The sequence below is a fragment of the Castanea sativa genome, chromosome 8 (genome assembly GCF_040712315.1).
Source record: "Castanea sativa cultivar Marrone di Chiusa Pesio chromosome 8, ASM4071231v1".
In the NCBI taxonomy this organism is placed as follows: Eukaryota; Viridiplantae; Streptophyta; class Magnoliopsida; order Fagales; family Fagaceae; genus Castanea; species Castanea sativa.
In genome coordinates this window covers 1,887,405-1,959,493 of record NC_134020.1, presented here as the reverse complement: position 1 = coordinate 1,959,493, position 72,089 = coordinate 1,887,405, and the positions used below count along the sequence as shown (strand labels likewise).

The window sequence follows — 72,089 nt, the reverse complement described above, 5'->3', positions numbered from 1 at the left end:
GACATATATACCAAGACGAGGTGCTTATCCCACACTACTATGAACCGATAATAGAGGCCGTGAGATCCAACTCTTGTATCTCTCTCCCACTAGACGATTTAAAATAAAGGTTTTTAAATTTAAAACATGCATAAACTAAATACACACTGCCTTGCTCTTTTTATATGTAAAAACACTTAGAAAAATTCTAAATCCACAGTCCTCGATCGATCCTCAATAGATTCTCGAACGATCGAGAATAAGTTCTACGAAGCTCGATCGATTCTCGGCAAATCCTCGATCAATCGAGAGATCTTCTGTCAGCTCGATAGATGCTTGACAGATCCTCGATCGATCGAGCGTCGCGAATTTCAAATTTTCCAGAATTTTTATAAGATAGTTTTTCTACGTTTTCATGTACAAAACAACCAACATATGATCATAATGAACAAAAATTGATATCAAAACAGAATTACATTGATGCTACAGCCTTAAAGTTCAGTTTAACATACCTAAACTAAAAATTAAATAACATCGTAACATCAATATCAGTTTTTATCAAAAACAATAATTTCAACGAACATGCAAAAAACTATTTTCTAACAATATGAAATCATTGTTACCAATTCCAAAACTCAAAACATGTTAAACAGATATGAAAATGAAGACCGCTCTGATACTATTTGATGGAAATTTGCATGTGCGCATCGGAAAAATAACGGATCTACTCCATTCATTAAAGTTAACATGTACTATATAAGTTTCAGAATTTAAGAACAAGAGAGTGTACCTTGGACTGGTGAATTTCAAAATCGAAGATCAAAATTGCTTGGGCACACTTTCAATCTTCACTCCAATTCCACTAATGCCCAAGATGTGTGGTCTCTCAATCAGTTCCAAAGGGAGAAATATTAAAGTGTCTAACACTAACATGCACCACTTCGCAATTATGTTCTATCCAAATTCTCTACAGAAAATTCTTTATATTTCTCCCTTTGTGTCTAATCGATTATGTAATTGGGCTGGCCTTTGGGGTCTTTTCAATTGGGCTTAAGTGTGTGGCTTGGAATGGGACCAATAAAACACTAGCTCCAATGGGCCTTGGGCTTTTCTGTCAACTCTTGACAAATCCAAAGTTACCATTAACTATATTTAATACCACTATATAAATATAGTTGCACTCTAGGCCTTATCTATAGATTATATCCCAAGACTTTATTGTACATGCAACCCCTTCATAAAATATTCGTAGTAACACAAAGTCATGAATGTAGACTACCACTTTGTAAATCACTACATTTTATCCTTGAGTACCCGGTTTAATCATTTAATGTTATTCATTATATATTTATGAAATCCAATTCCATAAATATATACTTTAGTAACTCCTTACTAAAGTGGTTAGGCCTAACTCTCTTAATAACAAACCCATTAAACTTATCTTAAGGGAATATTTTGTATCTCTAGGGAATATTTTGTATCTTCATTCAGAGACTATGAATTCCATCTTGAGAATATATGTTCCATCAACATTAAATGTGGTTGCCCAATGTACTGAGGTTTTGACCGTTACTCTAGATCTCACTCCTGATATATCAAAGCAACTTACACCTTATGATCAAGTCCATTATTCTCTCAAGATTAAGAGTTCATGCAAATATAAGTCGTGAGTTTATTATTCATTTGACAGTTCTTGGAAGAATAATAAATCTCACACGGTCCAGTTCAATATGTTTTAACTCTTAAAACATATCAACATACCAACTAGAAATCTCCATTTCCATGATCAAGAAAAATCATCTTAGTTGGTATGCTATAGTCTTCATAGATGAAATGCCTAATTTTCATCACCGACTACGAACTACATTTTGAGTTTACAAGGAACTTGTGATTTACATATTTTGTGACTAAATCACATAAATCACATACAATGCATCTCATGGACTATATGATAATGTCCCAATATTCATGTTACCATTATTTTTAGATAATAATAAAACAACTTTATTAAACACAACATTAAGTCATACATAATGTCATAAATAATAACATACATAGCATCATACAATAGGATTTAAGGGAACTAATCCTAACAGTCGTCTCTTTAGATCTCACTTTTGATATATCAAAGCAACCTACATTTCATGATCAGGTCCATTATCCTCTCAGGATTAAGAGTTCATGTAAATAGAAGTCGTGGGATTTATTATTCATTTGACAGTCATTAGGAGAATAATAAATCTCACAGCGGACCATTTTAATATGTCTTAACTCTTAAAACATATCAACATACCAACTAGAAGCCTCCACTTCCATGATCAAGACAAATCATCTTAGTTGATATGTTATAGTCTTTGCTGAGAAATGCCTAATTTCATCACCGACTACGAACTATCTGTGTTTACAAAGAACTTGTTATTTATATCTTCTGTGACTTTTCACATAAATCACATACTATGCATCTCATGGACTATATGATAATGTCCAAATGTTAACATTATTTTAGATTATAATAAAACAACTTTATCAATTACAACATTAAGTGATACATAATGTCATACATAGCATCATATAATAAGATTTAAAGGCACACATCCTAACACTTTGTTGGAAAATTTTTACTTTGCTCTGAGAGACATGAATTTATGGATGCTCGAGCCATAAGTGTTGTGAGCCAAATTAAGGATGGTGACAATCTTGTTTCTTTGATCTTGGCAGAAACTCTTCTAGGACTGGATACTGTATTTCATGGCAGAGAAATGTAAAACTTCTTTGGGAGTCCTTTAACTTTGCAAATATGGCTAATGAAGCAACTGGACATGATTGCCAAGCCTACAATCGGTAATTTTGGACCTAGTAGTTTTCTTAGCAGAGCTATAATCAAAACTGAGTGTCAAACTGGGAGTGACTGGTGAAGTTTCTGGACAAGAAATCTAGTACTTCAATTCAATGAGACTGTTATTATTGGAAGTTCCCACCCCCTCTACTGCGGTTTCTAGGATCAGATCACATCTTCCTTGTTAGGTTGCGAAGGGTAACATTCTACAAGGGAGATAGACTCTTGAGGCAGTTTAAATATGAACAAGGAATGCCAAGTGGCAAATGAAGAAGACCTTTCTCTCCTATGGACACAAATCCTACTACTATAAAGAACATGCTATTAGGTTTAGAGATGGCTGACCGGGTGTACCAGTTTTTTGTCAAGGTTCATTTTCACAAGATGACTACTAAATATTCTAGTTGGCTGATAAACAAGATTGTTGACAAGGAAGTTGAGTGGGTTGCTATGAGAGAACAATTTCTCCTAGACAACCAAGAAAGACTTGATGAAAACAACTATGAATTCAAAAGAAGAGACAGGGATGATGAAGCACCTAACACCAAAGAAATTATTGATCAGAAGAAAAAGAAAAGACTGAAGACAAAGTGACTTTCTTATTTCTTAGCTTTGAGCATGTTTATTTAGAAGTTGATGTAAAAAAGCTCTTATTTTAAAGAATTATTTAGGTTTTGTAGGGTAGGGGTTCTATTTATGGTATAGGCTTTTGGGGTTTGGTTTTTTTTATTTTTTTATTTTTTATTTGGCTTAGGGTTTAGGTTTTTTATGTAATGACCTGGTTTAATGAAATGACTAAATTTTCGGTATTTTGGTTAATGGACAAATGGTGGGTTTTGGGAAATTGTGACTGGACCAAGGCATGGCTGCCTACGTACCCCCTTTGATAGAAGGATCAGGTCATCATGTAGTTCATTGATTTTTTTAATTGCCTTAATTATTTCCTAGGCTGCCCTTTCGGGTTTTCAACCTAGCAAGCTCTCTCACTTTTTTTTTTTTTTTTTTTTTTTTTTAAATTTCCTTTTGCATAGGTCACCCTCTTGGGTTTTCAACCTACCTTTTCTTTTTTCTTTTTTTTGTTGCTCTAATTTTTTCCTAGACTGTCCCTTCAGGTTTTCAGCCTAGCGAGCTTTTTTTATTTTTTTTGTTTTTTTGTTTTGTTTGTTTGTTTGTTTTTATTTTTTTATTTATGGCTTGGTTTGCAATTGCCCCTTTAGACATGGTACTTCTTCAATTGCTCCATGTTGTTTGGCTCAGCGAAAGGGTTTGCATCTAAGTCCATCAACCTTACTGCTCCTCCAAAGTATATTTGCTTGATAATGTATGGGCCTGTGCAATTCTGCTTGAACATCCCATTTTCATCTTGAATCGGGGCTCAGATTCCTTTCAACACTAGATCTCCTAACTTCAAATCTCTGGTTCTCACTTTCTTATCAAAAGCTTTCCTAAGTCTCCTTTGGTATCCCTGAACGTGATATAGAGCTTTGGGTCTTTTCTCATCCAGCATGCATAACTGGTCATATCTGCTTTGCAACCAATCTACCTCGGGGATTTCACTTTCCAATACTGTCCTCAGTGATTAGACACCCATTTCGATGGGAAGGACTACTTCCATCCCATACACCAATGAATAAGGAGTGGCTCCTATGGAAGATCAGATTGATGTTCGGTACCCCCAAAGTGCATAGGGTAATTGTAGGTGCCAATCCTTGTAAGTCTTTGTGCGTTTCTTCAAGATTCGCCCTATATTTTTATTAGCAGCCTCAACTTTTCCATTAGTCTGAGGACGGTAAAGTGAAGACTTGTGGTGTTGAATATTGAACTTCCATAGTACCTTCTTTGTTTCTCCATTAAAATGTAACCCATTGTCGGAGATAATTTCATGTGGCACCCTATATTTGCAGATGATGTTGGTCTGAATGAATTAAGCAACTTTCCTTGAATTCAGAACTTTGTAGGAGGTAGCTTCTACCCATTTGGTGAAATAGTCTATAGCAACGAGTATGAATTCATGGAAATTCGATGCAGTTAGATGAATCGTCCTAATAATGTCTATCCCCCATGTACAAAAGGGCCAGGGTGATGTCATAGTATGTAGTGGCATGGGCGGCATGTGTTTCAAATCCTCATGGACTGGGCATTGATGACATTTTTGAACATGAGCTACACAGTCAGCTTCCATAGTGGTCTAGTAATAGCCTTGTCTCATTATCTTTCTTGATAGCATGTGTGCATTCATATGTGGCACATAGCTTGGATCTGTCGAAATACAGTGTTGTACTATATTTGTATCAATCACAGGCATGTCTTCATATGACCAGGCAAAGACCTTAGATCCCAGGTTAATAGGTTGGGTTTCTTCTTTTATAGGTTATAGGTATCCATGTTTTGATTTCTTATTATTAAGAGTTTCTTTACCAATTTCAAAAGTAAAGACATTCAAAGCCAGCAAATAAGCAGAATCAGAAATCACATTAAAAGAAAAGGGGTTCTCAACAGGCTCAATAGACTCAACTAAAGCAGACTCAACTGGAAAACTATCACAAATAGGCTTAATAGGAATAGAAATACTAGCAGAAATAGACCCAATAGGAATAGAAATAATGTTCTTGGCAGGGGTGACTAGCTCAGCAGTCTTGATCCTTTTGGCAAAAGTGACTGAATTGATGGTTTTAATCTTCCTCAAGAAGTCCTCCATGGGGTGGGTGTTAGGATGTGTGCCCTTAAATCCTATTGTATGATGCTATGTATGACATTATGTATGACTTAATGTTGTCATTAATAAAATTGTATTGTTGTTATCTAAAAATAATGGTAACATGAATATTGTAACATTATCATATAGTTCATGAGATGCATTGTATGTAATTTATATGAAAAGTCATAAAAGATATAAATCACAAGTTCTTTGTAAACTCAGAATTATAGTTCGTAGTCGGTGATGAAATTGGGCATTTCATCTGCGAAGACTACAACATCTCAACTATGATGATTTGTCTTGATCATGAAAATGAAGATTTATAGTTGGTATGCTGGACCACTGTAACATTTATTATTCTCCTAATGACTGTCAAATGAATAATAAACTCACGACTTATATTTACATGAGCTCTTAATCTTGAGAGAAGAATGGACTTGATTAAAAGGTGTAGGTTGCTTTGATATATCAGGAATGAGATCTAAAGTAACGATCAAAACCTTAGTATGTTGGGCAGCCACATTTAGTGTTGATGGAACATATATTCTCAAGATGGAATTCATAGTCTCTTAACGGAGATATAAAATATTCCTTTGAGATAAGTTTAATGGGTTTGGTTATTCAAAGTGTTAGGCCTAACCACTTTAGTAAGGAGTTACTAAAGTATATATTTATGGAATTGGATTTCGTAAATATATGATGAATAACATTAAAGGATTAAACCGGGTACTCAAAGTGGCAATCTACATTCATGACTTTGTATTTCTACGAATATTTTATGAAGGGGTTGTATGTACAATAAAGTCTTGGGATATAATTTATAAATAAGGCCTAGAGTGCAACTATATTTATATAGTGGTATTAAATATAGTTAATGGTAACTTTGGACTTGTCAAGAGTTGACAGAAAAGCCCAAGACCCATTGGAGCTTGTGTCTTATTGGTCCTATTGGGTCTCATTCCAATCCACACACTAAAACCCAATTGAAAAGACTCAAAAGGCTAGGCCAATTAGATAATTAGTTAGATACAAAGAGAGAAACATACAAAATTTTAAGTAAGAGACACGATTGTGAAATGATGTATGTGAGTGAGAAATACACTATTATTCTCCCTTGGAAATTTATTGAGAGACCACACTTCTTGGGCGTTAGTGGAATTGGAGTGAAGATTAAAAGTATTCCCAAGTGTTCTTTCATGATGTTAGAAAGTTATGCAATTGATTTTCTATATGGTTGATTGAAATTTTGTTTTGATGAAAACAAATTTTGATGTTATGATGTTGTTTAGGTTTGATTCAAGTATGTTAAATTGAACTTTAAGGCTATAGCATCAATGAAATTTAGTTTTGATATCAATCTTTATGTATCATGTTCATATGATGGTTGTTTGTTTATGAAAAAACCGTTGAAAACTGCCTTAGAAAAATTCTAGAAATTCGAAGTTCACGAGTTTCGATTGATCGAAAATTGCTTTCGATCGATCAAGTGAAATAGGGGCCAATCTGCTTAATTCGATTGATATATGATTGCTAGTCGATCAATCGAATTTTATTTTCAATCAATCGAGCAGCGATCGAGTATTTAATATCTAGTGGGAGAAGTAAATTTTGAATTTTTCTAAGTGTTTTCAAATGGATTAAGTGCAAGGCTGTGTCTGATTGGGTTAGACATGATATCTAAATAAAAAACCTTTGATTTAAAATATCTAGTGGGAGAGAGATACAAGGGTTAGATCTCACGGCCTCCATTGTCGGTTCATAGTAGTGTGAAATATATACTTTGTCTTTGCTTTGAGCTTAGCATTCCATACGGAGAGTATATATTTCATGGTGTTACAAGATTGAACATCCTAGTTTATATTAGTTTGATGAAACACCTTGTCTTAGCCTTGAGCTTTGCATTCCATGCGAAGGGTGTTTTGAATTATGGTACTACAAGATAAACTTGTTAAGGGAGATGAAATGTGGCTACACATGATTCTAGACAATGGTACACACTAGACTAAATATTATAGTATCCTCTATGTTGAGTTCTTTAATTATTTATGGGCTAAATGTATAACGACATATTATTAATGTTTGATAAGAGTTATCATGATAGCACTAATAATGAGAATAGTTCTCAATCAATCATAGTATTTAATATTCACTCTATGCTGAGGGATATTGAATATGGGATTGGGTTGTCGTTGCATTTATTATATTGTGGTTTTATTAAGGTTCCATACTATATGTTTATATGCTAAATTGATAATGTCCAGTTTAGTTATTATATTCATGTTTATTGTTTTGAGATTTAAATCATGGCATCATTTAGCCCACTTGTTGCTATTCTTAATCAAAACAAACTGACTAGATCCAATTATGTTGACTGGAAGAGAAATTTGGACATTGTTCTTATTGCTGAAGAGCACAAATATGTTCTTGCTCAACCATGTCCTAGCTTTCCAACATTAGATGCTCCTATTAAGAAAAAATAGCAATATATTGATGGCAGAAATCTAATGAGATGGCCAAGTGCTATATCCTAGCATCTATTTCAAATGTTCTACAACATCAAATGCAGGAAACTATGATGCAAATTTATAATACCAAAATGATTGAAGGCACTTCAGTTAGAGAGCATTGTCTTTGGATGATCTTTAATCTGAATACATTGGAAGTTTTAGGTGCTGATATTGATGGAGAATCCCAAGTGGATATGATACACTAGTCACTACCGGAATCATTCAAGGAATTCAGACTTAATTATAATATGAACAAAAAGATTTATTCTTTGTCTGAATTGATGAATGAATTGGTAGCGGCGGAAGGCATCCTTGGTACTTCTTGTATTGATGCTAACATGGCTGAAGCTTCTACTTCTCAACCTAAGTTGAAAGGTAAAGGTAAGAATAAGAAGAAGAAGGACTTCACCAAGCAAGATGGTAAACAAATTACCTTAGGAGTTGCCAACAAAGGAAAGTGTTTCCATTGTGGTGAGAAAGGACATTGGAAGAGGAATTGTCCAATTTTCAAAGCTGCCAAGAATAAGGGTATGAAAAGTTCATTTCTTCTTGACATATGTTTAGTACAGAATCCTACGGATTCCTAGTGTGTGGATTTAAGTTGTACTAATCATATCTGCAATTCTTTGCAGGGGTTCTAGGAGACCAGAAAGATGAATGAAGGAGAGCTATTTCTTACTTTGATTGATGGGAGCAGAATTCTGATTGTAGCTATTGGAGTGTTTAATTTATGCTTTGAGTCTAGAGTTTTAATATTGGAAGACTGTTTGTATATACCTAATGTTTGTAGGAATTTAATTTATACAACTTATTTAGGTAAACATGGATATTGTGTTATCTGAAAAACAATGTTGTAATAAACAAGGATAAAATGTTTATCTGTTTTGGCAATATTATGGATGGTCTTTATATTTTAACTCCTGATAAGCATGAATTATATAATTATGAATTAGATAATAACTTTCATGTGAAATCATTAAAGATAAAGTTTCATTCTACTAGTGATGCATATCTTTGGCACTTGCGGTAATATTAATTCAAATAGGATTCAAAGACTTATCAAAGATGGACTCTTAGGGCCCATGGACTTTGATGGTTTTCCAGTTTGTGAATCTTGTGGAGGGTAAAATAACAAAATAAAATTTTAATGCAAAAGGTAGAAGAGCCCAAGAGTTGCTAGAATTAGTACATTTAGATGTATGTGGTCCTATGTCAATCCAAGCAAGAGGTTTCTATGAGTATTTCATTACTTTCACTGATGATTACTCTAGATTTGGTTATGTGTACCTAATGAAACGGAAGTCTGAAGCTTTTAAAAAGGTCAAAGAGTTTAGGGCTGAAGTTGAGAATCAATTGGGTAAATGCATAAAGGCCATTCAATCTGATCAAGGTGGCGAATAACTTTTGGGAGATTTCAAGGATTACCTAATTCGGAATGGGATTGTATCCCGATTAACTGCACCTTGAACTCCACAACAAAACAGTGTAGTAGAAATAAGGAATAGGACTCTTTTGGATATGCTAGATCCATGTTGAGTTATTCAACTCTACCAATTTCCTTTTGGGGATATGCCTTAAATACTGTGATGTATCTTTTGAATTTGATACCTTTGAAGTTTGTTCCTAAAACACTTGTAGAGTTGTGGACTGGGCGTAAGCCTAGCATGAGACATCTCCATATTTGGGGATGTCCGGCACATGTGTTGAAAGGAAAGTCTGACAAGTTATAGTCTAAAACAGAAGTGCTTTTCTTTGTAGGGTATCCAAAATGAATGGTTGGAGGTTTATTCTATAGTCATAAAGACAATAAAGTGTTTGTTAGTACAAATGCCAAATTCTTGGAAAATGACTATATGAATAATTATTCTCCTAGAAGTAGACTTTTTTTGGTTGAAATGAATGAACCTATAGTTGAACAACCAATAGATGAAACTAGGGATGATGTGGTTGTATTTGATACACCACAAGATACTACTTATGAGATGACAAGTACACAGGTGCCTCGTCATAGTGGGAGAATTGTTCAGCCTCCTATAAGATTTATAGGTTTGGGAGAAACTTATGAAGCTATCTCAGAAGGGGTTGAATCGGATCCTTACACTTATGATGAAACAATGAATGATATAGATGCACATCATTGGGTCCAAGCTATGAAATCTGAATTGGATTTTATGTATTCCAATCATGTATGGGATCTTGTAAAGGTGTTTAATGGCATTAAACCTGTTGGTTGCAAATGGGTTTACAAGAGAAAGAGAGATATAGATGGAAATGTTAAAACCTTTAAAGCAAGACTAGTGGTGAAAGGGTATACACAAAAGAAGGTATTGATTATGATGAAACCTTTTCACCAGTAGCCATGCTTAAATCTATCAGAATTCTCTTATATATTGTTGCTCATTATGATTATGAGATTTGCCAAATGGATGTCAAGACTGCATTTCTTAATGGCAATCTTGAAGAAGAAATCTACATGTTGCAACTGGAAGGTTTCATAGCAAAGAACCAAGAGCATATGGTATGCAAGTTGAAAAGGTCCATTTATGGACTTAAGCAAGCATCTAGGTCATGGAACATTAGATTTGATCAAGCAATTAAGTCATTTGGTTTTGAGCAAAATCTAGATGAACCATGTTATAGAGAGGGAAAATTCCCGACCTATCACAAGCTGACACATCATACTACCAATTCCACAAAATACAACCAATTACAAAGCGCCATGTACTGCTGCTAGGTTTTGCCATCACTATTCAGATTCCAATAGAAATTTGCCAAGTGTCATTGAAATAAAGGCATGAAACTGCATCAGCATACGTAAGCGATGACACAAGCAGCCCTACACGTGTAAGCGATGACACAAGCAATCCAGCACGTGTAAGCGATGACACAAGCAATCCAGCACGTGTAAGTGATGACATAAGCGGACCAATCAAGCTGTGACATGTGTCACCAATCAGACTCCGCCACGTGTCACTCACCCACCCCTAAACTCCTATAAATAGAAGCCTTCCTAAGACATTTAGGAGGACAGAAGAAAGAAGATATCTTGAGTTCAGAAATCCAGAAGCTCTGCCGGAATCAAACCCCGAAGCCTCCAGGAATTTCAAGAACTTCAACCTCAAATACAGACAACATTCGAAGCAAATTCATCTAAACTACTTGCCTAAATCTCAAAGTTCACTGGAATCAAGCTCAAAAGCCTCCAGGAACTTCAACACACCATAAATCAATGAAGTTCTACAGAATCAAGCCTCTAAAGCACTGAAGAACTTCCACCACAAACCTTCAAACACGAAGAACACATGAAGAACATGAAGAACACACGAAGGACACGAAGAACAAAGAATTTCTAACAAGCTTATAGCTAGAGATTCGTTGTAATTCCGTTTCAAAGATCTTCGATCCATTCCTCAGCCAAATTGAAGGATATTTTGTGTTCAAATCAAAATCACATTACCATAATTCCATTCAACAAATCTTTCAAGGAGATCGAATCAAATGATCACTCTTTTGTAATTACAGAGAATTGTACCACATATTCATCAATACAAATTCGCATTTGTGAAACTATTTTATTTGTTTGATTTATTTTGAACTAAGAATTTAGTCGTCTACAAATTCTGGCACGCCTAGTGGGACATCTCTGCCTCTCATCTCTTTCTCTTTCAAAAGAAAAGAAATTCGATTTGCTACTAGCTTTGATGGCTTCTAACAAGAATGCTCAAAAATCGGTGATGGATGCTTCCGTTGCGGATGATTATGTAGGCCCAATCACTCGTAGTCGATCCAAAGCTCTTGATCAACCGCAACCCCAATCAACCAAAGAAAGCAAGCTTCATAATACCATCTCTCTAGACTTTCTTGCAAAAAGGAAAGCTACCGCTAAGGATTCATCTGTCTCGAAGGATTTTGAGATCAATGATGAATCATCCCCAACAAAGACCGTTTCTATCAACTCTTCACCCGTGATGAGAAACCTAAGGAACAAAATGCCTTTGACTCATCTTGTCTCATCGTTTTCTCTATCATATCTAGAGGTCATGCCAGTAATGATGACCAACACCTCTACTATGGAAGAAAAGATGGCTGAAATGGAACAAAGGGTCACCCTTCTTACAAAAGCACTTGAAGATAAGGATGTCCAAATTGCAACCCTGATGAACAAACTGGAAGTCCAAGCTTCGGGTGAATCAAATCTTGACCTTGAGCACCCTCTTGGCTTTACCTTGAAGGGAGAAAATGCTAAGGGTGATAAGGGAAATGGAGGTGAAGGCACTTCTCAACAAGGACATTCCACCTCATTGGCCTCGATATTTGTCCAACAATTGCAGGACATGATAACGAACACCATACGAGCACAATATGGAGGTTCTTCTACACATTCTCTCATATATTCAAAACCTTATACGAACCGCATTGACAATATGAGAATGCCAAATGGGTATCAAGCCCCCAAGTTCTTGTAATTTGATGGCAAGGGAAACCCTAAGCAACACGTTGCTCACTTTGTAGAAACCTGTGAGAACGCAGGGACTCAAGGAGGCCTCTTTGTGAAGCAGTTTGTTCGTTCACTGAAAGGGAATGCCTTTGATTGGTATACAGACTTGGAACCTAAGTCAATTAATAGTTGGGAACAGTTGGAAAGGGAGTTCCTTAACCAGTTTTACAGCATGCGCTACACGGTAAGCATGATGGAGCTTACCAATACTAAGCAGTGGAAAGACGAACCCGTTTTTGACCACATCAATCGGTGGCATTCTTTGAGTCTAGATTGTAAGGATAGACTGTCTGAAATATCTGCTGTAGAAATGTGCATCCAAGGCATGCATTGGGGACTTCTGTACATCCTACAAGGGATAAAGCCCCAAACATTCGAAGAATTGGCAACTCGTGCGCATGATATGGAATTGAGTATCTCTTGCCATGGAAATATGAAACCTCCCGTACCTGAAGAAAAGAAAGAAAGGCAAGAAATAAGGAAAAATGACAGGAATACGAAAAGTAATGTCAAACACTCCATGAATGTCAACCCTGCCCTAGTCAAAATTTCAACAGGAAATGTGAAGGCTAACGAGAAGAGGCCTGAGGGAGGCCAACGATGCGAGACGCGTCGCTCATCACTCAAGGAATGGGAACAAAAGGTGTATCCTTTCCTTGACGCTGATATACCTGAAATGCTAGAACAACTGCTCAACTTGAAATTAATTGAATTGCCAGAATGAAAACAACCGAAAGAAGTAGGAAAGGTTGATGACCCGAACTATTGTAAGTATCATCGCATCATAAGTCATCTGATCCAAAAATGCTTTGTTCTTAAAGAACTCATCATGAAGCTAGCCAAGGAAAGGAAAATCGACTTAGATGCTAGTGATGTTGCTCAGTCAAACCTTGTAACATTTACTTGCGGGTCGCCTAGTTGCATGTCTCCAACTACTAAGCAGAGAGCGAATACCACGTTCATCCGATTTGGTTCTTTAGAACCTGTTCAAGTTCAGCTCTCACAAAAAGCATCTGATTATAACTCAAATGATGATAAAAAGTCAACAATGGATGAGGAAGAGGGTTGGACATTGGTTACTCGTAAGAGATGGAAGAAGAGATGAGTATTCCCTCTTCATTTGATCACCCAAGAGTCCAGAAGAGCACAAAACCAAATTCAGCCGCAGTTAAGAAGAAAGAATGATAAAAGGAAAGAAAGACTAAGAACGGAAATGTATGATGATTCGGCACAAACCCAAAAATTTCGAAGTCTTATCACATTGAAAGAATTTTTCCCCATAAAATTCTTTCAAAACAAGTCAGCGAAGGCTGTTCACACGGTCTCTTGTTGTGAAGTTGATGAAAAAAAAAAAGGTGTTGACCATGGTAGTTCAAATGAGACTTTGTCGTCTTTAGAACAACTCAAATCTCAGGTTGATAAAGTTGAACCCTCGCAATCCTCCACCTCACCGAAAGAAGGGATCATTCAAGCTCTTGAAAAGCCAAAGATTTACACTCCTTGTACCAATAGACTTCAACAAACGCAGGAATATTGAGTGTGCTCTCCAGACTTGACTTTCATTGACGAGGATCTATTGTTAGGCTCTAAGCCTCACAATCGTCCACTTTATGTCTCTGGTTATGCTCGTGAACAAAAGATTGATCGCATTCTCATTGATGGAGGTTCAGCTATTAATATACTACCGAAAATGACAATGAGACGACTTAGTCTTACTATGGAGGAATTATCACACAGTCGCTTGGTCATACAAGGTTTTAACCAAGGAGGACAACGCACCATCGGCATGATACACTTGGAGTTAATTATTGGAGAATTGACAAGCAATGTTTTGTTCCATGTCATTGATGCCAAGACAACCTACAACATGTTGTTAGGACGTCCATGGATCCATGGGAATGGAATAGTGCCGTTGACTTTGCACCAATGTTTCAAGTATCTTCAAGGTGGAATAAAGAAAGTTGATGCCGACTTAAAGCCTTTTTTTGAAACTGAAGCTCACTTTGCTGACGCGAAGTTTTATGTAGAAGATGATATCCCTAATGAAGTTCTCCCAGTTGAAGTCCTGTCCATAAAAAGCAAGCAGGGTGAAAAGAAGCATGTTAAATTCATCACTAGAAAGGATATTCCTTCCCCAAAGGAAGATCCAAGATATGGGAATAACTAGTCTAGTGAATCTACTAGCAATTCAGAGAGAGCGGATGAAAGTTCTACGCCTTCCAATAACCCTCCATTCCTCCGTTATGTACCATTGTCACGCCGCAAGAACGGACAATCACCATTCACAGAATGCCTTCAATCTACAATGGACATGCGAAGACCTCCTACAAAGCTCACGATGAAGGATGTAGCCATATTGAAAGAAAATCATGTAATGCCTTTAACTTCATCCACAAATCCTTTGCCCTCAAAGCCACTAAATGGATTCGTGAGGTCTTCACAAAGTCTGACAGAGCATGGTATTCTACCAAGTAAACGGACGAAAGAATGGTTTAACCCAAAGGCATATAGGCTATTAGCCAAAGCAGGCTATGATTTCTCAAAACAAAGCGGCCTAGGGAAACTAATTCCAGAAGCCACCGGAGACAAGATGCACGGCCTTAGTAAAACGCAAGGGAAAATGCGACTTGAAGGGCATGAAATTCCTATCCCAAAGACCAAAATAGGTTATACTCCAGAACCACCGGCTCAAATATGGATCAATAAAAGAAGCAATGCTTCAAGTTCCCAATACATAACTGTAGAGGTTGATGAAAGTTCGAATCAAAGAAAAGATCACTCTTCATCATGCATCTCAGTATTCGATCGCATTAAGGCTTCATCGTCACAAATTACAGTGTTCGACAGGTTGAATACGGCTTGTTTAACGCAAAGTCGGGACACTTTTGCATGTGGATCGGTCTTTAATCGATTGGGGGCAACAAAAAGGCCCATTGATACTTGCTCTCAAAGCTCAATAAACTTTGATGATCAAAAGGAGGAGAAAGCTAATGTTAAGATACGTAGTAGTATTCCTTCACGCATGAAGCGTAACTTTATCTTGGATATTAGCATTGAAGGAGCTCTCAAAGTCAAAAGGCAAACGATTGTACACATAAGTCAGTCACTTGTCCACAATGAGCAAATTGAAGAAGTATCATCCTCGTTTCATATTACAGTAGAAGAAGATACACTGTCAGATGATGAAGCCACAAAGGATGAGGTCGATGAAGCTCCTCTAGCCTTGGAAGATGGAGTACAGGCTACAGTTGATGAACTTAAAGAGATCAATTTAGGAACTACTGAACAACCTCGACCAACTTTCATCAGTGCCCTTCTCACTCCTACAGAAGAAGAAGGATACCTCCAGCTCCTGGTAGAATATAAAGATGTGTTTTCTTGGACTTACAAAGAAATTCCTGGGCTCAATCCAAGTATTGATTTACACCATTTGGCAGTAAAGAAGGGCGTGCACCTAGTAAAACAAGCTCAAAGATGCTTTTGGCCGGAGCTTATCCCTCAAATAGAAACTGAGGTCAATAAGCTAATTGAGGCAAGCTTCATTCGTGAAGTACAGTATCCGGAGTGGATCGCTAATATCGTCCTTGTCAAAAAGAAGAATGGAAAAATCCGGGTGTGCGTTGACTTCCGTGATCTGAACAATGCATGTCCCAAGGATGATTTTCCGTTGCCTATCACTGAGATCATGGTTGACCCCACTACTAGTCATGAAGCCTTATCTTTCATGGATGGCTCTTCTGGTTACAACCAAATTTGAATGAATCCTAAGGATGAAGAGTTCACAGCTTTTCCTACCCCTAAAGGTATTTACTATTACAAAGTAATGCCTTTTGGATTAAAGAACGCTGGTGCTACTTATCAACGAGCCATGCAAAAGATCTTTGATAATGTACTTCATAAGTATGTGGAGTGTTATGTCGATGATCTGGTGGTTAAAACAAAAAGGAGGGAAGACCATCTGGTAGATTTGCGATCTGTGTTCAATCGCTTAAGAAAGTATCAGCTTAAAATGAACCCTCGCAAATTCGCTTTCGGCGTAACATCCGGGAAATTTCTTGGTTTCATTGTGAGGCACCGCGGTATTGAAATTGACCAGTCCAAAATTGAAGCTATCTAGAAAATGCCAGAGCCCAAGAACCTGTGAGAACTTAAAGGCTTGCAAGGAAAACTAGCTTACATACGACGATTTATTTCAAACTTGGCAGGTCGATGTCAACCTTTCAATATATTAATGAAGAAGGATGCACACTTTAAATGGGATGAGGCTTGTAGCAATGCTTTTGCGTGCATCAAAAGATACTTGCTTAATCCTCCAGTTTTAGGTGCTCCTATCCCTGGAAAGCCTTTGGTGTTGTACATCGCGGCACAAGAAAGGTCTCTAGGTGCTCTTATGGCACAAGAAAATAAAGAAGGGAAAGAAAGAGCCCTTTATTATTTAAGTCAGACTCTCAATGGAGCTGAATTAAATTATTCTCCTATTTAAAAGATGTGCCTCGCTCTTTTCTTTGCCATAGACAAACTAGAGCACTACATGCAAGCACATACGGTCTGTTTGATAGCAAAGGTGGACCCGATTAAATATGTCCTCTCCAGGCCAGTGGTTTCGGGTCGCATAGCTCGATGGGCAGTCTTGCTGCAACAATACGACCTTACATATGTTTCGCAAAAAGTTATCAAAGGACAAGTATTGGCAGATTTCTTAGCTGATCACCCAGTTCCATCTGATTGGGAGTTCTCTAATGATTTCCCAAACGAAGATGTGTTTTACATTGAAGTAATGCCACCATGGATGATGTTTTTCAATGGGGCTGCACATCAAGAAGGAGCGGGGGCAGGTGTAGTGTTTGTTTCTCCACAACAACAAATACTTCTATATTCGTTCTCATTAAGCGAACTTTGCTCTAACAATGTAGCCGAATATCAAGCATTGATCATTGGTCTACAAATGGCCATTGAAATCGGCAGATCGCAACTCGAGATCTTTGGGGATTCCAAATTAATTATCAACCAAATCTTGGAGCAGTATGATGTCAAGAAAGAGGACCTTGTCCCTTATTGCAAATATGCGAGGAAGTTGCTCGTAAATTTTGAGGCAATTACATTGGAGCATATACCGAGGAAGGAGAATAGATAGGCTGATGCTTTAGCTAATTTGGCTACCACCTTAGCATTATCCCAAGAAGAGACAGCCAAAGTTGCTGTTTCCCAAAGGTGGGTGGTGCCTTTCGTGGTTGTTGAAGAAGAAGAAGAAAAGCAAGCCAACGTCATTTCTGTATGCCTTGTCGAAAAGGAAGATTGGCGACAAACAATCATTGAGTACCTTCAACATGGAAGACTCCCGGATGATGTACGCCACAAGACCGAAGTTCGGCGAAGGGCTGCTCGATTCATTTACTATAAAGAAACTCTCTTCCGCCGTTCATTTGATGGTTTGTTTCTCCGTTGCTTAGGAGAGGAAGAGGCTAAACAAGCCTTAGAAGAGGCTCATTCTGGAATATGTGGTGCACACCAATCAGGTCCTAAGTTACACTACAGGATCAAGCGAATGGGTTACTATTGGCCTACGATGGTGCAAGATTCCATGGAGTATGCTAAGAAGTGCGAAGCTTGTCAATATCATGCAAACTTCATCCATTAGCCACTAGAACCTCTACATCCAACTGTAGCTTCTTGGCCTTTTGATGCATGGGGGCTTGACGCAATAGGACCATTACCAAAATCATCTAGTGGCCATTTGTACATCTTGGCTGCAACTAATTACTTCTCAAAATGGGCAGAAGCTGTGCCTTTTAGGGAGGTGAAGAAAGAAACGGTGGTCAATTTTATCCGAACTCACTTGATCTATCGGTATGGTGTCCCTCGATATATCATAACCGATAATGGCAAACCGTTTCAGAATAGGTTGATGACAGAGCTGTGCGAGAAATTTGCATTCAAACAGTACAATTCTTCTATGTACAATGCCCCAGCGAATGGATTAGCCAAAGCCTTTAACAAAACTCTTGGCAGTTTTTTAAAGAAAGTGGTATCCAAAACTAAGCGAGACTGGCATGAAAAAATTGGAGAAGCATTATGGGCATAACAAACAACATTTCGAACGCCTATTCAAATGACCCCGTATTCTCTCGTTTATGGAGTAGAAGCTATCCTTCCCTTAGAACGCCAGATCCCATCACTACGGATTGCCATTCAAGAAGGGTTAACTAAAGAGGAAAATGCCAAGCTTAGGTTACAAGAGCTGGAGGCACTGGATGAGAAAAGGCTCGAGGCCCAACAATGCCTTGAGTGCTATCAAGCTCGTTTGTCAAGCGCATTCAATAAAAGAGTTAAACCACGATCATTCCAAGTTGGTGACTTAGTTCTCGTCGTTCGAAGACCTATCATCATGACTCATCGTACAGGCGGTAAGTTCACCTCGAAATGGGATGGACCTTGTGTTGTACAAGAAGTCTACACTAATGGAGCTTACAAGTTGATTGATCAGGAGGGTGTAAGGATCGGCCCCATCAATGGGAAGTTCCTCAAACGCTTCTATGCTTGAAAATCGAGAATGGCTCCTCGGTAAGAGTTTAAACTGCCTACTGTAGCACTACAAGGGTACATGATGTCTTCCCATTACCTTTGAAAGTGTACAAATAAGGAGAAATTAATCCCACTCTATGTCACCATTTGCGAGTGTGGCATAGTAGCTAGATGCCCATGTCGCCCTTGAGGCCAAGGTCTCGAGTTCGATTAGAGGTGATACCCACTATTGCGCAATTGGTACCCATGAAATGCCGTGGGGTGTAGGGCAAGGATTACGCACGTGAGCCCTCCCTTTTTTAAAAAAAAAAAAAAAAAAAAAAAAAAAAAAAAATCATCAAAATTTTTTTTTTGTCGAACTACGTAATGACTTGATCCCTCTCCGGGATACGTAGGCAGCTTAGTACTTTTCACTAAGTTCAGTCACATGAAAAGAAGAAGGATTGCCAGTCTAACTTAAGGAGTTTTTCAAAAGTCGTTGTAGTAGAAAATGAAGACTGTAAGGAGCTAACGTTGCTTAGCTTTCCTTGAAATGATGATAAATATAAGTTGCTTCTTGGTTGTGGAGTAAAATAAAGTCTTCAACTTCTTTTGCAAGAAATGAAGTCTGCATGGCATTCCCCATCTTTTATAGACATTCTCCCACATTTATGAAGTATGCTTTGCATCACTTATCTCCTGGGGGCATCTTCTTGTACTTTGTAAGTCTAAGCTACATCATCTCTCTTCTAGGTTGTGCTATTTCATAGCTCTAAAATTTGAACCACATCATCTCCCTTCTGAGTGGTGTTGTTTCACATCATGTCTCTGAAATCTAGACAATGTCACCTTCCTCCAAACATCTGAAGTTGGTGCTGCATCATCTCTCCTCTAAGGGCATGTTTGTGCAATGTCAAAATCATGGCGGCATTCTTCTCACAATTGCAAGGTTTTGTTGGCGTCTCTTTGCATCCTCAAGGTCTTGATGGGAGATTCTTGAAACTTCAAAATCTTGTTGGAATCTCTTTGCATCCTCAAAGTCTTGATGGGAGCTTCTTGAAACTTCAAGCTTTATTATGAAGGCCAATATTAGTGCAACTTCAATGCAAATGCAAGTGCCAAATGTGGAATGTTGACGTTGCTTCATAGACAGATGTCCGCATGGCTTTGGTGTAGATGAATTGTTGACGTGGCTTCATGGTAGAGATGAATGTTGGCATGGCTTTGCTGTGAATGAAGTGTTGATATGGCTTCATGGCAAAGATGGATGTCGGCACGGCTTTGGTGCAGATGAACTATTGACGTGGCTTCATGGTAAAGATGAATGTTGGCATGGCTTTGTTGTGAATGAAGTGTTGATATGGCTTCATGGCAACGATAAATATCAGCATGGCTTTGATGCAAAGGAAGTGTTGACGTTGCTTCATGGTAAAGATGGATGTCGGCATGGCTTTGGTGCATATGAACTGTTGACGTGCTTTCATGGCAACGATAAATATCGGCACGGCTTCGATGCAAATAAAGTGTTAACATTGCTTCATGGTAAAGATGGATGTCGACACGGCTTCGGTACAGATGAACTGTTAACGTGGCTTCATGGTAAAGATGAATGTTGGCACGGCTTTGCTGTGAATAAAGTGTTGATATGGCTTCATGGCAACAATAAATATCGACATGGCCATGCAAATAAAGTGTCGAGGCAACTATATGGCAAAAGAAGAGCGTCAGTGCAGCTTCAGTACAAGGACAAATGCTGGTGCAACTTCAATGGCCAAGACTCGTGATGTGGCTACTTTGCAAAGATTATTGATATTGCTGCATAACAAAAACAAGCAACAAAAAAATTTGTCAGGGAAAAAGATCTCATAGCACTTAAAAATATATATATATATATATATATATATATATATATATATATAAAATAATAAAATAGTAAAAAAAAAATTGAAAGGAAGAGAAGAAAGTTGAAGGTTGAGCATGTGCCTCAGTGATGAAGGCAATAGCATGCCTTTATATAGAAACCTTCTGAGATAACAGACAAGAAAAATGAAGAAAGTTGGCAAGCCATGAAAATGTTGCCACCAAACGGATATTATTTGAAGTTAGATTTTGCAACTCAAAGGCATTCAAAGTCAAGAAAAATACCACTTAGTACCCAAAAGAAGATCACGTTGTCAGAAAGAATTGATTGCATTAGACTTGGGATAAAGTTCTAGTCCGCATATTGTTCAAAAGTAATGCTACCACCACAAATTATTTTACAACATTTTTTGATGTGGTCAACCTCTTGTTGGTTTGTATCTAAGCATACCATTAATATCACTTTTTCATACCAACAAACTACTCACCACATTAGCAGTTTGTAAAATTATTTGTATCTCTAGCATTATTCATGGTTCAAACTGACTGTGCAATCGACTTGAAAGTCTGAGATTTCAAATATGTTAGAACCACAGAGAAGACTAAGATGGCAACCAGTCCAACAAAGTGCGCCGTCTCCTCTTCTGAATTTCTAAATCTTCTGAGAAGATGCCAAAAAATCCTCTGAGGACTTCGAATAAACAAGAAGATAGCAACGAAGTCCATAAATGCATGCTGGCTTCTCTTCCAAATTTCTGAACCCTTTGACAAGATGACACAAAAATCAACCCACAGGAATCTTCTACAGCCTTCAATCCACCAAACCTAAAAATTTCAGGCCCAGATACCTGGCCACGCGCTGCCACACATGGCCAAATATTCTCAATGACCCGCGGGTTTCTCATTCAAATCTGCACAAATCTGAGAACAATTTTACAAAACTGATGCCACCATTAGAGCTATCGGCCTTCGATCTACAAAACCTGAAATTTTTAGGTCCAAACAATCAACCACGCGCCACCACACGCCTCCACAAGCTCGCGATGACCACCGGTTTAGTCCATCAAAACTGTGCAAATCTGTGCACAATTTCACAAAACTGACCATATAGGGGTCTTCTACGGCCTTATAACTACAAAACCTGAAAATTTCAGGCCCAAAATCACAGACACGCGCCACCACGCACCACCAGAAGCTCCGACGAAAGTTTCCTCAATTGACATGCGCTCCCACGCGCCACCCTCTCCTTCCACGCGCTCACACGCGCCGGCAAACTCTCACGCGCGTGCACGCGCCACGCGCTGACGTGCACTCCAGATCTATGACGTCACGGATGATGTCATCCTCCACGAACCGGTTCCACTCGGTTTGACCCGGAAAACCGACCTGGATCCGGACCACCTGAAAAAAAAAAAAAAAAAAGAAGAGGAAAATGCTTTGACAAGTTGGAACTTTGACTTTGACCAAAAAGTCAAAATTTTCAAAACGGGCCTATCCCACTCAATTTTTCGCGTACTTTCCAATTTTGGGGTCTGTTTCTTCAATCGAGACTCAAGAATTGCACAAACAGTCCAATTTCTAAAAAGTTGACTTTTGCACAAATCTTGACCAAAAATCAAAAATTTTGAGATGGACCTATCCCACTCAATTTTTCGCGTACTTTCTAATTTTGGGGTCTGTTTCTTCAATCGAGACTCAAAAATTGTACAACAGTCCAATTTCTAAAAAGTTGACTTTTGCACAAAATCTTGACCAAGAGTCAAAAATTTTGAAATGGACCTATCTTGCTTGATTTTTCGCGTACGTTCCAATTTTGGGGTCTATTTATTCATTTAAGAATCCAAAATTGCTCAAATAGTGTGAGTCTACAACTGTTGACTTTGATGTAAAACTTTGACAAAAAATCAAGATGTTCGAGCAAAGCTTGTCTTATCAGGTTTTCACAAAGATTTTGTTTTTAAAATTTGCATATTTGTTTTGGACTTAGAAACTATCAATCTGACCCACTTCTCCAAAATACTAGCGGTGTCCAAAATTTAAGCTCTCAAGTTCATAATTTGAGATCCATCCATTTGGTTTGGATTCCCTCAAAGATTATCCTCCAGACTTGATCAAGGCTCCCCTTTCAAAGAACAGACGAACTCTCACAAATGTGTCTCAAAATTGAAATTACATTGGGTCACTACTTTAGCTTATTATTTCCGTCGGTGCCTACCAGTCTCCAACCTAACATTCTCATTCGGCGCCTACCGTTCTCATCCACCATTCTCACCAAAAGGTCTCGTCCATCGTTCTTAACTACCCAACTACCGTTCTTCATCTCTTCACTATAAATAGAAGGGCCGGATTCACTAAAGCTCATCAAGAAAAAAAAAAACACACACACACATACACTGAATCATGAAATGAAAATTTGCTTCTTTCAAATTTTCAAATCCTCCTTCTCATAGCTAGTTCTCACTATGGCCTCGTCATTCTCAATACCTAGCAACCAAAATCGCTTCATAATTAGTTTGAAATCAACCCCTTCATGGTTCAGTAGTAACCCTTCTCACAACATTATCACTGTTTTAAGATTCAAACAAATTTTGTTTCCTCACATAATGACCACATTTGTTCATAAAGTTATTCATAACAAGGTCTGTATTGACCTTCCATGCTTCCTTGGACTTGGTTGGCCAGGAAATCCAAGTCCAGCAAAGACACCTGTTCCTAAAATCAGGGCTTCCATAGTCTCTCTTCAACTATTTGGTCTCCCATCAGAAGCAGTGGTTCGGAACAAACAGCAGCTTGACTGGTTTCTAAAACCAGGATCACAAGTTAGCTCCACCTTTCATTTGTTGTGCTTTCCCAACAAAGTTGCATTAGGTGAAGGTGGTAAAAAGTGTTGGGGTATCCTACAAATTGTCTCCCATCCAACACTTACGATGACCTCCAAGGTACCAGCTCATCAGAAATTAGCCTTTGGTGTCGGCAAATGGTCACCAAAGCCTCATTCCATGTTTCCACCAACGCGGGGTCCAAAGGTCATCGTTGCTGGTACCATAAAACATACTTTCTGGAATTTCTCCAACTTAAGATCAGCTTGAAGAATTTCAGAAAATATACTTCTGAAATTACTTCAACTTAATGTCCGTCAGTATGGTTTAGTTACACATGCGCATTCAACGACTTGCCGTCGGACCTCATTCGGCATGCAGCTAATCCCACATCCGAAGGTGTACTTCCCAAAGACATCTACGCCAGAGAGTCCCCAACATACAGGGTCAGTACCATGGTGTCATATGTTTCACCCATTCACTTTGCTTCATCGCTATCTTTTTCACCATCAACATCAACAAACCCAGAGTCCCTTCTGAAATTACCTCAACTTAACCTGAGTGATGCGATAACACAAGTACATTCAACCACACTCCCACATGTTCTTTCTGTGATCCGAAGTATACCCTTCAGATATAACTTCACCAGAAGTTCTTGAAAATAAGAGGCTAGCTCCAGAGCTCTACATGTTATACCCAGCCAACATTCTCACCTCTTCGCCATCTTCAACACCCTGTGATCGCCACCAACGATCCAAAATACTCTTCTAAAATTACTTTGACTTAACCTCTGCTGAGAAAGCTCGGTCACACGAGTACATTCAAATACTCGCGGACCCCTTCTCGGTCTCATCAAAGCCTTTCATATGGGTGGGTCTATTCTTCTGCAATTACTTCATCCTGTTAAAAGCTCCACCACCTTCAATTATTTCACTAGAAGAGTCAAGTATAAAAAATCCATTTTCTTTCAAGACTCATTCACTCACCACACTCCAAAACTGTGTGCATGAACGAGTCTCGAGGGGGCATTTGTAGAGAAGGAAAATTCTCGACCTATCACAAGCTGACACATCATACTACCAAGTCCACAAAATACAACCAATTACAAAGCGCCACGTACTACTGCTAGGTTTTGCCATCACTATTCAGATTCCAATAGAAATTTGCCAAGTGTCATTGAAATAAAGGCATGAAACTGCATCAGCATGCGTAAGCGATGACACAAGCAGCCCTACACATGTAAGCGATGACATAAGCAATCCAGCACATGTAAGCGATGACATAAGCGGACCAATCAAGCTGTGACATGTGTCACCAATCAGACTCCGCCACGTGTCACTCACCCACCCCTAAACTCCTATAAATAGAAGCCTTCCTAAGACATTTAAGAGGACAGAAGAAAGAAGATATCTTGAGTTCAGAAATACAGAAGCTCTGCCGAAATCAAACCCCGAAGCCTTTAGGAATTTCAAGAACTTTAACCTCAAATACAGATAACATTCGAAGCAAAGTCATCCAAACTACTTGCCTAAATCTCAAAGTTCACTGGAATCAAGCTCAAAAGCCTCCAGGAACTTCAACACACCATAAATCAACGAAGTTCTTTGGAATCAAGCCTCTAAAGCACCGAAGAACTTCCACCACAAACCTTCAAACACGAAGAACACGAAGAACACATGAAGAACAAAGAATTTCTAACAAGCTTATAGCCAGAGATTCGTTGTAATTCGGTTTCAAAGATCTTCGATCCATTCCTCAGCCAAATTGAAGGATATCTTGTGTTCAAATCAAAATCACATTACCACAATTCCAATCAGCAAATCTTTAAAGGAGATCGAATAAGAGGATCACTCTTTTGTAATTACAGAGAATTGTACCACATATTCATCAATACAAATTCACATTTGTGAAACTATTTTACTTGTTTGATTTATTTCGAACTAAGAATTTAGTCGTCTACACATGTGTGTACAAGAGACATCAAGTTAAAGGAATAATGTTCCTAGTACTTGTTGTTGATGATATTCTACTCATTGGAAATGATGTAGGGGTAATGTCATCAGTAAAGGTTTGGTTGTCAAGCCAATTTGATATGAAGGACTTGGGTGAAGCTAACTATATTCTAGGGATCAAGCTTTGGTGAGATCGAAAGAATATCATGTTAGGTTTGTCACAAGCTGGATATATAGATAAGGTTCTAGAATGGTTTAGCATGCAAAACTCCAAGAAATGATTACTTCCTTTTAGACATGGAGTTCCTCTATCTGATGACCAAAGGCCTAAGACTCTTGAGGAAGAAAACATGATGAGACAGATTCCTTATGCTTCTACAGTGGGAAGTCTCATGTATGCCTTGCTTCATACTAGACTAGATATTTGTTATTTAGTTGACACTGTCAACCGATATTCAAATCTCATGGAAGCTGAATATGTTTGCTTGTGAAGCGGCAAAGGAAGCTGTTTGGCTCAATAAATTCCTTTCTGATCTTGGTGTTGTGAGAATTGAGCAAGTTCCTATCACATTGTTCTATGACAATAGTGGAGTAGTTGCACAATCCAAGGATCCAAGGAATCACAAGAAAGGAAAGCACATAGAGAGAAAGTACCACATCATTTGAGACATTGTTGCTTGTGGAGATGTAGTAGTAGCAAAGATTGATAGTACAAAGAATCTAGCGGATCCCTTTACCAAAGCCTTGCCCCAAAGGACTTTTGAATCTCATTTGGAGGGAATGAGAGTTAGATTAGTGCACAATAGTCTTTAGGGAAAGTGGGAGATTGTTAGGATGTGTGCCCTTAAATCCTATTGCATGATGCTATGTATGACATTATGTATGACCTAATGTTGTGATTAATAAAGTTGTTTTATTATTATCTAAAAATAATGGTAACATGAATATTGAGACATTATCATATAGTCCATGAGATGCATTGTATGTGATTTATGTGAAAAGTCACAGAAGATATAAATCACAAGTTCTTTGTAAACTCAGAATTATAGTTCGTAATCGGTGATGAGATTGGGCATTTCATCTGCGAAGACTACAACATATAACCTAAGATGATTTGTCTTGATCATGGAAATGAAGATTTCTTGTTGGTATGTTGATATGTTTTAAGAGTTAAAATATATTGGACTGGACCGCAGTGAGATTTATTATTCTCTTAACGACTATCAAATGAATAATAAACTCACAACTTATATTTACATGAACTTTTAATCTTGAGAAAACAATGGACTTGATCATAAAGTGTAGGTTGTTTTGATATATCAAGAGTGAGATCTAAAGTAACGATCAAAATCTCAGTATGTTGGGCAGTCACATTTAGTGTTGATGGAACATATATTCTCAAGATGGAATTCATAGTCTCTTAATGGAGATATAAAATATTCTCTTGAAATAAGTTTAATGGGTTTGGTTATTCAGAGTGTTAGGCTTAACCACTTTAGTAAGGACTTACTAAAGTATATATTTATGGAATTGGATTTCATAAATATATGGTGAATAACATTAAAGGATTAAATCAAGTACTCAAGGAATTGAGATGTAGTAATCTTTAAAGTGGCAGTCTACATTTATGACTTTGTATTACTATGAATATTTTATGAAGGGGTTGCATGTACAATAAAGTCTTGGGATATAATTTTTAAATAAGTCCTAGAGTGCAACTATATTTATATAGTGGTATTAAATATAGTTAATGGTAACTTTGGACTTGTCAAGAGTTTGGTCCCGTTTGGTCCCACTCCAAGCCACACACTAAAGCCCAATTGGAAAGGCCCAAAAGGCTAGCCCAATCAAATAATCAATTAGCAAAAAAGGGAGAAACATACAGAATTTGAAGTAAGAGACACGATTGTGAAATGGTGTGTATGTGAGTGAGAAATACACTATTATTCTCCCTTGGAAACTGATTGAAATTCTTGGGCGTTAGTGGAATTGGAGTGAAGATTAAAAGTATTCCCAAGTGCTTTTGATTTTTGTTTTTGAAATTCACCGCTTCAAGGTACGCTCTCTTATTCTTAAATTTTGAAATTTACATGGTGCATGTTATCAATTGTGAATGAAGTATATTCGTTGACTTTCCACTGCGTATGTTTTGTATGCGATACAAACATGTATTTTTCCAACAAGATAATGCTAGGAAAAGCTACATCTACACCCCTAAACCTCAAATTGAATGTATGCAGCCAAGAAGAGGAAGATTGGGTGCAAGAAACAACCTTGATGATTGTAGAGAAAAGAGGAGAATCTAAGGTGTTTGGATGTGAAATTAGAGGGAAAGTGGAGAGAGAAACTGCCCAAAACTCTTTCTTTTTTGATAAATGAGGGATATGGAAGTTTTATAGCTTAAAAGCGACCTTTCGGCCTCTGGCCCACCTTGGCTGGCGGCCCTTGTACCTTGCTAACATCAGCAATTTTGGTCTTTTTTAGTCTAGATTCTAATGCATATTTGAAGGTCTTCCTAAACTCTAGATGTCTAGTTTCTAAAACACTAAAGAAATTGAAAATCCAACAGTTGGATCAAAAGTTATGGTCTCGGGAAGCATGTTGAAGCGTTTTGTACAATTTACTAGATATCTCAACCATTTTAACTTTGATTTCGACCCATGAATAGTCGTTGGAAGGGGAATTCATTAATCTTTGCAATAGCACTAGTCCTAACCTGTTCTAATGGTTGTATCAAAATTAGGGTTTCTAATGCCCCCAAGAGTCAACCTCGGGTCAAACTTCACCAAGCAGCTTGGGTTTGGTGTAAAAACTTGAAACAAATGTTATTTTGGGATGATTTTGACCAATTTTGACTTTCAGTCAACCTAGGGTTGAACAAGGGTGTTTTGGTCAATTTGACCTAAAAATGGCACTTCAAGTGCTTTAATGCCCGAGCGGGTTGCGCCACGTCAATCTAGATGCTTCTACGACCCCATGGAGAAAGATAATATTTTTGGTATTTTCGGGGTCTAGCATGCAAATCGAGGATGGAGAAATATACGATGTGTAAAAAGGGTAGATGAATTGCCACGTGTTATGGACATACTAGACCACACCCAAGAGATCAATGGGAAAGACTCTGTTTTTAATGGTGTATAGATCCAAAGTTGTCATCCCTCTAGAGACAAGGTTCCCAATGTTGAGGACAAGCTAGTTCAATGTTGATGAAAACGACCGACTACTCTCGACAAGCCTAAATCTTGCCAAGGAAAAAAGGGAAGTGGCCATGGTTTAGTTGGCTCACTATCAGCAAAAACTTAAGCAGGGATATGATAGGGGCATCAAAGCAAGAATGTTGGTCCTTGAAGATCTAGTCCTAAGAAAGGTTATGAGAAATGCCAAGAACCCAGCCTGGGGAAAACTAGGGCTTAACTAGGAGGGACCATCTTATATAACCTTAATGGCAAGAATATGGGCTTACTATTTAGAAGATTTAGATGAAAATGTTGTCCCATGTCCTTGGAATGTAAATAATCTATGAAGATACTATTATTAATGAAAGGTTCTAAAGTTATTCACCTTTTCATCTTTATAAACTGAATTCTACTCCTAGCTAGTGCTTTTGCATTTTTCGTTTCTCTTTCTATATGGATAGTGTTAAATAGTACCTTGGGCATGTTTGACTTCTTGGATCACATGCCTTGGGTAAATTTACTCTTTTTAAATTGATTAAGTGTTAAATAGAACCTTGACTTTGTTTGACTCCTCAGGTCACATGCCCTGGGTAAATTAACTCTTTTAAATTGATAAGTGTTAGACAGAACCTCAGCCATATTCGACTTGTTAGGTCACGTGCCTTAGGTAAATTAACTCTTTTAAATTGATTAAGTGTTAAATAGAACATCGGCCATGTTCAACTCCTTGAGTCACGTGCCTTGGGTAAATTAACTCTTTTAAATAGATTAAGTCTTAAACAAAATATCGATCGTGTTCAACTCCTCGGGTCACGTTCCTTGGGTAAATTAACTCTTTTAAATTGGTTAAGTGTTAAGCAGAACCTTGACCATGTTCGACTCCTTGGGTCACATGCTTTGGGTAAATTAATTCTTTTAAATTGGTCAAGTGTTAAACAGAACCTAGGCCATGTTTGACTCCTCAAGTCACATGCCTTGGATAAATTAACTCTTTTTAAATTGATGAAGTGATGGACAGAAACTCGACCATGTTCGACACCTTGAGTCACATACCTTGAGTAAATTAATTCCTATAAAATTGATTAAGTGCTTAATGGACCCTTGGCCATTTTTGGTTCCTCGGGTCAAGGACTAAGAATAAGTCACACTTATCGGAATGGACTAAATGTATACGATGAACCATGGCACATTTTAAAAAAAAAAACATATATGTAACTAATAAAGAGGAATAAGGTATAAGAGAGATTGAATAGAACCATACACACGAACTTGCCAAAACTAAACTTCTTTTTTTGATAGATAGAAGGGAAATTACAAGGTACATAGATTGAAAGAAAGGGAAGCTAGACTATGGTTAAACAAAAAAAAAGGGAATGAAAAGAAAAAAGTGCCATCTCTACGAGGCAAACTTTGGATTGGCTTCATTATTCCCCTTCTCACCCTCCTTAATGGGTTGGGAGGCCAGAGCAGTAGAGCTCGTCCCTTTAGCAGCAGCCTTGGTTGTCTCCCTTAGAGCTAAAGGGAAAAAGACCTTATTGAGATCCTCAATTCAAAGGCAGAGTCCACCACAATGACATTTAAAGCCTCTGCCTAGACTTGAAGACAGTACCCTCAGTAGACCTTAGTGACTTGGGACCTCAAGATCGCCTCTGTTTCCTTCTAGCCCAAATCGTACCTAGCTTGCTCTACTTTCATGACTTCCTCGCCCTTGCCCTCAAGTTCCTTCTGCTGGGCGTCAATCTTTTCATAAGCGATGGTCAGCTGCTCCTCAGCCTTTTGAAGATGGAGGCACTGCTCCTTGGCCTACTTCTCGACCCTAGCCGGGGAAGTTTCTGCACTCTTCTTCTCCCTCTCAGCCTCAGTCAACTTGAGGACAAGGTCCTCACACTTTTTCTCAATGGTTGTCTAGGCCTTAAAAACAAAGACTTAGCGTGCTTCTTCATCCTTAAACTAGGAATGAGCATGGTCCACCCATTCTTCAACCACATGAGTTGCTTGGACTACCTATACAAACCAAAGAGAACAAAGGCTAGAGTTATTGAAAGATAAAAAATATATATGTATATATACACACATAATGATAAAAAAAAAAAGTAGTATTTGGAAATTTAGGGGGGAACGTGATGGTAAACACCCATTATAGCAAGGTCCCTCTTCAGAGTTAGGAAATGCTTCTTCAGGCCCTTCAAGTCGGCCATGTCTTGAGGATGGAGCAACACTTGCTCCAAGGAGTTGGCCACATAACCAGCCTTCCATTGCTGGAAGTCCCTGATAGAAGAGTTGGTAGGCAATGGGGCTCTATCCAGCTTTAATGAGGGGGTCTAGGTAGGAACCTTGGAATGGCGGTTTGGCATGACCTCGGAACCAAAGCCCTCAGCAGAGCTCCTTCTTTGTTGCCCCTTGGGGGCTTTGGACCCTTTAGGAGGCTCTTAATCCTTGGTAGGTTGAATCTCACCTTCCTCAGACGTTTCTTTCTTGGACTTTTTATCCCTCTTCCTCTTCTTCTCCACAGGTTTAGCAGGGGAAGTCCAAGATGGAAGTGGAGTGGGAGGTTGAGGATCTACCAACACCTCGTGCGTAGCACTCCCAGCATAGGACTCTAGCAGAGCCAATAAATTTGGAGTCCTTTTTTGTAGCACCATACCTTCAGGTACGTCAGCGATTTCCTGATCGGTGCTAACTTGAACAACGGATTGACGCTTTGAGCTAGCCTTGGAAGACATAGCAAATTTGAGCTTATCAAATACTATAAAGTCTTCCTCTAGGTCAACTGGCTTCAATTCTCGGACAAGCTCTTGTTGCTCATTGCACGATGGTATAACCTTCTTTTCGGCCTAAATGATCTCTGCAACTTACTGAGCAATTAGAACGACGTCATGAGTTTTATTTGGAGGTGGATTAGTAAGAAATTCGGGGATGTCAACGTCAGTTTGAACCAATTGAGGATACTTGGCCTTGATTACGTGCTTAGGAGAATGGAAGGTGGAGGAGATAGGGGTGTACCCGAGGATAACATGAGTAGCACGAAGCTGGCTATCTTTGTGGAGGAAGATCTCGAATCTCAATATTCTATTGAGATCCTCTTGGTTCACCAAATTGAGATTGGGAGCTGTAAATTGTTTGTCTGCAACAAAGAGAAGATAATGTGAGAGGTCTAAGATTAGCAATCAACGATAAGAAGAAGAATACATGTTCTTACAGATAAAAGAATAAAAAAAAACAAAAAAAAGGGTAAGACAATACTTTATGGTCTAAGGGTAAAATGGTTTGCTCAGGCCATTAAGCATCCCGCCTGGTTCCCTGTGTTGTGTAGAACAATGTAAACCATCATGCCATTCACCCGAACGATCAAAAATTCCTTGTCCATGCCCTTGTTGGATTCAGGAAAGCAGGAGATCAGTTTGACCGAGGGAACCCTAGTCTTAAAATAGTACATCGTATCCTTGCTATATTGACAGTTGTACACCTAGTTGACATTGTGAGGGGCTAGTTTAACTCCCATCTTACAGTTAAGCATATTTACACTACCTAATTTTCTAAATAAATTAGGTGAACATTGGGTCAGATAGAGTTTATAAAAAATTAAAAAGTCCCTTGTTACTTTGCCTATAGCTATTTTCATCCCACCTTTTATAAAGGCAATCATGGGTATGACCATAGCACCTTCCAGTCTTTTGGTATGCCATCCCCCTAAGTGGCAGGGTTCTATTTCTACCCCAGCTATATCTGGCTTTAAAATCCTCCCTCCCCTCAAGTGTATCAACTAAACTAGCAAATCTACCCATTCTTATGAAAAAGGAAAAAGGAGACAAAAACAAGAAGATTAGAGAAAGAGGGAGGACTCTAAAAATATGTGAAAACTAAAAGGCACTTGCGAAAATGGGGAGTAGGGCATGTCGGACTGCTTCTTTGAAGGTTTAGGAAGATTGGTAAAATGGGAGAAATGGTCCCCTTGTCCCCCTTATATAGGGCAGAAAGATGAGCACCAAAATTCCGCTCGAAATCCTATAAGAATTTACAGCCCTTGGATCTTCATCACATCGTAGACCTTGGGGGACACAACACCGTTCTGGGAATTAAATGAAGTGTGAATGCCAAAGTGTTAGGAATGTGTGCAGAGCAAACAAAAAAGACACTCCCACGTGAGAACACTCCCAGAACATGTGAAACCCTTAAGGTTCTATCAAAACCCCATTCTCCATTGAAGGAAGGAATGGAGTTTTGAGGGGCTATTGTGGGAGGAAGAATCTGAACACAACCTAGAGCCCATGAGCCCATTTCGAGGATGGGCAAATGCCCATTTGGGAACTAATTCAGACCTAACACATGGACTAAAGTCTAAGGAGGGAAGATAGAGAGACCACACCAATCCATACCTGAAACGTGGACAAAGGTTCAAGAATGGAAAATGGATAGACCCATCGTTTGAAGAGATCGAGGAATGAATGCACCTTGAGATTGCCTCATTTGACCATTTGTACTAAAAGATAGAGCATCATGAAAGACATTAGAGACGTGTAAGTAAAGAAGAGAGGAAATATCTGGGGAAGGTAGCCATCTCCTCCACATCCAATGAACTACACCAATTTAGCTGGCCGCATTAATAAGGAAAAGACACCTAAATAGTAGTTCCACAATTCTACCACCTTCAGCAAGGTCTTGATGGGACAAGCATCCCAATTGCTACCTAAAGATGTACAGATGAAGGGCATTTACCAAACTGCACAAACCGCAAAAATTGCACCAAAACCACCTGCAAAATAATATAACCGCACCGCACCACAAGTAACAGTGCATCACACCACACTGCACCACATTGTGCAGTGCGGTTTGCGGTCTTACAATAAGAAAACTGCACAAACCGCATCGCACCCTCTCTATATATTAATTAATTAATTAATTAATTTTTAATATTAAATATATTATTAATAGTTTAATAACCCTTGTTTTCAAAAAAAAAAAAAAAAGTTTAATAACCCTAGTAAGTGTTGACTAGGAAAGCCAAAACAAAATAAAGAAAAACTAGCTCAATAGTTTAAAATTTGATCCAAAACAAAGGAGAAAATTAGTTTTGGGCTGGGTAGGAAAAGCCCAAAATTTGAAAAATATCCCGACTTCAAACGGCATATTATACACCGCACCGCACATATGACCGCAAAAATGAGGTGCTATGCGGTTATGGTTTTGGCTAAACTCTAAACCGCATTGCACCACACCGCACTACACATATGACCATAAAAATAAGAAGTGGTGTAGTTATGGTTTTAGCTTCACCGAATGGCCCAAAACCAACTCAGATGCATTAGGAGAGACTATATAAAGGAAGGGAATCCCTCCAAGAAAGGGGTTGGAACAATAAAACTTGAATAAGAGGGAAGAGAATATCAACTTGTACTGAGACTTGAGCAAATAATATATAAACACTGCATCCTTGGACAAGCCTGAGGAAGAGTTTTATACTTGTTTTGTGCTTCACTCCCTTGTATTACGAGTCTTGACTTCACTAATTTTATACCTAGATCATACTGAGCATTATAGTCGACTTAGCAAGCCCATTCTTTTATAAATTAATTGTGTTTGGCCAGAAATACCTAGTACCACTGTTCTAAGTGGGCCTTGGGGCTATTTTTGAGCTCTTACACACACACACACACACACACATATATAAGTAGACACCTCATGTGAGAGAACATGAGATTCTACCATGTGACACTTTGTATGAGTAGTATTTCATTTAGTCCTTTCATCTCGCCCCATCTCCTTATTAATGACTAGTTTAAGCCATAAATGCAGAAGATAAGAAATTTGACTCCTTCCCCTTTTCCAACTTCTTGAATTCTTCAACATTTAATTTCATTAATTAAAAAAATGAAAGATTTTCTCCATTTAATGATAGTTTTTCATATTATATTACCTATTATATTATATATTCCATTTTCACAAAATATTGAAGGACCAAAAGAAAAGTAGAGAGAGAGAGAGAGAGAGAGAGAGAGAGAGAGAGAGAGAGAGAGAGAGAGAATTAGCGTAAAAAAGAGTATGGAATTGGCTTTGGTTTTAGGTGCATATGATCAAAACCTCTCAACAACATTGTCAAAACTTGATACAGTGCTTCAACGATATTTGAGGTTTTTAAAAGGTATGTTTAGGGAATACATAGAGCTTTTATATGTATTATTTGTGTTTATTTATATTTTAGGGAAATGCTTAATCTTTGTAAGTGATTGAGTTAATTAAATGTATGTAAAATTAAACTTAAGCTATGAAATAATATAATTTTATATATCTCTATTCAATTGTTGTTAGGTTTTTAATCTCTTGACATGTATATTTACCTATCAAAAAAAAAATGTTTAGGGAATACATAGAGCTTTTATATGTATTATTTGTGTTTATTTATGTTTTAGGGAAATGCTTAATCTTTGTAAGTGATTGAGTTAATTAAATGTATGTAAAATTAAACTTAAGATATGAAATGATATAATTTTATATATCTCTATTCAATTGTTGTTAGGTTTTTAATCTCTTGACATGTATATTTAGAGTTTTGCAAATTAAAAATGATAAAACTTAAATCTTAGATGTTCAGTCTTCAAAAGTTCATTTTTTTTTTAATTCTCCTAAAAAAAGAAATAATAGGAATTTTTAGATTGAAAACTTCAAATGTAAGAACCAAATATAAATCTACACTTGATAAAAAAAAATCAATAGGCATTTTTAGGGTCTAATTAATTATGTTTACTTATTTATGGATATATTGTATTACAATTTTTATTTTCATTATTTTAGTGATATAGCATGAGATTCTGCCATGTGGCGTTCTATATAAGTAGTATTTCATTTAGCCTTTCACCTCACCTCATCTCCATTTTAATGATCAGTTTGAGCCATAAATGCAGACGATTAAGAGATTTGGTTCCACCCATTTTTCCAACTTCTTGAATTCTTCCATTTTTAATTTCAAAAAAGAATGGTTTCTTCATTCAATGTTAGTTTTTCATTTTATAACACCTGTTATTTTATATATTCCAGTTTCACAAAATATTGAAGGGCCAAAAGAAAAGGAGAGAGAGAGAGAGAGAGAGAATTAGTGTCCAGAAGAGTATGAAATTGGTTTTAGTTTAAGGTGTATATAATCTAAACCTCTCAACAATATTGTAAAAATTTGATATAGTGCTTCAGCAAGGGCTGGGGTATGGGGGATAAGGGTCGGAGTTCAAGTCTCCAAGAGGGATGTTCACACACATATACTTAGTTTAGGCTAGAGTAGAATTTCTATCTTATATAAAAAAAAATAAAAATAAAAATAAAAAACATATGTAGAGACAACCACTAGTTGTTCATAATTTATGATGTCATGTTTAGCACTAATTAAGGTTTTCATTTAACATTACACCGTTTAGAGTCTTTAGCCACAAGGATTCACTGAAAAAGAAAAATCCAATTTAGGACTGAGAGAGAGATACAAAGAGAGCTTGTAAAGCCCAATAATGTACAAATCAAAATTTTATTGAGCAGTTTGGCATGGTTTTTAATTCATTATCAGCCGATGCAGCCCTTTACTCACCGCCAATTTCACTACCACCCCAAGAGAGAGTTCATAAACTCTCTCGCCGCCATATGGAATTTTTTTAAAGAGAGCCTTCACTTCAGTCAAGATAATGAACTCATTACATTATTTAAAAGCAGAAGAAGAATAAAGATTGAAAGAGAGATAAATCTCAAGGCTGGTTTTGTTTATTCTTTTTAAAATTACGCGATAACTATTGATTTATTTTTGGGTGTTTGGTAGTAAAAATTCAATTTGATTTTGATTAACGTTATTAGATTAGATTTGGATTAATAAAAAAATACAATTGAAGGGTTTTTATTTAGCTTTTATTTTGTGGGTTTGTAGGTGGAAAGACAAATCCTTTGAAGCAACCCAAGTCTCTCCTCTGCTTTTGTGATGTTCCTTCCCTACAACAACGAATCTTAATTTCTGTTCTTACAATTTTTTACTTCTATACCCTTCACTATTGTTTAGATTCCATCTAATTTTCTTTATCTTCTGTCTTTTTCTTCAATCACAATATATCATATTTTTTGGGAATACAAAATTGATTGAAAATTAAGAATTCTATGAGAATACATTTTGATAGCTACTGCATTAAAACGCTTCTAATTTTGAGTAATGAATTTGAGTCCTAATTTTAAGTAATGAGCTTGATTGTCGAACAACCAATTAATCTGTTATTCTTGGTCTCTCACTTTTTCCCTTTTTTAAAGTTCAAGTTGTTCAAGTATTAGGAAAGCTATTAATCTATTAAAAATAAAAAGGAATAGCATAATCTTAACGTATATATACTTAATTTTATCATAGATAGATCAAATCAGTTCGTGTTTGTTTGTATTGCATCTATAATTTTGTAAATTTTAAAGACCCAAAGAAGAAGGAGACTAGACTTGCATTTAGATACAAATTTGTTTACCACTTCAAGTCCAAATCTAGGGGTAGGGGTTATGGAGGCCACCCATTATATGGTTAGAGAAGAGATGAATACTACTTTGACTAGGGATTTTTGTAGACAAGAGGTGGAAATAGCTTTGAATCAAATAGCTCCATTGAAAGTACCAAGTCCAGATGGCATGCCTCCAAGAGATTGGTGATGATGTCAATCAAGCTGTCATTTTCTGTTTAAATACAGGTAAAATCCTTCCTAGTAATAATCATACTTTTATCAGTCTAATTCCTAAAGTTAATAGCCCTGCTAAGGTAATTGAGTTTTGGCCTATTGCTCTATGTAATATTTTATATAAGCTTGTTTCTAAAGTTTTGACTAACAAGCTTAAGACTTTATTACCTGAGAATATAGTCTCAACTTGTGTTCCAAGCTGATAAGGCTACGTTGAATAATATTCTTGTGCCTTTTGAAACCCTTCACTATATGAAGAGATGTAAGACATGGAAGTTGGGTTTTGTGCCTTTGAAACTTGATATGAGTAAAGTTTACAGCAAGGTTGAGTGAAGTTTTTTGAAGTAGTTGATGGAAAAAATGAGTTTTCATGAAAAATGGGTTAGTCTTATTATGGAATGTAGAGGTTCGGTCTTTTATTCTGTTCTGATTAATGGGGAGCCTAAGGGTCTTATTAAACCATCACAAGGCATCAGACAAGGTGATCCTCTTTTACCTTATTTGTTCTGAGGGGCTTAACAACTTGATTCAGAGAGCTGTGCAAGATGGCTGTATTGAAGGTTTCTCTTTGTGTCGAAATGGGCCAAAACTTGTGTATCTCTTTTTTGCAAATGATAGTTTGCTCGTGTAGGGATAACATGGGAGATATTCAAACTATAAAAGAAATCATTGATCAGTATGAACTAGCTTCGAGCCAACAAATTAATAGCTAGAAGACAAATTTATTTTTTAGTAAATTTGTAACTGCAGCTTCTAAAAATGCCATTAAGGACTTTCTTGGCGCTCTTGAGATTTAGGAGTAGGAGAAATATTTGGGCCTTCCAACGGTGGTAGGTAAGAATAAGAGAGCAAGCCTTAATTTCATAAAAGATCAAGTTTGGAATAAAATACAAGACTGGAAAAAAAAGCTTCTTTCTCAAGCTGGGAAGGAGGTTCTATTAAAAACAGTTGTTCAAGCTATACCCATTTTTGCTATGAGCTGTTTCAAGTTGCGTGTAGGCCTTTGTCGAGATATAGAGTGATGATATGGAAGTTTTGGTGGGGGCAAAGAGGAGATAGAAGAAAATTTCATCGGAAAAATTGGGAGACGTTGTGTACATCCAAAGGCGAAGGTGGAATGGGTTTTTTGAGACAGAAAAATTTAATGAGGTCATGCTTTCCAAATAGGTGTGGCATCTAATTCACGATACAAAATCTCTTTTCTTTAGAGTCTTCAAGGCAAGATATTTTCCTAATTGTTATATCTTTGGAGCTAAGTCTCTATTAGGCTCTTATGCCTGGAAGAGCATTTTGAAGGCAAGGAAGATTATTGCTAGTGGAGCAAATAGAGGATTGGTGATGGTAGGACTGCTCGGATTTATTGGGATAATTGGCTTCCGGGTGATGGATGCGGTAGAGTGATTTCCCCCGTTCTTTTCTCAGTGAAGACGCTACTGTTTCGTCTTTAATTGATGGGAATTCTGGTCTATGGAATGGTGATTTAATTGACAGCTTATTCTGTGCAGCTGAGTCACAAAAAATTAAAGCTATTCCTTTACCGAGCTCTCCACAGGATGACTTGTTGTTTTGGCCCATGTCTAATGATGGTATATACTCGGTCAAGACTGGCTATTAGATGGTGTGTGATACCAATTCTCAAGTTACTGCTTCGGGTTTAAGCACAGGTCCCCCAAAAAATTTTCTGGTAAAAAATGTGGAAACTCAAGGTACCTAATAAGGTGAAACTGCTATTGTGGAGAGCTTGCACCGATTCCTTGCCTACCATGTCCAATTTATTCAAGAAAAATATTGTTCCAGACTGTACTTGTTACCACTGCATGAAGGAATCTGAAACAATTCTGCACACGTTGTGGACTTGTGAAAAGATTCGGCAGGTTTGGCTAAATGAGTTTCACGACCTGCATAATTCTGGGCAGTCAATTACTTTGTTTGTGGAGTTGGTAGATGTTGTCCAGGTTAGACACCGAAACCTTGGTTTGTTTGCTATGATTTGTTGGTCGATTTGGAATAGACAAAATAAATCAAGAATGGGTGAACATGTGGTTCCACTGGATCCTCTGTTTGAGTTTGCTGGGAAGTTGCTAGCTGAATTTCAGCAAGCACAAAAAGTCTCTCCTAAACCTGTCCGGTCCACTAGACCAAGATGGAAGCGACCTGACCTAGGTAAACTGTAAACAAACTTCGATGGGGCTGTGTTTGGAAGTTCGCAGGAAGTAGGTATCAGGGTAGTAGTGATAAACTCTCAAGGGGAAATTATGGCAGCTTTGTCCGAAAAGTTTCCATGCCATCTTCAATTGTTTTATTGGAGACTTTGGCGGCTAGAAGAGCTGTAGTATTCATTCAGGAACTTGGCTTTTGTGGGTCAATTTTCGAAGGTGATTTGGCCATCTCAATAAATGTGTTACGCCACAGAAAGTTGCTGCATTCTTCTTTTGGTCATATTATTGAATACTTTGTCTTATGGTAGCTCTTTATAGAGTTTTTCAATTTGTCATACTCTCTGGCAAGGTAATGTCTAGCTCATGCCTTAAACTAGAGAGCAAGAAATTCTTTCTATGTTTTGGTTTGGATGGAGTCAGTTCCTCTTGACCTTTATGACTGTTTTGTTAAAGATTTTGCTACTATTAGCTAACAACATGGATCAGGTTATTGTCTCAAAAAAGAAAAATAGAATTCATCTCCATCTAAATTGAAAAAATATGATTACTACCAATCATTCATTTTAAACTCTCTTTTTCTACTATTTGTGTAGGTAATGTATATCTTTCATGCCCACATTTCCTATCATGAACCAAGAGCCTGTGCTACAAATAAATAAATGCTATGAACAATGTTAATGTTGTGCTGGATGTAAGTAGCACAATCTAGACATAAATACTTCATTCTAATTTTACTATAGATAGATCAAATCAGTCAATGTTTAATTTGAATTACATTTATGATTTTGTAATTTTTACAGACCTAAAGTAGGAGGAGAACTGCATTTAGAATGCATCTCCATCTAAACTGAACTATTATGATTACTACACAATCTTTCATTTTAAACTCTCATTTTTCTATTTTTCTGTAGATGATTTTGCAAAATTTTCATGCTGATATTGTGGTGCCCTACACAATTTAGGACCTTCAGTTAAACTAGATAACACTACAACAAAATGTATTTTTAGTGATGAAAATTAGTGAGGAAATATTTTTCGTTGCTAAAAATACATCTTTAGTGACGAAATATGCATTTCGTCACTAAAGCTAAAAAAAATTATAACATTTAGTGACGAAAAATAAATTTCGTCACTATTGTGATCTGAAAAATGGGCGCCAGGGGAGGGAAACTTTGGCGCGAGTTTAATTAATCTATAGTGACGAAATATTTCGTCACTAAAAGTTGAAATTTTTAGTGACGAAATATTTCGTCACTGTAGGTTTTGCACTTACATGTTTTTAGTGACGAAATCACAATTCGTCACTAAAAGTATGCTTTAGTGACGAAATATGAATTTCGTCACTAAAAACCTTAACAAAGCATAAAAACCTGATACCTTTAGCGACGGCGAAGTAGGCATTAGCGACAGAAAAGGTTCGTCGCTAAAGACCTTAGGATATTAGATCACTTAAGCCTCTTATTTTGTCATTTCTCTCTTTTATTTCAGCTCCCAAAAGCCTCCCACACCAAAGAACCTTCAGACCAAAAACATTGAACCATCAGATCAACACACAATCAGCGATGGCGACGGCGACGGCGACGGCGACGGTTCCTATTGGCGACGGCGAAGGTTCCTATCGGCGACGGCGACGGTTCTATCGACGAGACGGCGACGCTTCAGTTCTATCTGATCGGCGACGCTTCAGTTCTATCGGATCAACGACTGAAGGATCGGCGACGCTTCAGTTCTATCGGATTGGCGACGCTTCAGTTCTATCGGATTGGCGACGCTTCAGTTCTTTCAAATCGACGACGCTTCAATTATATTGGATGGGCGACGCTTCAGTTCTTTCAGATCGGTGACGCTTCAGTTATATCGGATCCACGACGCTTCCTATCGGCGGTTTCTATCGGCAATGGTTCCCATTCGACGCCGATTTCGTGTCCATTGCGACGATTCAGACGCCGACGACGCTTCAGCTCCTAATCGCGACGCTTCAGCTCCCAATCGCGACGCTTCAACTCCCAATCGCCGACGACGCTTCAGTTCGCACCATCCGGAGACGCTTCCGGCGACGCTTCAGTTCACGACGCTTCCAGGTTTTTTTTTTTTTTTCCTTTTTGAGTTAATTTTTTTTGTTAATTTTTGTTTCTGAATGCTTGATGTTAATTTTTCTGCTTGTTTTTTTTTTTTCCTTTTTGTTTTTTTTTTCAAGTTTTAGAAATAATAATAATAATAATAATAATTTGTTTACTTCTATAGTTCAGTTTTTGTAGCTCACAGAGTTATAGCCAATGCTTTGTTTTAGGGATATTTGAATTTTTGTTTTCGTTTTGATATTGATAAGAATATGAGTTACTCTTTTTGCTGAACAAAGATTAGTAATTATTAAACTAAAAGTAATTGCCTTTGATTAGCTTTTTTTACTTACAGGTTGTGAGATTAGATATGGGTGTGAATTTTAAATTTCAAGCTGTGTGTTCTTATTTCCATTTGTGTTTTTTTTTTTTTTTTGAGTTATTTACTGATTGTTTAGTACTGTGGTTGTTTTTGAGCTTCATGAGTGGAATGGAACCAAACTCTGCCTTCAGGGGTGAAAAACCCATCAATTACCCGTACTGTGGTTGTTTTTTGCGATGGTTGATGATTATTTGTATGATCTCAGTTAATTATCTTATTCTTTTCAATGATTACATGATTGTTATATGATTAGAGAATCACTATGTGGGAAAAATTCTTATGGAGTTAGGATCACTTTTAATCCAATCTCTCTTTGGTTCTTGAGTGAACATGGGAAATTTAGATGTATGACTATGATGTTAGATTGTTAATTAGATAGTTAAAGGACTCTCCTTTGTCTTTTTGTTTGGGTAAGCAATTCTGTTTTCAAAAAGGTGGAGCTGTGTTAACTAAGCTGATAAATTGAAAGAACTAGACTTAGGAGAGTGGATGATTCTGTTTGATGGCTGAAACACTGAATAAATTCAGTCAATATTTTCTGTTTGAGATTTGTTCTTTGTGGTGGGACGGTTTGTCTAAGTTTGAATAGAGATCGTTCTCATTTTGTATAGATTGTTTTGGATGAGGGCTGTGCTGTTGTTGTTTGTGAACTGGAATGGTGGTTGTGGTTGTGGAATGGTGATTGTTTTAGCATTTTGGTGACTTTGATGGTACCCTTTTTGGGTTAGCTGAAATTGTTGTGAAATGTTTTTGGGTCTCAGTTTTGGGTCTTCACTTTGATAAAGGCAGATTATTGTTTTATGGTTTAGTTAGTTATTTTAGATTATTGTTTGTGTTCCTCAATTTTCAATTTTGTTTCTCTTTCTGCAGGAAAGCATTTCAACAGTAAGTGTCCCTTTGGCAAAAACTAGTGATTGATCACTCCTGGCCTAGTGCCTTCGCTTCTTTTTATTATGACAGGATCATTTTCAAGATTGAAGTACTTATAAATTTAACTTTTCTTTTGCAGGTTAAATACACATTGTTTGCAATAACTTTGGATTTTTTCTAAAAGTTGTAAGCTTAGCTTGAGCAAAGTAAGTAAATTTTAGTAGAAAACCTTATAAAACTTTGTACGTGTGATGTTGGAAATTGGATTTGTGGTGGTATGTTGTGTTGGAGCAAGCGGGTGGCTTGCATGGTGTTATAAGGTGGGTTAAACTAATATTGGGAGTGTTTTTCATTTCTTGCAAATGTTAATGAGTATTGTTGATTAGATGTGATGAATAGTATTTTATTTGGTTTAAATACTTGTAAAACTCTATACTTGTGATGTTTATGATTGGTTTTGTGGTGGTATGTTGTGTTGGAGCAAGCGGGTGGCTTGCATGGTGTTATAAGGTGGGTTAAACTAATATTGAGAGTGTTTTTCATTTCTTGCAAATGTTAATGAGTATTGTTGATTAGATGTGATGAATAGTATTTTATTTGATTTAAATACTTGTAAAATTCTATACTTGTGATGTTTGTGATTGGTTTTGTGGTGGTATGTTGTGTTGGAGCAAGCGGGTGGCTTGCATGATGTTATAAGATGGGTTAAACTAATATTGAGAGTGTTTTTCATTTCTTGCAAATGTTAATGAGTATTGTTGATTAGATGTGATGAATAGTATTTTATTTGATTTCAATACTTGTAAAACTCTATACTTATGATGTTTGTGATTGGTTTTGTGGTGGTATGTTGTGTTGGAGCAAGCGGGTGGCTTGCATGGTGTTATAAGGTGGGTTAAACTAATATTGAGAGTGTTTTTCATTTCTTGCAAATGTGAATGAGTATTGTTGATTAGACTTAGATGAATAGTATTTTATTTGATTTCAATATTTGTAAAACTCTATACTTGTGATGTTTGTGATTGGTTTTGTGGTGGTATGTTGTGTTGGAGCAAGCGGGTGGCTTGCATGGTGTTATAAGGTGGGTTAAACTAATATTGAGAGTTTTTTTCATTTCTTGCAAATGTGAATGAGTATTGTTGATTAGACTTAGATGAATAGTATTTTATTTGATTTCAATACTTGTGTATTCATGAATGAGATAGAACTTTATCTAAGTAGCTTATAGTCTTAGATGTTAGAATACATTATGCATGAGTTATTTTTATTTTACTAAAGTAGCATTTACCTTATTGTAGTCAAACATGGATAAAAGTTGGATGCCAATGGCTAAGACACCTAATGGCAGATTAAGTCGTCCATATATTGAAGGAGTCAATACATTTATTAATTTTGCAAGATTGGTTGTGGACTTGAGTGGTAATATTCTGTGTCCGTGTATTCATTGCGTGAATTGCTATCGACAATCTCTTCAAATTGTGCGTATCCATTTGCTTCATCGTGGGATTATGCAATCCTACGTTAATTGGTATAATCATGGAGAACCTCGTGTATTGAATGAGAACATTCATGATAATGAAATGTCGGATGGTGATCATATGGGTGGTATCGATGCCTTGGTAGGTGATCGAATTAGAGGGGAACCAAGAAATGCAACCGAAGATGAGGAGGTGCGTCATTTTGACAAACTTGAGGAAGATGCAAAGCGTGAGTTGTATCCGGGTTGCACTGATTATAGTATCTTGAAGTTTGTTATTGAGATGTTGAATGTAAAAGTAATGACCAACTTGAGTAATAAGGGACTTGATATGGTGCTAGAATTGCTGACAAAGGTTTTACCAAAAGATAACTTGGTTCCAAGGTCAACTTATGAAGCAAAGAAGATATTACGTGACTTGGGCATGTCATATGAGCATATAGATGCATGCAAAAATGATTGTGCACTATTTTGGAAGGAAAATGAAAACCTTGATAAATGTCCGGTGTGTGAGATGCCTAGGTACAAGGATACACCTGCCCAAGGTAAAAAGATTCCTCATAAGGTATTGTGTTACTTCCCGTTGACACCGAGATTGAGGAGATTGTACATGTCAGGCCAAAGAGCTAAGGACATGAGATGGTATATAAACAAATGAATGGATGATGGGATAATGAGGCATCCGGCTGATAGTGAGGAGTGGAAGGAGTTTGATTTGCAACATCCTGATTTTGCCCTCAAACCTCGCAATGTAAGGTTGGGGTTGGCTATAGATGGATTTAACCCTTTTGGGAATATGAACAACAACTATAGTATGTGGCCTGTCATACTTATCCCCTATAATCTACCGCCTTGGCTGGTTATGAAGGAGCCATATTTTATGTTGTCCTTGCTTATTCCTGGTCCCCATCAACCAAAAAATGAGATTGATACTTACTTGAAACCATTGGTTGACGAGTTGAAGGAGTTGTGGGAAGAAGGTGTAGAAATTTATGATGCTTATAGTAAAGAGCATTTTCAAATGCGTGCAACGTTGTTGTGGACAATACATGATTAACCTGGATTTGGTAACGTGTCTGGGTAGAGGACAAAGGGTTATCATTCTTGTTACACTTGCAACGATGAACCATATTCAGAAGCTTTGGAAAGTAAAATTGGATTCATTAACCATCGAGCTTATTTTCCTATGGAACATCGTTGGAGACATAGTCGGTTACATAATGGTTTATCGGAGAAACGGAAGAGATCTTTAGAGTTACAAGTGGGAAAGATAAAAGAGCAGTTAGATAGAATGCCAAATATAATTTTAGGAAAGCATCCAAGTACTAAGAAGAGACAACTCATTGGGGAGCCAAATTGGTCAAAGGTAAGTATTTTGTATAAGCTTCCATACTGGAAGAATAAGAAGCTTAAGCACAACATTGATGTCATGCATGTGGAGAAGAACATTAGTGAGAGTATTTACGGTACTTTGTTGGGCATTGAGGGGAGAAACAAGGATACTGACAAGGCACGGATAGACTTGCAAAATATGAACTTTAGGCACACGTTGCATTTGAAACAACGTCCTGATGGATCATATGACAAGCCTCGGGCTTTTTTTTCATTAAGCCCAAATGAAAGGGATGGTTTCTATGACTTTTTGAAATTAGTCAAGTATCCAGATGGCTATGCAGCCAACATATCAAGGTCAGTGAATGCAAAAAATGGTAGATTATCTGGTTTGAAAAGCCACGACTGTCATGTGCTACTACAACGAATTCTTCCAATTGGGTTGTGAGGGTTTGCACATAAAGATATTAGAATTGTATTGTTTGAGTTGGGCAGCTTCTTTCAAGACTTATGCTCAAGGACCCTAAAGCGGAGTGAATTGGAGAAACTAGAAGAATGTATAGTTCTTATACTATGCAAGTTTGAGAGGTTCTTTCCTCCAACATTCTTGGATGTTATGGTTCACCTTGCTGTTCACTTGCCTCGAGAAGCAATTCTAGGAGGCCCGGTACAATATCGGTGGATGTACAATTGAAAGGTAATTAGACCCTTTAATGCATCCATCAATTGTATCTTTCCCACGTGGTATAAAATCACGTAATGTGTGTACTTTTTCCTCGTAGGTACCTTGGAAAATTGAAAAGATACATTTCGAATCGAGCTCGACCAAAAGGTTCGATTGCAGAGGCTTACATTCTCAAAGAATGTATTAACAACTGGTCTTTGTATATTGATGGGATCGAAACTGTGCATAATCGAAGAGAAAGAAATGAAGATTTTGGTGAATCTAATGAAGGATTGATAGTTTTTTCACAGACTACCCGACCTACAGGTGGTAGGCGGAATGATGGCAACTTGTCTCGTGCATTGCTTGATATTGCTCATTGGTACTTATTGTACAATAGTCCTGAGCTAGAACCTTATTTAAAGTATGTGATTTCATATGTATGTATTGTTTGATTAAGTTTTGAATATTATCTGCAATGCTTAGCTGAAAATAAATCACCTTATTTTTAACAGTGAACACAAAAGTACATTGCATAATCCTACTGGAGAAGCCATAACTTAAATCTAACAACAAGAGTTTCCCAAGTGGTTCAGAGAACGTGTAAGACATTTGAAATTTAATCACACACTAATTAAAATTAAACATTTAAATAGTTTCGTCATTACTTATTACTAATTAATATCACTTGTTGTATGTCATTATAGATGAATAGATTGAAAGTTAACGAGTCACCAGAAGCTACTAAAGAGTTATGGTCATTAGCAAATGGTCCTAAGCCGCATGTGAAGGAGTACATAGTTTGTATGGTCAATGGTGTAAAATTCCATACAAGGGACCTAGACAATCGTCGTGTAACCCAAAACAATGGCGTATGTACTGAAGGGGACAATGAGGGAGAAATGCACGACTTCTATGGTCATGTGTGCAAAATTTTGGAATTGGAGTATGTGTTTCGCCATAAAGTTGTTTTGTTCCAGTGTGAATGGTACAATACTGGTACCAATGGTCGAAGGAGAACGATAAGAACCGATGCACACTACACAAGCATTGATGTTACAAGTCGGTGGTATGAAAATGACCCTTTTATACTTCCTAGTCAAGCGAGACAAGTTTTTTACCTTCAAGATACCAAATTGGGTGAACCTTGGAAAATTGTGCAATCCATCCAACATAGGGGAGTGTTTGATGTCCCGAAAGTCGGGGGTGGAGAATCCAATGATAATACAGAAGATAGTGACGCATTTCAACAAGAAGCGATTGTTGATGTTGTCTCTATCAATGTTGAGGACAATATTATTGACTATTGTATGGGTGATGTTGAAACTGAGGTTGTTCTTGAAGGTGGAACTTCAAGAGATGCTAATCAAAATGAAGAGCATGACATACCTGATGTTGATCTTGATATAAATTATGATATGTAGAGTTCATAACAATTGTCTTAAATGTTGTGTGCTTATCTTAAAGTTTTATGCTTGTCTAAGTAGCAATTGTTTTGTACTTATCTTGAACTTGATATGGATATTGATGTGGTCATTTGTTGTGTTGAGTTAGTAGTAATTGTGTTCAAATTTTGCATTTGTGAATTGCTTGATATGGATAATGGCGTAGACTATGACATGTAAAGTTAGTAGTAATTGTTATTGAGATGTTTTGTACTTATTTTGAAAAATGCATAGTTTCAAAAAATGCCCAAAAAGGCCAAATACACTCATAACATACCGAGGTATGAGATGACAAGATTGGATAAAATAAGGCAAAACCAAGAGAGAATTGATGCTTTGGGATTGAAGCACATCTCAACTTCTCTAAAGGATACTGTTTAGTCCAATTGTGCAAAAGGGAAAAGAAGTAGAGCTAGTGTTGTGGTAGATGATGATTATGTACCACCTATTGGTGATGATGACAATGATGATGAGTCATCTAATTCTGTAATCCATAAGGTAGAATAGATGTTCCATAGGATATAATAGATGATAATAATTTTATTGTTCCATTACTTGTAATAACTTTGTTGTTCCATTACTTGTAATAACTTTGTTGTTCCATTATATGTATATTTGTTAGTTACAGATGGCACCAGGACGACTTACACGCTCACGAGGTGAGGCATCTATCCCTGTGGTTCAATCTACGGTCCAATCTACGGAAACACCTCCTGAAGTAGATCCTCCCATCCAAAGTTCTTCTAGTGCGAAGGCGCAGACTACTGGCGCATTAACTAGCACAATTGGTAATTACATAGAACATAATTAATTACAACTGCACCCTGTTTTTACTATTGAGATTATACTTCACTTAATTTAGTTATAATATACATGGAATGTATAATTTCTTAACATTAATAATGTTTAAATAGGATCTGCTAGCAGAAATACCCGTGGAACAACACGTGGTATAGCAGTACGGGCACTTGTTGAAAAAAATGGTAAGTTGCCAGTACGTATAGCTGCAGAATATGATGCTCCTGTTGGGAAGAATGCGTGCAAGCTTATCAATCAAATTGGTTTACAAGTGCGAAGTAATTTGTCCAGTTACAACGTGAAAAATTGGAAAAATGTTGATGCTGCTACTAGAGATGTGGTGCTTCAAAATATCGCGGTAAATTTACATTGATAACGTCTAACTCGTCTTTGTTGTCATTAAGCATATTAAATTCATATAATAGTATTTTTATAATACATATACACTTCATTTTACAGGATCAGTATGAGCTACTAGGGGATTCCAACTTGGTAACGAAAACATTAAATACAAAATGTGAAAGATTATTGAGTTCTAGCTCCTACAAGTTGCATCAAGCTTATAAAAATCTCGTACAATCTCATGGTGCTGATTATGCAAGAAGCCACCCGCCAAAGAATGCCAAACTTGAGTTGTGGACTGAACTAATTGATAAGAGATGGACCAATAAGGATTGGATGGTAAATTATTTATGCATATATTATTATTATCCAATGTTTACTATATTATGTTGTAAACTAATTAGATTAATACTTAGATAAAGTAAATATATACTGTTTTATTCATGATCTAATAGATATCTTGAATGTTGTTTATTAGGAAAAATCAATAAAGAACTCTGAAAATAGGAAGAAAACTTCAGGCAAACATAGATGCGGGACAAAGGCACTTGCTGTTAGGGTTGATGAGGAGGTGCGCATTTTTTCATTTTTCTTAAACTTTAGTATATTACATGTTGTGATTAATTAAGTATAACTATCTAACACTTGAATGTTAATTAATCAGACAAATAGTAATGATGGTCAAGTTCCTGAATTGGCAAAAAATCTTCAAAGATGTTCATTTCAATCCAAATACTAATATGTGGATATACCATGAGGATGAAGCAACATATGTATGTATATCATTCCATCCTTATCATTCCATCTCTATCATGATTGTAAAACTATAACATATGTATTATTAATATTGTGATTGTTTGTTTCTTTCTCTTTTTCAAATGATAGGAAAATATTCTCAAAGTGCGAGAGGATCATTGTCAAGATCCTAATGCAATTCCCCTTACACAAGAGGAGATCTCAAACTTGGTTTTTAAGAAGAAGTCTGGTATTGTAAAAGAACTTGGCATGAGACCTTCCTCTTCTCTAGTAACCACCGCCTCATCTAATTCCTCGGTGGAGTATATTCAACGGTTAGAAAATGAGATCATTGAGTTCAAAGAGGCAAGAGCTAGGGACCAAGAGGAGCGAGCTAGGGACCAAGAGGCACGAGTTAAGCAAGAAGAGGTCCAAAAGAATATTTTTAACTTTTTAAGGAGGAATGGTTATGATAACGCTCTTACCTATGGGGGTGATTCAACTTCAAGTTAAAACATGTTTTGGTTGGTACTTTCTTCTAGCAATTGACCCACATTACATGGTGTGACTACTCTTAATGTATTATTAGAAATGTTTCTTCTAACATAATTAATGTTTTTACTTTACGATTTTAATGTAGTATTGGTTTTATATTTGTGCAGATTTCTTATTGGTGGTTTTAAGGAGATTTACTTTTGGCATTACTTGAAGACATATGAGGACATCTTCTGTTTGTTCTAATTATATTATGCTACACTTTTTATATTGTTATAAAACATCTTGAGTTATTTTATATGTTGAAAGCAATTATTGTATGGAAGGAGTTTGAATTAGATATTTGTTTTATTTTTTACTTGTGGAATGTATGGATCTTTTTTTATAAATGTGTTGTTGAAATAAATGTATTATTCAAATGTGAGGTTTTAGTAATGTAATAACAGGTCACAGGTTAATATCAAAACCATGAAAAAAATAAAAACAGAAAATAAGTTTTAGTGACGAAATATTTTGTCACTAAATGTAACAAAATTTTGTAAGAAATGGTTTTAGTGATGAAAATTTTCATCACTATATGTGCATGGATTTTCTTAAAAATAGTTTTAGTGACGAACTTTTTCGTCACTATATGTACCGAATAAATAGTTTTAGTGATGAAATTATTCGTCACTAAATATGATTTAATAAACTAAAGTGTTTTTAGTGACGAAATATTTTCGTCACTGAATGGTGTTTTTAGTGAGGAAAACATTTAGTGACGAAACATTTTCGTCTCTAAAAGTTAAAAAAAAAAAAATCAAATCGAATTTTTAGTGATGAAATTTTTCGTCACTAGGACTTTTAGTGACGGGGTTTCAGCGACGAAATGAATTTCGTCACTAAAAGTCCAATTTCGTCACTAAAGGTTCTTAGTGACGAAACACTGGAATTTTAGTGACGAATTTTTTCGTCACTGAAAATACATTTTGTTGTAGTGTAACCCTTAATCACTAAGTGATGTAAGGTTAAGTATAAATATTCACATGCTACATTATACGTAAATAAATACTCACATGTATATATATATATATATATATATATATATTGTTTGTACAAAACTTTTTACCAAAATACCAAGATTTTATTTTTTCACTAAAAAAATAACATTAGAAATAAATTAAAATGGGGTATTATCCTTTGGATAGGCAGTGTGGGGTGTTTAACTCCTTCCCCATACATAACCAAACTTTTGAGTTCAAGATCTTTGGTTCTGGGCTTTTGATTTACCTTAATTAATAAACCTTAAAGTTGGTTTAGTTAATTAGGTAACTTAAAATATATTAGAAAAATAGGTAACCACTCACACCTAGTACAAAACCAATGGTTGGTGGCGACTCTTAAATAAAAATAAGAAAAAGGGACCCACACACATACACACAGAGCAAAAATAAGGTTCTTGCTTGATCTTCTCCAAGATCTTATGTATAGGCTCCTTAAATGCTACATTCACCCCTTTTGTTTGGCTAATGGGGTTTCGCCTCCCCTGTATCTCTTGCAGGCCTTTGTTGAAAGTCCCCAATTCAGTGCTCCCTCTAGTACTAAGATGCAGCTGGGGCCTTCCCTTTACCTTGTAACCTATCGTCTTCCAGCCTCTTATGTTCCTCTATCCACCTCATCAGGTGATGCATGTTCTCGAGAGGCTTCATAGTTAAGGAGTCTCTCAACTCGGATTCTTAGGGGAGCCCTAGTCTAAAGGTGCCCATGGCCGTCTACTCGTTGCCTCCTCCAATCTCGTTATACAACTCCCAATACTGGTTTGTGTAGGATCGGAGAGTCTCTCCACTCCCCATCTTCATAGACAACAGAGCACGATAGGCTAAGGAACCCAATTAAATGTCTCAAAGCGTGCCCCAAACACCTAGATTAATTCCCCAAAGTTGTGGATGGAGCCCTTCCTCAGGCTATTGAACCATTTCATCGCCGTGTTTCCAAGGCTGGAAGGGAACACTTTGCACAAAAGTCTATCATTCCGAGAATAGAGAGCCATGAGCTAAGTGTAGTGACTTACATGCTCTACTGGGTCTATCTTACCATCATAGCAAGTAAACGGTAGACGGGTGAAATGTCTCAACATCTCGGTACACTCTATTTCTTTGGAAAAAGGTGATTGGGTTATTCTTCTAAGTGCTTGACTCATGGCATCCATGGTAGCTTTTTGGCTCTCCTCATTTTCTCTTCTCAGTGATAACGAATCTTTGTTTTTAGACTCATTGGACCTTTCCCTTAATGACTACTTTTTGAGTCCTAGTCATGAGACGATCTCTCAAGAGTCCTCCTTTAAAGCCTTCGTCGGGCCTCTAACTCTAACTCTTTAACCTGCATTTGTAAACTCATTAGTTCACGGTCTCAATTACTATGGTATGAACCTTCTGGTTCATATGTGATCGTCTTATCTGTTGGGGTTTATGCCTAAAATCCAATTTATTGGCACGTTATTAATAATTAAATTGTTTAATTATATGAGACTATCTATAAATGAACGAATGGGACATTATCTTAGTCCATGAGATGCATTGTATGTGATTTAGTCACAGAAGATGTAAATCACAAGTTCTTTGTAAACTCAAAATGTAGTTCGTAGTCGGTGATGAAATTGGGCGTTTCATCTGCGAAGACTATAACATATCAACTAAGATGATTTGTCTTGATCATGGAAATGGAGATTTCTAATTGGTATGTTGATATGTTTTAAGATTCAAGACATATTGAACTGGACCGTTGTGAGATTTATTATTCTCCTAACGACTGTCAAATGAATAATAAACTCACGACTTCTATTTACATGAACTCTTAATCCTGAGAGGATAATGGACCTGATCATAAAGTGTAGGTTACTTTGATATATCAAGAGTGAGATCTAAAGTCACAATCAAAACCTCAGTATGTTGGGCAGCCATATTTAGTGTTGATGTAACATATATTCTCAAGATAGAATTCCTAGTCTCTTAAAGGAGATACAAAATATTCCTTTGAGATAAGTTTAATGGGTTTGGTTATTCAAAGAGTTGGGCCCAACCACTTTAGTAAGGAGTTACTAAAGTATATATTTATGGAATTGGATTTCATAAATATATAATGAATAACATAAAAGATTAAACTGGGTACTCAAGGATTAAGATGTAGTAATTTTTAAAGTGGCAGTCTACATTTATGACTTTGCATTACTACGAATATTTTATGAAAAAGTTGCATGTACAATAAAGTCTTGGGATATAATTTATCTATAAGGCCTAGAGTGCAACTATATTTATATAGTGGTATTAAATATAGTTAATGATAACTTTGGACTTGTCAAGAGTTGACAGATAAGCCCAAGGCCCATTGGAGCTAGTGTCTTATTGGTCCCTTTTAGTCCTACTCCAAGCCACACACAAGAGCCCAATTGGAATGGCCCAAAAGGCTAGTCCAATTAGATAATCAGTTATATATAAGGAGAGAAACATACATAATTTTATTAAGGTTTTTCATAAGTCTATTTCATAAGTGTTTTCATAAAGATCATACTTGGAATGAAATGGTTTGTATGTGAGTGTTGGACACTCTCCTATTCTCTCCTTTGAAACTGATTGAGAGACCACACTTCTTGGGCATTAAGTGGAATTGGAGTGAAGATTAAAAGTGTTCCCAAGTGCTTCTGATCTTCGATTTTGAATTTCACCGCACCAAGGTATGCTTTCTTGTTCTTAAATTCTGAACCTTACATAGTATATGTTATCAATTGCGAATGAAGTAGATCCGTTAATTTTCCACTGCGCATGTTTGATATGAGATACAAACACGTATTTTCCATGTGTTTTTTAAACAAATGGTATCAGAGCAATCTTCAATTTCGAATCGTATAACATGTTTTGTGAGTTTTGGAATTAGTGACAATAGTTTCATGTTGTGAGAAATTTAATTTTCTGCATGGTTGTTGAAACTATGATGGATGAAAACTAATTTTGATGTTATGATGTTGTTTAAATTTGAGTTTAAGTATGTTAAATTGAATTTTAAGGCTATAGCATCAATTATATTCAGTTTAGATATCAATCTCTGTCCATTATGTTCATATGATGGTTGTTTTGTTTATGAAAGCGTTAAAAAATTGTCTTAGAAAAATTCTGGAAAATTCAAAATTTGCGACACTCGATTGATCAAGCATCTGTCGAGCATCGCTCGAGCTGGCAGAATTTTTCTCGATCGATTGAGGATCTGTCGAGAATCGATCGAGCTTCACGGAAATTTTCTCGATCGATCGAGAATTTGTCGAGGATTGATCGAGCAGCCAGAACTTTTCTCGATCGATCGAGGACTGAAGATCTAGAATTTTCTTTGAGTGTTTTTTACATATATAAAGAGCAAGGCTATGTGTGATGTAATTACACATAGTTCTAACTAAAAGACCTAATGAGATCAATGGTATTAGTTAAATAAAACTCTTAGTCCTAAATAGTTTGGGACTTGTCTTTTAACAAACATTCTAATGAGATTGGAATTGTTCTATGATTGAAATTCCTTAATTTATTTTAATTTGAAGTTTTAATGAGATTAAAGCTTAATTAAAAGGTATATAGTTTCTAATGAGATTAGAACTTTTCATTTAGGAAATTAAGGATAGAGTTCTTTATAACTAATTCTTGATTCATTAGTATTTAAGGAATCCTAAATAGTTTAGGATTTCCATTTTAGTTAGTGATTCTAATGAGATTAGAGTCTTGAACAAGTGCAAGGTTATTAGTTGTGATGGGATCACAATTATTTAAGAAAAACCCAAATAACTAGTGGTAGTGCTTAAATAACCCTTTTGTTAAGTCTATTGTAATGTGAATAGATACCTTGTCTTAACTTCGAGTCTTGCATTTCATGTAGAGGGTATTTATTTCATGGATTACAAGGTTAAACTTCTTTGTGATTGCACGAATGTTTGTTACGGTATAGTGACGTGACTTAGTAACATCACATCGAATTTAAACAATTAAACACATTTGATGTGTAGGGTTAAAATTGTGATTGGATCACAATGATTTTAGGACAATCCACTTGTTTTAAAATTTCTAGTGAGAGAGAGATACAAGGTTTGGATCTCATAACCTCCAATATCGGTTCATAGTAGTGTAGGGTAAGCACCTCGTCTTGGCGTATATACCTCGCAATCCCAAAGGAGGGTGTTCACTTCATGATACTACAAGATTAAACACTATAAAGGAAGATGAAATGTGGCTACACATGATTCTAGATAATGGTGTACACTAGACTAAGTGTAATGTTAACCTCCCAAAGGAGCTATGTCTTTATTACTTAGAGGTTGAAGGAAAAGCGGTAAATTATTTTTGTTTGGTAAGAGTTACCATGATAGCATTAATAACGAGAGTAATTCTCGCCTGATCATAGTTGTTGGTATTCACTCTATGCTGAGGAATATTCATTGCGGGATTAGGTTGTCGTTGCACCTAGTATAGTATATTTTTCGGGTTCCATACTATATGGTTATGGATGCAAAATATAATGTCCCTGTAATTATGTTCATAATCTCAAAATAAAGTTGTCATGAATTTTTTTCTCTAGCTACTATTTTAATTGAATCACATTAACTAAGAAATAATTTTGGACACGGTGCTTAAAGGAGCTGAAGTACATTTTTATGTTTCGATTTTAAATGAATTAGAATTCTTAGATGTTGAGATTAAATGTTAATCTCATATGGATATGATCCATAAGTCCTTGTTAGAATCATTTGATCAATTCAGATTGTTTTTGAAAATAAATTCTTTTTATATTATCTGAATTGATGAGTGAGTTCTACATAACGGGAGACATCCTAAAAGCTAAGGGTAGGATCAATATGATTGAATTCAAATTCTTAGCCTAGACCGAAAGGTAAGGATTGTTGGAAAAATTGATTTTGTATCTCATATAAAACACATAGCGGAAGCAACAAACAAGGATCTATTTCATTCATGATTGATAACGTGCACTATGTAAATTTCAGAATTTAAGAACAAGATAGCGTACCTTGGTGTGGTGAAATTCAAAACCAAAGATTGAAGTACTTAGGAATACTTTTAATCTTCACTCCAATTCCACTTTATGCCCAAGATGTGTGGTCTCTCAATCAGTTTTCAAAGGAAGAATGAAAGTGTGTCTCACTCTCACATACACACCATTTCTTATATCACTAATAAAAATTCTGTATGTTTCTCCCTTTATAACTAACTGATTATCTAATTGGGTTGGCCTATTGGGCCTTTCCAATTTAGGCTTCAGTGTGTGGCTTGGAGTGGGACCAAAAGGGACCAATAAGACACTAGCTCCTATGGGCCTTGGGCTTTTCCGTCAACTCTTGACAAGTCCAAAGTTACCATTAATTATATTTAATACCACTATATAAATATAATTGCACTCTAGGCCTTATTAATAAATTATATCCCAAGACTTTATTATACATGCAATCCCTTCATAAAATATTCGTAGTAATACAAAGTCATAAATATAGACTGCCATTTTGAAAATTACTACATCTTAATCCTTGAGTACCCGGTTTAATCCTTTAAGTTATTCATTTATGAAATCCAATTTCATAAATATATACTTTAGTAACTCTTTACTAAAGTGGTTAGGCCTAACACTCTGAATAATCAAACCCATTAAACTTATCTCAAGGGAATATTTTATATCTCCGTTAAGAGATTATGAATTCCATCTTGAGAATATATGTTCCATCAACACTAAATGTGGCTGCCCAACATACTAAGATTTTGACCGTTACTTTAGATCTCACTCCTGATATATCAAAGCAACCTACACTTCATGATCTGGTCCATTATCCTCTCAGTATTAAGAGTTCATGTAAATAGAAGTCGTAAGATTTATTATTCATTTGACAGTCATTAGAAGAATAATAAATCTCACAGCAGTCTAGTTCAATATGTCTTAACTCTTGAAACATATCAACATATCAACTAGAAGTCTTCACTTCCATGATCAAGACAAATCATCTTAGTTGATACGTTATAGTCTTCGCAGATGAAATGCATAATTTCATCACTGGCTACAAACTATAAATTCTGAGTTTACAAAGAACTCGTAACTTATACCTTCTGTGACTAAATCATATAAATCACATATTATGCATCTCATGGACTATATGATAATGTCCCAATATTCATGTTACCATTATTTTAGATAATAATAAAACAACTTTATTAATCACAATATTAAGTCATACACAATGTCATACATAATATCATACATAGCATCATACAATAGGATTTAAGGGCACAAATCCTAACAAGGATGGTAAGAAGAGGAATTATAATACCAAACAGTTGGACAAGTTAGTTGCCCCATTAGTTACGAAAAGGAAATTAGACTCAAAAGCATGACCAAAAAGAAAGTGTTTTCGGTTTTGGTAAAGCTAAACATTGTCCATGATTATTTTCTAGATGAAAATTTACATGTTTTACTTTTTAAAGAAAAATGTTTCATCCTTTAGTAATGTATGTTTTGACACTTATGTCTATATCTTATTAATCTAAATGATATTCAAGATTGGTGAAAGATGAGCTTTTATAACCATTATTTTGTTATATTCTCAGTCTATGAATTCTATTTAGAGGATAATTTGATCTAGGGCTCCTTTTGTAAAGGAATGTAGTTTCAATGACTTCTTTAAGCCAGTACATACATGAAGGAGGAATAAGGCTCTTTTAAAAATAGTAAAGTACATGATAAGTATTTCCATTTGCTTATTTCTTTTGGAGATATACTGCAATTATTACTATACATTTTCTAAAACTGATTTCAAAAGTTTGTTCCTAGGACATTTGTCAAATTGTGGATTGGGTGAAAACCTAGTATATGATACTTCCACTTTTGGGGATGTCCAGCACTTGTGCTAGAAAGGAAGTCTAACAGATTGAAATCAAAAGATAGAAAAATGTGTGTTTATGTTGGGTATCCAAAAGGAATTGCAAAAGCTTATTTTGATAGTCATATAGAAGATAAGTTGTTTGTAAAGTACAAATATAAAGTTTCTTGATGATGACTATGTGAATAATCTCAAAGCAAAACGTAGAATTGTTCTAGAAGAAAAATGTCAGAATTTTTTGTAAGACAACTATGAAATACATTTAGAAATGTGATGGTTGTATTAGATACACCACAAGGGATTATTCTAAATATATAGCTAGTACACAAGTACAATATCGTTGTGGGAGGATTGCTAATTATCAAATCAATTCATACTTTTAGGATAGACTTTTGAAGTCATTCCACAAGATTATGAATTTGATCCTCAGTCCTACGTAGAGGCAATAGATGATATGAACATGGATTACTGGAGCAAGGTTATGTGAATAGAATTAGATTCTATTTAAAGTCTAGAACTTGTAGAGGCGCCTAGTGGCATTAAGCCTATTGTTGTTAAATAGGTCTACAAGAAAATGAGATTGATAGATTTGAAGGTGCAAACCTTCAAAGTCAAGACTAATGGCGAAAATATTTATTCAGAAAGAAATGGTTCGACTATGAAAATATTTTTTCACCAATAGTCAAGTTTGACACTATCTAGATTCTCTTATTCATTATATTTCATTTGGATGAAATATGGCAAGGCTGTCAAGAAATCTTCTTTTAGTAGCAATCTTGAGAAAGACATCAATATGATGTAACCAGACTTGTACATAACAAAGAACCAGTAGTGTTTAGTATGCAAGTTGCTTAAATTCCATTTATGGACTAAAGCAAGCATATGAATCATAAAATATCATTTTTGATTAAGAAATCAAATTGTTTGATTTTGATCAAGTATTAGGCCTTATGTGTGTAAAAGCTATATAGAATAATAAATTTCTTAATGTTTGTTGATTACATTGTGATCATTTAGAATGATGTAGAGGTATTGTCATCAATGGAGTTTTTGGTTTTCTAGTCCAGTTTGATATAAAGTACTTGGGAAAGACTGGTCACATCCTAAGAATTAAACTTTGTTAAAATTCAGAAATTAGGATGTTGGATCTATCTCAAACTGCTTAAATATATTAGATTCTAGCCAAGTATAGCATGTAATACTTCAAGAAAGGATTCTTTTCTTTTCAGCTTGAAATTTCTTTATAAAGGACTACGGTCCTAAGACATATAAAAGGAAGAGCATATTAAGACGGTTCCTTATATCAAATCGATAGGAAGTCTTTATGCTATACTAAATACTAGGCTAAATATCTATTTTGCGGTGGGCATAGTAAGTAGATATCAATTGAATCAAAGATCACTTAATTTAGTGGGAGTAAAGCATATACTCAAATATCTTATGAAAATGAGGGATTATATGCTAGTCTACCAAAGTGAGGTTTTGATTATTACTAGATGTACAAATACTGATTCGTAGTTTGATTGTGATTCATGACATTAGACTTCAAGATATGTGTTTATCCTAGGTGATGAAGATACATATCATGAAGTTAGACTTCAAGATATGTGTTCATCCTAGGTGGTAAGGATACACATTAAGTGTAAATAGTATCATCTCATTAGAGAGATATGAGTACATGAGAAATAGTAGTAAAAAAGATAATTTATGTAATAAATTTGGCTATAACTTGTTTCCAAGCCTTGCCTTAGAGTAACTATGAATTATTCTAAAGAGAGATAAGTGTCAAATATATGATAAATTGTCTTTGAGGGCAAGTGGGAGATTGTTGGGGTTTATGCCCTAAAATCCAATTTATTGGCATGTCATTAATAATTAAATTGTTTAATTATATGAGACTATCTATAAATGAACGAATGTGACATATCTTAGTCCATGAGATGCATTGTATGTGATTTATGTGATTTAGTCACAGAAGATATAAATCATAAGTTCCTTGTAAGCTCAAAATGTAGTTCGTAGTCGGTGATAAAATTGGGTGTTTCATCTGCAAAGACTATAACATATCAACTAAGATGATTTGTCTTGATCATGGAAATGAAGATTTCTAGTTGGTATGTTGATATGTTTTAAGAGTCAAGACATATTGAACAGGGCTGCTGTGAGATTTACTATTCTCCTAAAGACTGTCAAATGAATAATAAACTCACGACTTCTATTTACATGAACTCTTAATCTTAAGAGGATAATGAACCTGATCATGAAGTGTAGGTTGCTTTGATATATCAAGAGTGAGATCTAAAGTCACGATCAAAACTTCAGTATGTGGGGCAGCCACATTTAGTGTTGATAGAACATATATTCTCAAGATGGAATTCATAATCTCTTAACGGAGATACAAAATATTCCATTGAGATAAGTTTAATGGGTTTGGTTATTTAAAGAGTTGGGCCCAACCACTTTAGTAAGGAGTTACTAAGGTATATATTTATGGAATTGGATTTTATAAATATATAAAGAATAACATAAAGGATTAAACCGGGTCCTCAAGGATTAAGATGTAATAATTTTCAAAGTGGCAATCTACATTTATAACTTTGCATTACTACGAATATTTTATGAAGGGGTTGCATGTACATTAAAGTGTTAGGATATAATTTATAAATAAGGCCTTGAGTGCAACTATATTTATATAGTGGTATTAAATATAGTTAATGGTAACTTTGGACTTGTCAAGAGTTGACAGAAAAACTCAGGGCCCATTGGAGCTAGTGTCTTATTGGTCCCTGTTGGTCTTACTCCAAGCCACACACAAGAGCCTAATTGGAATGACCTAAAAGGCTAGCCCAATTAGACAATCAGTTATATATATGGAGAGAAACATACAGAATTTCGTTAAGGTTTTTCATAAGTCTTTTTCATAAGTGTTTTCATAAAGATCATACTTGGAATGAAATGGTTTGTATTTGAGTGTTGGATACTCTCCTATTCTCTCCTAGTCGTCCTGAGTTTCATTTCCTTCATGGCTATGACACTCTTTCCTCCGCTCTTGTTCCACCAGCCTAAGAACTTGAAAGGAGCCCTTGGACCGGTTTCCACCAAATCCCACCTATTCTTCGTTTGTACGTTGCTCTGCCATCCAATAGTCTCTGTCACCACCTCTAGACCTTTAGCATAGTAGGATTCCCCTAGACGGCACCGATTGTGGTGGTCTATTCCCAAGAACCTTGGGCTTTTGGGCCTAGACCCCTAATTTACTTGTACTTTTAGCTGGGCTTCTCCCACTGTGGAAGGACTACGAAATGGCTGAAAAGGTTGCTGAAAAAGATAAATTGTTGTCTTTTACCCTAAACTTCTTTGATACTGGCCCAACCAAGACTATGGTTGCAAGACTGAGCCTCTACTCTGAAATTCGAACATAATTTCCTTTTCTCCGGAGTTAAGTTTTTCCTGACTCCTCTTGAGTTTCATTCCCCAAAATTTTCCAACTCTTGATCCCTCTCCCTCTTTCTCTATTTATAGCCTTAATCCCATTACCTTTGGGCTTAGGATCCAACTCACGCCCTTACAATTGGCGTCGTCTGTGGGAAATACTTGAGTTTTAGTGAGATCAACGTTTAGTTATGGTAGGTTCAGGGCCTAACAGACAAGAGTCTATTGGTTCCCAACGTCAAGATCGTTTTCTCAATCTTTAACAAAGAAGGGACCGGAAGGTTAGTGTGCATACCACACACACTAGTAGGAGCCAATCTCGAATTGGGAGTCACATCTCTCATGAGGAAAATACTAGAAGCCTGGAACTGGAGATAGACCGTTTGTGAAGGAGGTTACGCTGCGAGCGACATAGATTCTGGTGATGATAGTGATAATAGCTACTGGCGTAGGTCAAGGACTCCTTCTAGTGAGTCTTTTTCATATGATGAGGAGTGCCATGATAAACAAAGAGGGAAGAGTCCGTCTCACAAAGACCTGGGCAACCATGCTATAAGTAGGGCTCTGAATCAGATTTCTAAGTCACCTTTTACCCGTAGGATTGAGGGAGTAAGACATACTCGGTGGTTTATTTAGCCAACATTCACCATGTATAATGGCTGAACGGACCCTGTGGAGCATATTAGTCACTTCAACTAGAGAATGACTGTTCACTTAAAGAATGGTACCTTGATGTGCAAGGTGTTCCCTTCCAGTTTAAGGCTTGTGGCGATGAGATGGTTCGATGGTTTGAAGGAAGGTTCTATTAACTCCTTTAAGGAGCTTACATGGGCCTTTGGTTCTCATTTTGTAACTTGTAGTAGAGTTCCTCGGCCTTTAGACTCCCTGTTGTCTATAACTATGCGAGAATGGAAAACCTTGAAGACGTATTTTAACAGATATTGGGAGATGCTTAATGAGATAGATGGGAACTTTGATGATGTGGCTATAAGAACTTTCAAGCTCAGCCTACTTGCCAAGCATGATTTGAGAAAATCTTTGACAAGGAAGCCTATTAGGAGTGTATGACAACTTATGGACCACATTGACGAGTATAAGCGAGTTGAAAAGAACTAGTAACAAGGGAAGGGGAAAGCTAAGGTGGTCCCATAAGATAGAAGGGATTTTATGTTAGATAGATACAATAATAACCGACCTGGGAGAGATTTTGCTGGGCAGTCTGAATCTACTGCTACTCAGGTGGTTAGCACTGTGTTTCGAGAGCTTGTGCACCAAAGATTGGAAAAAAATTAAGAGTGAGTCGTAATTTAAATGGCCAAATAAGATGGGGGGAGACCCCACAAGGCGTAACTAGAGCCTTCACTGCCAATACCACCAGGAGCAGAGGCATACTATCGAGGATTACTAGACGTTGTGGAGTCATTTAGAGCAATTGGTTAAGATTGGGAAATCGATGTTAGGACATATGTGATTCATGTTAGGAACATATATTATCATGTATTGGCTAATCCTTTGACAAACGCACTTTACTTGTAATTGGGTAGATCTAGAATGTGTTTAATGCTTCAGGGAACAAGGTTTCAAGCTCAAGTGTTAAAGTCATGAAAGTCTATCCAAGAATCAAGTGACGAAGTGCAGGATTTTAAATCTTGACAGCTAGTATCTATTGAGGTTTAATAAGCTGTTTAAGCTCGAATCTCGATGGCTGCTCAATAGATAGGGTATCTATCGAGATTTAAGAAAGTCAGTTTTCCAGTTCTAATTTTCATCCAATCCGTGAATAGACGTTTGGGCTTTCTTTTCTCACAATCCTAAACATATATAAGGATTGTTTTAAGGGTCGTCACAACGGATGCACATCAATGCAAAGGCTTTTCACAAGCATATTGTGAACTAGAGACATGCCCTAGTTCATCTTTCTCTTGAAGAAGCTGCTGTGTTTATACACCGTAGGGTTTTGTGACCAAGGAGGTTCGTGATCTTCATCATGTATTGAAATGAAGAACTTTGCAGCCAACATCCTTCTCAAGTTGGTGATTAAGTTGCGTACTGGGATTCATGCATCTATTAATTAGTCACTTATTGAGAGCCGTACATTAAAAGTAGAGATTGTCAGTACTTAATAAGTCCAATTGGGTATTGGAGTAAGGGTTCAACTATAGGTTGGTATAAGGTACTGAGATTCCTTTACTTGTAACCGCTTGTTATGATAATAGTGAATTCTCGGGAGTGGTGACCTTAAAATTACCCTGGAGGATTTTTTTCCTTGGAAGTTTTCCCCATTCTTAAACAAATCACTGTGTCAACTTTAATTTCTGCTGCATTTTTATTTTATTTGGTGATTTTTTTGTGCTACCACGTGTATTGCATGTTAATTTGATTAATTAATAAACTTGGCTAATTTAATTCATAACAAGGGGTTAATATATTCTTGGCCTATCAAGTGGTATCAGAGCAATCACATTCTGATTACGTTTTAATCTTTGCTGTGTGATCCATTGACCCCTGTTGTCATGGCTACTATTGGCAAGAAAAGATCTTTTATTTCAAATACATCTTGTTTTTCTAATCTCTATTTAATTGAGTGTCTCTGAAAAATGCAAGTCTAAAAGTTATTTAAAAGCTATCATGATGATGATTCAAAAAGATCTTAACATGACAAAGAAGAAACTAGACTGCCTCAAAATGAGAATGTACAGAGGAGTTCGTCTAAGAAGAGTGAAGGTTAAAGGCTTTGTCTATAAATGGCAGATGAAAGATAACACCATTCCTACAAATCTGTCATCAAAGCATAAGGTGTGCTTTATGATGAAGTCTGCATTCAAGGTAATGGACACATGTTTGTGGTACCTTGACAGTGGATACTTATGACACATGATTAGAAAGCGCTCTCTCCTTAAGGTCTTCGAGTCTAGGAAAGGTGGTAATGTCACTTTCGGTGATGGGAGCAAATCACAGATTAAAGGAAATGGAACCATCTCTTTACCTGGACTGCCAGACGTTGCAAATGTTTTATATGTAGAAGGTCTGAAAGTGAACCTGTTGAGCATAAGTCAAATATGTGATCAAGACTTTATGGTGCTGTTCTCTAAAGGAAAGTGTCTTGTGCTGGACACATCTGGAAAGAAACTCATAAGTGGTGTTCACACTTTAGACAATTGTTATAGTCTGGTCCCTAATGCTGATATTGTGTGCAATAGTGGACCGGGGCTACCGGCCAAATACCCTCCGATGGCAAAGTTAGTTTTTCTCTCTATATTTTTGGAGTTCCAACTTTTTTGGAGTAAAATTCACATACCTTTGCCTTGTCTAAATCAGTCTTTATATAGTGCCTTCATAGACGGTTATCGAAATTGGAACCTCCCCTGAATTCAAGGAGGCGCAAGGGTCAAATGTAACTCCCATAACCGTTTAGGAGTTATTGCTTCTATTTCACAACGGATACCTGATAGTTATGCGTGAGATAAGGAATTATCACATTATATTCGGAGATTTTCCTAAGTATGATACTCTCGTCCTGGAATTCCTTAATTGAATATACTTTGGCACTTGCGCAAGGGCTGTCTCGTCTGACAGACAAACTCCTTCAAGACGAGGTTGTCCGCGCTCTGGACGAGCGCCTATTCTCTGGTGGTGCTTATCTCGTCCAGAGCTCTTCTTGCTTGGACGAGGTAGTTGCAGGTAGGTTCCAAAGGGTGTTTACGATTCCAGACGGGTTACGGACGACCTTTATGGACGACTTGGAGATAGGCAAAATCAGTACCCTATCAGTTGCCCCCTATTTAAGGGTCGTCCAAAGCTCTTTGGTTTTTGGACACGCTTCAACATGTCATCCCGCGTGCCTCAAGGTAGAGGGTGGGGCTCCAACGACCCCCAAATTGTGCCACGTGTCATCACTTACTTGGTTAACCGTCATGTCGATTTGAGTTTTTGAGGAAGTTGCCATGTGGTTCTTCCTGATTGAATATTTCGTTTCGAGTTTCACTTTTCAACGCCTATAAATAGTGGATTTCCTCCCATACCCTCTCCATTTTTCAAATTTCCTTGTTTGACATCTCTCGTCCGTCGCCTCGCCTAGGAGTATTCCAGCGTCCCTAGTTTCCTTCGTCTAGAGCCAGGTATTTTCTCTACGCTTGTCTTTAGGCTTCCCTTACATTTCCACAATGTCCGAGGTTTTTTCTTCGTCTAGCAATAGTGTTAATAGGGAGATAGATGAATATCGCAACACAACTAGCCATAGTGGTTCTAGTAGTGATAGCAGTAGTAACGGTGGTAATACCACAGACGAGTATGTTTCTGGGGTTCCCGGGGTTCCCTTAGAAGTTTTCCAGTAGGAATTTAGGACGAGAGTGACATCTAGGTCTAAGGCTGGCCCCTCTAGTGCGCCCTCGTCCACTCAGAAGGACGAGGTTGAGACTGTTTACAGCTGTACTGTAGGGGTTTCGGCCAAGACAGACGAGAGAAAATTAGCGTCCCTTAGAAGCTGGTACCAAATTCCAGACGAGCTAAATCCTAGATTGGCCGTCCGTGATGAGTGGTGTTGCCAACCTCACTTTGGCATTGGGGTTTATGAAGCCTATCTTCTAGGGGGTCTTAGGCTGCCCCTCAACGCTTTTGCTAGGGAGTTGCCTACTAGGTTAGGTTTAGGTTTGTGTCAGCTAAATCCTAATGCATGGAGACTAGTTGTTTCTATGCAAGTTTTGTGGAGAGAGGTTTTTGAAGGGGATTGTCCTCTTACCGTGGACGAATTCATTTTTCGCTATAAACCCTCTGAAATTAGTCAATCTCGTGGCTTCTATCAGTTTACGTCCAGGAGAAAAGATTGTAGGATTATAAAATCTTTGGTTACTTCAGATAGGAGTTGGAAGACAGAGTTCTTCTTCGTCTCCAGTTTTTGGGTAGGATGCCCTATTGAGTTGAGCAGGGATTCGTTTCCCCCTATACAGGAGACATAGGGAACCTTTGTCCTAAAGGTATGCTTACCACTATCGTAACATTGCCTTTATTACATATCCTTCTATGTTAAACTTCTCATCTTTATTGCAGGCGTTAGAAGGCCATTGTTGAACAAGTTCTATCTGGGACGCATTTAGAAGGCTTGTCGTCACCCAGAGAGGGACTTCCATTCCTTGGTCACCCTCCAGCGTCTTGCGACTTGGGAACTTGGCCCAGAGCCCTCTCCAGAAGCCTTAGCCCACGAGATTACAGTTCGTCGACGTGAGTTCTCGTCTTGCATTTCCCTTTTTTTTTTTTTTTTTTTTTCGTCGTCTTGGACACATTTGTTAACTTATTCACCTATATTTTTTATTATTATTATTTATTTTAGGGATGGCTACCATGAAGGAAAACAAAGGCAAGGGGGTCGCGGACGAGCGTGGTAAGCAAGACACCGAGACTAGGGCTCGTCCTGCTGCTGGAGACAAGAGAAGCCTGTCAAAGGCCATCAATCTTGAAAACCTCCCCAGCCGGAGAGCCAAGCACAGGAAGTCGTCCAAGCCTGGGGTCGTCTCTCCTGCTGTCCCTGTTCCTCCTCCTCAATCACCGTTTGTCTAGAACCAGTGTTCCTACCTCGTCCTAGCCTCCCGTTGACGTTGTGCCTAACCTTCTTGAGAGTGAGGGCTTGGCCTGGGAGAGGTTTCAACAAGCAGTGTCTGACGAGGACGTGGCTGCATGCTATAACATGTCCCTGAAAGATTTTGAACACTCAGGTGTCCACGATCTTTTCAAGGTAATTAATATGAATTTGTTCTCGTCGCTAGTTTTATTTTTATTTTTTATGCTTGTTTACTTTGCTTAATACGAAAATTCTTATTTGCTTGTGCAGGCCATGTCCAAGTTTATAGCTGCGTCCAGGCAGGCTACTGAGCTGGACAGGACGAGGCTGCTATTGGAGAGGAGGATCCAGGAGGTTAAAGACGATTGCAAGGGTTGGGCTGAGACGGCTGCTGAGGCTAAGGACAAGGCCAAGGGTTTGCTGAACCTTGTCATGGAGCTAAAGGCTGACATAGTGGAAAAAGACTCTCATTTTGACCACTTTCAGAAGAAGATCGACGAGCTAAGCAACTCCCTTGTGAGGGCTAAGGACGAAGCTGTGGAGGAATTCAAGGCTTCGAAGCAATTAACTGACCTTCTGGACGCCAACTATGCGGCTGGATTTGAAGATTTTCGCATGGAGGCGAAAGAAAAGTTTCCAGAAGTTGATTTCAGCCCTATCGTCCTTCAACTTGGAGGTGCTGCTAGTTCTTTTCTTCAAACTAGTTCTGAAGATGTCAATGTTGAAGACGATGCCTCGACCAAGCCTGTTCAAGACGACCCTGATGCCTAATGCCTTTGTTATTTGAAGATTTTATCACTCTTTGTTCAAGTTTTTTCTTTTTTTCTTCTTTTTTTATTTTTTTATTTTTTATTTTTAAATGTATAAGAGTACACTTATCTCGTCTAGAGTACTTTTGACGAGTTTATAAACAATTGCCTTTCAAGGCTTATTTCTTAAGGGTTTTTGGACGGTGGTCGTCCACCCTTTAATGTCTAATGAATGTTTATTTTCGATTATCATTATTGTTGTTCCATGGACGAGTTTGCGCATTTTTATTTTTTATTCAGTTGCCTTTTAAGCAATGTTCCCAAGTGTTGGGTGATCGTTTACACGATTCCCTTATGGACGACTCGCTTAGGACGATGATGGTCATTTTGCCTGCCCTTTAGGCGATTATTACTCGTATTTTTGCGAGTTCACAACGTCTTGACCATATGCTCGTCGTTGGAATGCCATGCGTCTTGACTATATGCTCGTTGTTGGAATACCATGCGTTAATGCCTACTTTCTTTCTTAGACAAGTGGGCCTTGGCCTTTTTTTATTTATTCATTTAAAGGAAATCTTGGACGAGCATGCCTTAGCATTTTTCTCTTTGCCTTATCCCTTTTTTTTAAAGGAAAGCTTGGACGAGCATGTCTTAGCATTTTTCTCTTTGCTTTATCCTCATTTAAAGGAAGTCTTGGACGAGTTTGCCTCTGTCCAAAGATTTTACTTGTCTTAGGCTTTTACCTTGTCCGTGGGTATTATTATGGAAACTGGAATTCAAATACATAAGAAATCCAAACCATATTATTACATGAACATTGTTCACAAATGCGGCACATGCTTATAAGCTAGTGCCTTATTAAGATACTTAAGTACAAAGCCTCGTCTTTCATAAGCTGGTCTGTAAGTAGTGCAAAAGTTTAAGAACTAGTGCACTTTTATTCATAACACACCATAATAGTAGTAAAAGGAAAAGTAAATATAAGCAAACATGCAAATCATAGCTGTAATTTTGCCACTGACTTCCCTCGTCCCTACTCATCACTAATAATACCTTCTCAGGTATTTCACGTTCCAGGGATGCTTTAACTTCCGCCCGTCCAGGGCTTCCAGGTAGTAGGACCCCTGCCTCTTGCAGTTGATTATCCTGTAGGGTCCTTCCCAATTGAGTCCCAGTTTTCCATGAGTTAGGTTCCTGGTCGCCAAAGAGACCCTTTTGAGGACAAGGTCCCCCACACCGAACTGTCTGGGTTTTACCATGGCATCATGCTGTCTGGCCATGAGATTTTTGTACCTTGCCGTCCTTTGCTCCGCATCCATTCTTACCTCGTCAATAAGATCGAGGTCAAGGCGAAGTTGTTCCTTGTTGTCTTTCTCTTGGTACTCCCTCACTCAGTGACTTGCCATATGGACCTCCACTGATATGACAGCTTCACTCCCATAGGCTAGTTTAAAAGGGGTCTCTCCTATCGGAATTCGTGCAGTCGTCCTATAGGCCCAATGAACACCTGGTAGCTCGTCTGGCCATATCCCTTTTGCCCCCTCGAGCCGAGTCTTGATGATTTTCAGCAGGGATCGGTTTGCTACTTTTGCTTGTCTATTTGCCTGTGGATGGGAGGGTGAAGAATAGTGATTCTTGATCCCAAAATGATTGCAAAAGTCCCTGAAGGGTGTGTTGTCAAATTGACGTTTGTTGTCAGATACTAATACCCTGGGTACTCCGAACCTACATAGGATATTCTTCCATACAAAATTTTTCACATTCTGCTGAGTGATTGCTGCAAGAGACTCGGCTTCTACCCACTTGGTAAAGTAATCTATTCCTACCACCAAAAACTTCATCTGTCAAATTCCCATGGGGAAAAGGCCTAGGATATCCAGTCCCCATTGTGCGAAGGGCCATGGGGCCATCATTGGGGTCTGGTACTCTGACGGCTGTCTAGGCACATTGCTATAGCGCTGGCATTGGTCACATACCTTGACATAAGCTTTAGCATCTGCCTGCATTGTAGGCCAATAGTAGCCGGCACGGACGATTTTATGGACTAGCGACCTTGCTCCTGAATGATTTCCACACGATCCTTCGTGAACTTCCCTTAGAACATAGTTTGATTCGTTAGGAGCCAAGCATCTTAAGTAAGGTTGGGAAAAACCTCGCTTGTACAACACTTCATTTATGAGGACATACTTGGCCGACCTGACCCTTAACTTTCTCGCTTCATCCTTGTCTTTTGGAAGCCTTCCATCTTTGAGGTAAATCATTATCGGACTCATCCAATTCTCTCCTCCTCCTATCTGCTGTATGTCAGGGATGTCTATGCTCGGCATATATTGGATGTTGTCAAACTCGTCTTTGACCCCTGCCGAAGCGGCTTTCGCCAAGGCGTCTGCTTCCACACTCTCCTCCCTGGGAAGTTGAATAAAACTTATGGCTGAAAATTTTCGTGCAAGGCGTTTCACTTTGTTAAGATATTTCTTCATTCGATCTTCCTTAACATCACACATCCCATTCACTTGGTTAATGACCAGTTGAGAGTCTCCTCTGATTGTTAACGACTCTGCCCCCAAGGACTTGGCTAATTCCAATCCCTTGAGTAGAGCCTCGTACTCAGCCTCGTTGTTGGTAGTTTAATACTGTAGACGGGCCGCGTACTCCAGCCTATCACCCTCAGGGGACTTCAGTACAATTCCAATCCCTCCTGCATACAGTGTGGACGATCCGTCTACATTAACCACCCATATTTCATTTCCTTCGTCCTTGTTCAGGTCGTCCTGGCTGGGGGTGAATTCTGTGATGAAATCTACCAACGCCTGCGCCTTTATCGTACTCATTGGGAGGTATTTGACATCAAATTCGTTGAGCTCAACGGCCCACTGTACTAGCCGTCTAGCAGCTTCCAACTTGCTCATTGCCTTTTTTATGGGATGGTCTGTTAGGACGTTGATGACGTGTGCCTAAAAATAATGTCTCAGCTTCCTGGAAGCCGTGATTAATGCGAAGGCTAGTTTCTCCATCATCGGGTATCGTCCTTCTGCCCCTCTCATCGCGTGGCTTATGTAATAGACCGGTTTCTGGATTCTCCCCTCTTTTCTGACTAACGCTGAGCTTACTGCATGTGGGGACACTGCCAAGTACAAGTACAACTCTTCCCCAGGTACAGACGGACTCAACAGTGGCGTCGTCATGAGATACGTCTTCAAGTCTTGGAAGGCCTGTTGGCACTCGTCCGTCCATTCAAAAGCCTTCCTAAGGACTTTAAAGAATGGTAAACATTTTTCAGTAGCTTTCGATACAAACCTGTTGAGGGCGGCGACTCTTCCAGTAAGAGACTGGACTTCCTTGATATTTTTCGGTGGCTCCATGTTCAGTATTGCCTGGATTTTATCCGGATTCGCCTCAATTCCCCTGTGTGACACCATAAACCCCAAGAATTTCCCCGATGAAACCCCGAAAGCACACTTGCTCGGATTTAATTTCATGTTGTACCATCGCAACGTATCAAAAGTCTCTTGAAGGTCGTCCAAATGTTTATCCTCATCCTGGCTCTTCACCAGCATGTCGTCCACATAAACCTCCACATTTTGCCCGATTTAAGGACGGAACATATGGTTAACCAGCCTTTGGTAGGTCGCCCCTGCATTCTTCAAACCGAAGGGCATTACCTTGTAGCAATACAACCCTTGGCTCGTGATGAATGAGGTCTTCTCCTGATCCACTTCATCCATCTGTATCTGGTTATAACCCGAGAAAGCGTCCATGAAGCTAAGTATCCTGTGATCTGCCGTTGAGTCCACTAACTGGTCAATGCGTGGCAATGGGTAGCTATCCTTGGGGCAAGCTTTGTTTAGATCAGTGAAGTCCACGCACATTCGCCACTTGCCATTAGCTTTCTTGACCATGACCACGTTCGCCAACCAATCTGGGTAATGAACTTCTCGGATGAACTTCGCGGCGACCAACTTCTGCACCTCTTCCTTAATGGCATTGTCTCGCTCGGGAGTGAAAACTCTTTTCTTCTGACGCACTGGTTTCGAATAGGGACACACGTTTAGGCTATGGGTAATGATGCTCGGATCAATGCCAGGCATATCCTCATGACTCCATGCAAAGACATCGAGGCTTTTCTTCAGAAATCGAATCAAAGTGTGCTTTGCCCCCTCTTCCATGCTCGCCCCAATTCTAGTAGACTTCTCGGGGTGGTTA

The 72,089-nt window shown here is 37.4% G+C and overlaps 2 protein-coding genes across 2 annotated transcripts; both read left to right on the top strand.

The window, feature by feature from the left end:
• Positions 1–39,192: 39,192 nt before the first annotated feature.
• On the top strand, positions 39,193–40,622 carry LOC142607629 (uncharacterized). The gene is made up of 4 exons (XM_075779187.1): positions 39,193–39,664; positions 39,712–39,876; positions 39,969–40,009; positions 40,572–40,622. Exons 1-4 carry the CDS (start codon positions 39,193–39,195, stop codon positions 40,620–40,622), a joined length of 729 nt encoding a protein of 242 aa, XP_075635302.1.
• Positions 40,623–44,276: 3,654 nt separating this feature from the next.
• On the top strand, positions 44,277–45,107 carry LOC142607627 (uncharacterized). Its single transcript, XM_075779185.1, has one exon. The coding sequence runs from the start codon at positions 44,277–44,279 to the stop codon at positions 45,105–45,107; it is 831 nt and encodes a 276-aa protein (XP_075635300.1).
• The last annotated feature ends 26,982 nt before the right edge of the window (positions 45,108–72,089 follow it).

What these genes read in the sequence shown, in the direction of transcription:
- LOC142607629 (XM_075779187.1), top strand. Translation starts at nt 39,193, where the DNA reads ATGTGGAAACTCAAGGTACCTAATAAGGTGAAACTGCTATTGTGGAGA. An exon ending in ATGGAAGCGACCTGACCTAG is followed by an intron (nt 39,665 to 39,711) that starts GTAAACTGTAAA and finishes GGAAGTTCGCAG; the next exon opens with GAAGTAGGTATCAGGGTAGT. An exon ending in TTGTCATACTCTCTGGCAAG is followed by an intron (nt 40,010 to 40,571) that starts GTAATGTCTAGC and finishes ATTTTTCTGTAG; the next exon opens with ATGATTTTGCAAAATTTTCA.
- LOC142607627 (XM_075779185.1), top strand. Translation starts at nt 44,277, where the DNA reads ATGGATAAAAGTTGGATGCCAATGGCTAAGACACCTAATGGCAGATTA.